At 48.3% G+C, this 71,593-nt stretch overlaps 1 protein-coding gene across 1 annotated transcript; it reads left to right on the top strand.

The window, feature by feature from the left end:
• Positions 1-11,884: 11,884 nt before the first annotated feature.
• On the top strand, positions 11,885-24,536 carry ATOH8 (atonal bHLH transcription factor 8). The gene is made up of 3 exons (XM_088524947.1): positions 11,885-12,241; positions 21,536-21,727; positions 24,157-24,536. Exons 1-3 carry the CDS (start codon positions 11,885-11,887, stop codon positions 24,160-24,162), a joined length of 555 nt encoding a protein of 184 aa, XP_088381073.1. The 3' UTR covers positions 24,163-24,536.
• The last annotated feature ends 47,057 nt before the right edge of the window (positions 24,537-71,593 follow it).

Genomic DNA, 71,593 nt, shown 5'->3' on the forward strand with positions numbered 1-71,593 from the left:
ACGCTGTCTCTTTTCTTGCACTGCTGACCCCAAATAATCACAATGTGACTAATTAACAGAGCTGGTTTGCATCATGATGGAGTATCCGACACGGACTGCAGAGCCTTGGGAATTAGATTTTGATGCTTTTGTGACTCAGAAAAATTATTTCCCAGGCATCATGTGCACAGCACAGCCAAATCTGTGACTTTTCCTCTTTTTCCTCGTCAGTTCTTGGTTCAAGCAGAAAGATGATTTTTAATGCCAAATCATTGTGCTGCTTCCCTCTTTATGTCAGGCCGCAGGCTCACCACATTCTGGACTGGTTGCAACCCATCTGGTTTCACTAATACTTTTAATATAATATTTATAACTAGCTAAGGGCTGATCGTATGACGGGTGTAATCAATAAGTCATATGCCAATTGTGGTTCCTCTATACCTCAAACTATTTTTCTGTATTTTAATGTCCAGAGCCTATCAGGCTATTTGCACGTTTGGTTACTGCTTTGCTGCCTTTGCAGCCCAGTATTAACGAAGATTTTCCTGAGTCTCAGTAACTGTGCAAAGAAAAAATCACTTTGCTTCCACCCAAAAAAAGGAAACAAGATGAAAAAATCAACCAAGAGCTCAGCTTGCCAGATACCACTTGCCACCACCCCGGCTTTGCTGAAGGAATTGGGTTTAGGAAAGTTGTTCAATCTAAACATAACCGTCTTCTCAACAAGTATGGTTTTAGCATTGCCAGAATTGTCACCCAGCTGAAATGAAAACAAGTACGACAGCTTTAGCTCATCCATATCTCTTTGTGTAGCCCATCTTCATATCCAAAAGGGTAGCATGGAGTAAAGACACCTTACATCAATATAGAGGAGAGGAGGTCCCATTGCTTGCAAATACCTCCTCCTTGCCCTTTCTGTCCTGCTACTTTACATGGTTAGGGCAGGTTCAAAGGGAGGAGGAATCTCCTGGCAGATGTTCAGCTATGGAAAGACACATTCTTGGTCAGTCTGGCAAAGCACTTTGTCACATATCTTCAAAAAATTTCGGTTGAGGCATCTTTAAGGAGAAAGACGTATAGCTTAGTTGAATAGAGTGAATATTCATGGTGTAAATCCACTGGAGTTGCACCAGGACATGACTTGGCTCCGTGTGGTTGCAGGGAGACAGGAGAGGAGCAAACTCTCCCTTTCCTTGGGTTCTTATAGCGGGCCACAGACTACATAAGCAGATGATTTTGTGATCCATTCTGGCAGGGGGAAGGATGACTTCAGGTTTGAGCTTCCCACATCACTTCTACCAGCTGCCCCTAGAGACGCAACACGTCCGTGGCCAAGATGATTCCACAACTCAGAGTCAAGCGGCACTGCTTTCTTGTACCCTCTAGCAGGAGTACGAATGAGAGGGTCCCTTCGTGACCCCATCACGTGGGAATTCAGCAGCAAAACAGACGCTGTGCAGCAGCCCAAGGAGGACAGACTGAACATCTCAGTTTTATGCCTGGGCTTTCAGGAGTGACAACCACTACCTTGTGAGTCAGCTTATTCTAAACTGCTCTATGCTTAAGGGATTAACAAGCTCTTCACTGCTTGGATCACTTCACAGTGGGAAGATCCAAAATCAACTAATGGAAAAAAGGATAATTCCTCCTCTGGAGGGAGCAAGATTGTTTGTGGAACCAAACGATCAAACAACGATTCCAAGTGCTGCAATTTTTCTGTTTATGTTAGCACCAGGTACACGGGCCACATACCCAAACTCAGTGGGGCACCGGTGTGGACAATGCAGGCTCACAGTGTTATCTCATGTCTGGGACCTCGTGCCTATGCTCCAGCCTAGCTCTGTGGGACAGTGAGTGTTCAAGCATAGAGGCAGGGAGAAGTGACAGGAGCAAGAAGCAGCCTTTCTCTCAGACACAAACTGCAGGCATAGTGTCCGTGGGGAGTACACACTATTTGAAGCGATGCTAAGTCCTGACATGCCCCCACGCTGTTCCTCCTGAACAGTCACAAACAGCTCATCCATTTCCATCAGCAAACAGGGCCATACAAAAACTCTTTTCCCATTGGCCCAGCACAGCCTCATGCTTTGCACGAACACCTCTCTCCATGGAGCAGGATACTCTAGAATTCATCCAATACCAACCTCGCCAAACTCATTTTTGTATTTGGCCACCCCACACAGAGTCTGGCAGTGAAGAGGATGAAGTGACTGAGTATCAACACCAGCACCAGCAGATGAATAGTGCTTGTGACGACAAAACAGCAAGACAACTTGTGGAGATCTCCACCATCAAGTGTGAGAGTCACTCAGTCTGCCTTCTTCCCGTTTAGCACATATATTGGTACTTTGCAGATTTTGCAGTAGACCTAGGGCCTTGCCTGCTTGAGGCATCCTGATCTGTGATCTATCTGAGATGCATGATATGCAAGGGGCAGGACACCAAAATGCAATGCTCCATTGGGAGTGAGCTCTCTTGGCAGCACCCGGCATTGAAAGGAGAAACGCTCAGCAGACCAGGGAGAAGTCAGCTATGTGTCTCAGAAAGGTTGTCACCCGAGGCAGCATGGGGAATTTGTTCTCCATGCACCTGAGGCAGCATGGGGAATTTGTTCTCCATCCACGTAGCTGGGCATGTGGAGCCCACATTTTAGGAAGGAAGACTGCTCAAAGAATCAGAAGTTCCAACAGCTTGTACCAAAGGCAGTCACATGTTTAATAAGTGCATATTATTTCAACTCTGAGAAGTTACAGGACCTTATCAGAAAATACTATTAGAGGTTTCATACAACCCTGCTTTCATTTTGTCTCTGTCATGGAGGCAGCTGAGCTCTGTGACAGATGTGAGTCAAACCTGTCTACCCAGGACCCTACTAAGGGTTTCCAATGTTCACACAGAGCTTAGCACTTCAAAACAACATTCTTCAGGCTCTTCTCCATCCGGAAGAGTGAATGGGCTACAGCTGGTCTGAAAATGGAGCTTTTTCTTCTCTCACAAAAATTCTAACTTTTGTTAGAAAAAAATCAGCCCCAGTTAAACTTTCTGCTTTTAGCTGCAAAGCTTCAGTAAACATTTGAAATTTCATGCTGAAAACAGACACTTCTCATGAAAAAAATGTTTAATCCACAATGGCATTTTCTGTCAAAAAAACATTCAAGAGGTAAACAGTTTTGAACAGTCCTGAAAATGCTCTTGCCTAGCCAATTCAGTGAATATCAACTATTTTAAATAGCTTTTGGAATTCTCTCATCTAGACCTTTAAAAAGAGAAATCTTTGCCTCCTTCTTCCCAGGTAAGCTCAGCAACAGATCCTCATAATGGCTCCATGGCTTTCCTTGCATCCCATTTCCAAGTCGATTTTGACCAGGTTTAATAGCTTCACAGATCAGTACTTGCATGTATAAAAAGTGAATGAGTCTCTCAGGAATTTGCCTCGGGCTCTGAGTGTCATTAGACGCAACTGGTAGCACGAAAATGGTTGCAAGTTAGGGTGAAGACTAAAAGCAAAGGACCTCAAGTTCTAATCCTACTGTGCATCAGGTATAGCTCTGCTAAAGGAGTGGAAAGTGCAAGAGTGAAAATGTTCACATGAAAACGAGACCCAGGTCAATATAGCACATTTCAATAGGCCTTTCAGTGAAGCTAAGGTTTGCTTTTTAATCGTCTCAGCCCAGTATCACTATGAGAAACATTATCAGCTCTTTCTGTTGTGTTATTATTCCATTTATTTTTCAGCAGTGCAATTTCCTGCCTGCTCTTTGAACAGCTATCAAAGGACTAGGCACTAGATCATGGCAGGCATTCTTCTGGTGGTGACATCTGCTAAACTAGTCAGTCTGTTCCTACACAGCCCACTCAATGCATCCTAAAATATTTTATAAGCCGCCAGTGGAAGGAAGAGAGAATGGTAATGTGGGTTCCTGACCTTTATTACAGCCACCTTGATGTTGTAAGGGAATCACACTCAAGCGGCCAGATTTTCTGGGTCCCTTCAGGTTAGTGTTTCTGTGTTACCTCCAAACCTAATAAATGTCACTTAATGCCAACTGGCACTTCATATCCTTCACTGTTTATCATCCAAGAGCACTGCCAAATCAGCATATGAGACTCAATCCAAAAGCATCTAAAATGCAATGGAAAGATGGCTTAGGAGCATGCCTAAAAGTGCAAAATTTTATTCATAAACATGTCTTCTACAGCCTCGGTGGAAGATGACCCCCTTTGAACAACAAGTACTTAAACAGCAATGAACAGTTTCTAAGAAAACATATGGACTCCTAGGAAAAGCCTGCTTTAATCACATTTAGAGAAGCTAAGAAATATCATTAATAAGATAATTACCCAAAGGCTTACATATTAGCATCATTACTAATTTTGCTTTGGGCAACGTCACTGTTGCTATTAATATCAATATGTTCCACAAATATAGTCAAGTGCAGCTAAGGACTGTTCACAGCTAATTCTCATGTTATTCATAGGACCTTCAGTTTGTGTCCCCATCTCTCCTCTGCACTCTGGCTATATTCCAAAATGTTTTCCACACCAGTGCTGACTTCTGCCCGAGTTTCCAGCCCTGAGATCAATCAGAAATGTGCCCAGGTACCTGAGGATTTTCTTCTAGGTTTGGTTGCTGGTTTGCCCCAGCATTCAAGGAGCCCTCATTCCTCTCTACTCCTCACCATCCTTGGTCATGGTGGTATCTTCTGAGTCTTCTCCCTGCTATGCTTGAGGCACTGGTTCCTGATCTCCATCTGCCAGACGTCATTCCCATTCTATCTCCCCCTTGTCCTGGATCCTATCCTATGTATTGATTACTCTTCCTGATCTTCAACCTAATCCCAGGCTAAGCTTTGATTTTCTTCTTGGAACAGTTCCTAGCTGCATTCTGGGCAAATTTCACTTATCTGGACCAGTGCATTCCCCAAATTCCCAGCACTGGAATGCACTGACCACTGTTGTCCTCATCAGCTTTTTTGGAGTCCTGCTTCACCCTGACCACCTAGCTGAGAATTTTTAACCATCAATCAATAATACTGCTCAGCAGACATATCTTTTAACTAGGGGACTGATGTTTTATTAACCACCAGATCTCAGCCACGTCCTGCACTGGATAGCTGTGAAAAATCACACATTTTTGGCTCCTGCAGATTGTTACATGCAAGTATTTTCCCTGTGTTGATAAGGATTTTCTAACTAGCAAGTCTGGTCATCATTTCTCCCAGAATCACAGTGAGCTGAGCAGAATTAATGAGGCTGCCAGCCCAGCTAGTTAGCAAAATGAGGAGGGTGCTTAATCTAACAGCCAAGACTATTGAGCCACAGCACAGAAAAACATGACTGCATGTATAATTATAATTAAAACTAAGTGTCATTTTTTACCTATAAGGCAATTGCCTCAGCAAAACATGGATCCAGGTGGCTAAATACTCTTCACCTCCCCAACAAAGAATAATAATAATTAAAAAAAAAAGAAAAAAATAGGCGTGTTTGTATTACCTATTCGAAATCATCCCTACTTCAAGCTATTTCCAAACCATGCAGGGGCATCATCTGAGAGGACACACTTGGCCCAGATTACAACCGTACCATGGAGCACAAATTCATTTAACAGTATAGACCCAAAGATGCAGCCCAGAGGATGGTCCTGGTTATGGCCATTTCTCTTCTCTCCTAAGCAAAGGTTAGGCCTGGGGGAAGAAAGGCCTGGGGGCTGCAATAACACAGTCCTGCTACAACTGTCTTCACCAGAGTGATGGAAAGAATTCAAGCAACAATAACAAAACAACCCAACTGTCAACCAGCTGAGAAGGCAACACTTCTACACCAGGCAAGGGAAAAAGTGCCAAATCATAGACACGGCCACTGAAAATCAGCTTTGTGGCACTCTCCCCATAGCACCCAAATGGATAGATGTGTTTGGTTCTCAGCACAGAACAGATAACATGCAAGACGGGATATTCAAACCCAAACTCTAACCCTAAGGCAGTATAATATTTGACAGCAAATTAAGATCTCTTGGCCAGAGGCCAACTCACCAGCAGCCCTGGTCTTTCTAGAGATGCTTTGAAGTCTCAGATGCTGTGTATTGGCCCATCACTGATTTCTTTTTCCCTATTGCTTTTTGCTGCACTGCCAACTGGGAGCCAGTTGCGTATAGAAGTCAGAAGTTCACAGACCAAATTGTCAGAAAGTTGATAATGTCCACAGAGCATTCATTTATGTGGTGTGAAATATGTTAGGAAGCCAAGGTGGAAAAATTATATTGCAGAAATGGCTTGAATTAGTACAAGTAATAATCTTGGCAGTGGTCATATTTTATATCAGATTAAAACTAGGAAGACATTTACTAGCTAGTATTGAATCAAGTCATACAGTAGACTGACATAGATGTTACCAGCCACATCTTTTATTGATAGTGTTAAATAATGGAGCTTTTCCTCTGTCTATAGGATGCTGTTGAGCAGTGACACAAACCTGAAGGATCATACTGAAAAAAAGTTAAAAGAAAAATTAAGAGTTAAGTCATTTCAGGACCAACATAGTCTATGTCTAAACATTAATAGACACCATCTCTCTCCAAAAAAGAAAGGACCCCTAAACATCTGTAAATGCTAAGCCACTATTAGATTAGTTAGACTATTAAAAGTAAAATATGGGAATTATGTTAAAAAATGGAATATAGAAAAAAAATCCATACATTCAGATAAGCCAATGTCAGAAATTAAAACAAAACCTATCACAAAATATTCAAACAGCAACTTCCTAAACCTCTAAAAGCTAATAATAAAAACTGCTCCAAACACATCCAAAGCAAGTGATTTGCCAGAGAGCTAGCAGACTAATAGATGATCAATACATGATAGATGAGCTCTCAAGAAACATTATCTCATGATAGCAAAGGCAAACAAACACTTAGGGTAGCTTCCACACTGCAGCCTTTCCTTACTGGAAGCACGTCTGAAGTGATATCTGAAATTGAAGTGCCAGTAGAAGGGATTTTCAAACAAACTGATAAAGTGAGTAAGACAGATCTCCTAGACCAGGTGGTATTCACCCAAGAATCCTATGGAAATCCAAAGAGGAGACTGCTGAATGGTTAACTACGATGCAGAACCAATGTGCTGCTTAAATCAGCCTATATCAAAAAATAAAAGGAGCAATGTGATGAAAAAAAAAGTGAAATAGCAATTTCCAGGGATGTCTCACTGAAGAAATACAGGCAAGAATGATCCTGTGTAAGAGAAACTGAAAAAAATATGAAAATGAATAGTAGATATATTGGGGCACAAGGCATAATTGGGAATATTGGCAATATTGCATCTACAGATGGATGTCATGTCTCACAAATGAAGTTTTTTGAGAGTGTCACTGAGTTTTTGGGAGGGTTATCTGGATAGTAGAGTCTACTGGGATTTCCTCTTTTGGCTGAACATCTGTTTAAAGCTAGGAAACCAAATAATGATCAGGTTTCATGGGGAACGGAGACAACCTTCAGGAATGGATGAGGTTTTATGCTGCTAGGATCTCTGCTGCTCAACACAAATATTTAATCTAGAAAAAGCAAAAAATTTGAAAATTAAGGTGACAATTTTTTCTGACAATACTAAACCATCCAAAATATTCAAAAGTAAAGCTGTTAGCAAAGAACTTCAGAAGGCTCTTAAAATGCTAACTGACAGTGCAATAAAATAGAAGATGAAATTCAGTATCAAGAAATGCAAAGTAATACAAGTAATGAGAAATAAAAATCTTAAGGATGCATGCAGAGTAATGAGCTCGGAATGAGCTATTACTGTGGTGAAAAAAAAAGATCTTGGAGTTACTAGATGGCTTTCTAACAATGAGAACTTAGTGCTCTACAGGGATCAAAACGGCAAAGAGAAAATTATAAACTAGTAAAAAGAGAATTCAGAACAAATTTAAAAGTTTCAAGCATGGCTCCTGTGCAGCCACCTCGAATAGGAAAGAACGGAACTAAAAAAAAAAAAAGGGTACGGGGAAAGGCCACAAGGATGACCACAGATAGGGAACAGCTTCCAGAAAAGAAATAGGCTAAAACCCTACAGTATGGGAAAAAAAATAGATGGAGGGGTCTGACAGGGACCTGTGAAATCATGAGCTGCCAGGAGTAGATGAGTAGGAAATAAGTATGTTTCTCAGAAACCACATTGACTTCAGGAGCTCCCGGCACTGTTGACTACCAGAAGCTGGGGGGAGGCACCCAAGGAAGGACCATTCTGCACTTGACCTGTTCCTTACAGTTGTTTTGAGTTTCTTATGCTCTTCCTACTCTATGGCTCGACAGCTGGTATAGAACAGTCATGAACGGGTGCAAAGATAAGGACACACAGTTCAGAGATGCAGTTTCTCATTGACTATCTGCTTCCCATGGTTTTCTAACCCAGCTCATTGAAAAATCATAACATCCCTCGATCAATCCTTCTTTTCCTTCCTCCATTTTCTTACCAGTGATGTGACCTCCATGCCTTTCTTCTCCTTCTCCATGGGGCACCTAAATCCCCTTGTGGCCTTCCATTAGCTGCTTCTCAGATTAAGTTCTATCCATCCATTCATCCATCCACGGAAGGATAAATTCCGGGAATGCTAACAACGCTAGGAAGAGGTGTGATTTTTATCCTTTATTTAATGAAAAATGAACTTTTAACATTTTGCTTTTCCTAACTGAAGGTTTGTTAACAGCAGAAAATAGCTGAAAATAATAACCTTTAGCAGCCGATAGGAACTCCATGAAGCTAAGCCTCTCTGGGAAACCACAAAGAGGATTGACAAGCTAAACACTAAATGGCTCAGGTACAAGGAGGTAGAGTTGAAGAGACCCACCACTGTGGGTCTCACTGACACTCTAGGGAACAGGAACAATCATGAGGAGTTGGGTTAGGGCAAGGAAGTACCCTAGTTCTGCTACTGGCAAGGACCCACGGACCCATCCAGCATGTCCACGGACCCATCCAGCCTATCCCCAGAGGAAGCACTGTGTTAACTCAGGACCAATGTTTCCCTCCTGCCAAGGCACAACGGAAGACGTGTCTCCACTAACCTACCAGGAGGCCTAGCCATGCAATAGTAATTTGCAATGCAACCCAGGTGCATGAAGGCCAAGGACAACTCTTCCATTGACTTCACCAGCATAGATATGCCACGCTGCGCTGCAGGTGTGTGAGGTGTTGATTGCCTTGGGAAGGCTCTGAAGAAACCAAAGGTACTTTTCACTAAAGGTTTTCAGAAGTTTTTAAAGGTCTTGGAATCCCAAGGTAGAGAATACAGGATAAATTTCATTTGAGGAGTAGAGAGCAGAGGAGACCAAAGCCCAGGAAAGAAGGATAAAATGCCATCATTTAGTCTAAGGGAATAAAATCAAGCTGCAGGCTGCCATAAGTACTTTTTCCTCTGAGCACATACTGACTGCATCAGGTAAAAAACAAGCATTTAAAAAGAAATGCAATGGTAAATCAGTGACAGACAGGACTCCAGTGTACATTGGGTGTGAATAATTCTCATTTGTTACCTCATTTCACGATCCATTCTCGGTTTCATGTTAACCAAGAGGACAATCCTATAAACCTGCCCAAGCACATTTGCCAAGGCTCCAAACAGCTCTAAAAAAAACCCCACTGACGAGAGACCACCAACTTTACGATTTCTTGCAACTCCCCCTGTACATTTTATGGGTATATAGCAATGCTACAGGGCTTTCCTAACGCTTTAGAAACTTCTCTTCATTAATAGTAGATGTGTGTTTCATCCGACTTCACTTCTCTCTTCTCTCCCGCCCATACTCTCAAACTGCTCATTTTTGAAATGCATTTTTTTTCACAGAACTATAAAAAATAGTGGATTTTTCTCCCTTTTTTTTTCAGATTGCGGACTGGACAAACTCAGCCTGCCAAGGCTTTTTTTCTTTTTTCTTTTTTTTTCTATTGCTTAAACACTCATAATAAAAGAATGTGCCCCTGACGGAATTTACATTGCAAAAATAGAGAAGAAAAGTTCTCCCATTCTCATTTATTGTCTCTTATACACTTAAATACACATACTGAAATCTTATAACCTTCAGGAAAGAAGGCCGTTCAAGTGCTGTCAAACTGTTAATGACAATGTCATGCACATGGCACATAATTAAAAGTTAAAGAATGAAAGATTTAGGGGGCATCTTGATCTCAGCTTTGCATTGACATACACAGAGTGCCAATTCCCATCAGACTTCTTTTTTTTTTTTTTTTTTGCTCTTAAATGGCCTTTTAAAATAATTCCTCTTGCCTAAGGAGGATATTGCAAAATGTACACAAGGACACATGTTTCTTTTAACAAGTGCAGATCTCTTGTTTTCCCTGGAACTTGGACGAACAAAGTTGTCACCAGCCAAATCACCTCTCATAAATGTTCAGGATACTTTCTTGCAAAAACTACTCCACCAGCAAGCAGTAACTCAGTCCTTTTGGGGGAGTCACTTGCCACCAGCCTGCAGCAGCACCTTGCCTGCCCTGGGAGCAGGGGACAGTCCTTTCACCCAAGCTAAAGAGCACCAAGAGATCTTGCCACTGTCTTTAAAAAGCAACTTGCAACTAAAGAAGTTGGCAGGGAAAAAAAAATCTGGTGGTTCAAATCTGTCTCCCATTAGCTTAGTTTTGAGCAAGCAGATTGGCCGCAGGCGGGGACACCCTGGGCAGCGCCACGCTGGGGCCAGGGCCACCATGGCCCTGCTCAGCAGCCACCGCCACCGTGCAGGGTGATGGAGCCCCGGGTCCGGCCGCATCGCTCTCTCGAGAGACCGCTAACCACAGGGACACCAAAACAAGAGAAGGGGCAGCTCTGACATGGTGCTGTGCCGGGGAACGCTTGGGTTTAGCGTTCCCCTTGCAAGCCCTCTCCAGAGCAGCTACCACGGGAGGAGCAGCGCCTCGAAGGTGCACGCGGCTTAGGGGCAAGACACGAGAAATAAGTGATGACCAAGTGACCTAACTGACTTGAAAGAAGAGGCCAGCTATGTAGATATGAAAACATCTTTCTGCAGGGCTGCAGGTTCTCCTGTGCTAGGGCTGGACCCCTGTGTTGGAGGGGCGAGTAGAGGATAGTTTAGGGGTTTTGGGTGCAGAACGCAGCTGGAAGCGCTTACCCACCCGGCCAGGCTTCCTGGCTCTCCCTGTGGAAACCAAGACACCCTTTGCTGCAGGGTAGCACGCTGGAGCCCATCACAAGTCAATAGCAGAGCAGCAGCCAAGAAGACATGAGGTTTGGGAGAACTGCAAAGGGAAAAGTACTGATGGGAGGGGTATCTGGGATATCTGCGGGGTGTTGGAGCTTCCCTGGCTATCCCTGCTCCCTGTCCCTCTGGGGTGCACACACTTCTCAGGGGGTATTTAGGAAGCCCCCCCCCCGCCACGAGGGAAATCAGTGGCAGCGGCATAGCAGCCAGCGGATTGGGGTAGAAACCAGGGGAAACCAGGAATTTCCCAGGAGGAGTGGGGGGCGATGGCGATGGGAGAAAACTGCGCACCCTCGGGTCGCTGCGAGGCTCCGGGAGGGAGGGGGGCAAGATTTCTCCTCCCTCGCTTGGAAGAGCGAGATTAAAGAAGAAAGTGGGAGTGGGGTGGGAGGGAAGGGAAGGGGGGGGATGAACAAAGGAGATTGGCAGCACAGCTGTTTTGGGAAAAAAAAAAAAAAAAAAAAAAGCCAGCCTTCCTGTTTCTTTAAAGCCGCTCATCGGCGCGCCGGGCCGGCTGCCGGCGCTGGGAGGCAGCGCGCACGGACGGGCGGACAGACAGACAGGCAGACAGGCAGACAGAGCGACGTGCGGGGCTGCGCGGAGCGCACGCAGATGGGCGGCGGCGGGCGCTGCCCCGGCGCGGCGGGACGGCGGCGGGGCCCGCGCTGAGCGCTGCGCGCCATGCGGAGCCCCGCGCTGGCCGCGGGCGAGCCCTGGCCGCGCGTGTGCGCCGCCGAGCTGGGCGCCGTGCGGCGGCTGCGGCGCAAGGGTCGCGCCTGCAAAACTTTCCGCGTGCAGCTCAAGGTGCTCCGCGAGCCGCCGCCGCCGCCGCCGCCGGCCGCCTGGGAGGCGCGCGGAGCCGCCGCGGGGCCGGGCCCCGGCGCCCGCCCGTCGCCCGCCGCCTCGCCGCGCCCGCCCGCCGCCGCCGCGCCGCCCGAGGGGAAGGCGCTGCAGCAGACGCGGCGGCTCCTCGCCAACGCCCGCGAGCGGAGCCGCGTGCACACCATCAGCGCCGCCTTCGAGGCGCTGCGCAAGCAGGTACCGAGCCCCTGCCCGCGGCACCGGGCACCGCCACCCGCCGGGGCTCCCGCCGGGGCGCCGCGCTCGGGCACCCGGGACCCTCCCCGGGCCGCCCGCGCCGCGGACCCGGCACCGGTTCCCCCCCCACCCACCCACGGGCTGCCCGCGCTGCGGCTCCCCCTCTGCCGTGGGGCGTCGGGGAGCACCGGGCATGAGCGGAGGGGACTCGGCTCCAAGCGCCTGCGAGTGACATCCCGGGTGCTGCGCGACCGCAGTGATAAATAAATAGCAGCCTGTCGTGTGCTTGCGGTTCGGGAAGTTTGGGACCTTCTCTCCCTCCTCGGGGGAAAGGTCCAGCTGGTGACAGCCCCGGGGGGAACCTGCAAGCAGAGCCGGTTGGTTGCAATGCTGTCGGGGCGCTGGGAGATGGGGCTGTGGCTCACTCAGGTGGACGGTTGTGCAGGGCTCTTTGGGATCCTCAGCCACATGTGACATGTCCCATGGGGCCCATATCTGCCAGGGGAAGTGAAGTTGTGGTCTCTGCCTGGTTAGTTGTCCCTGCTTTTCCCTGCGGTGTGTGCTTCAAGTGTGCATGCGACCGGGTTTGCTTGTTAAGGGGTGCTGAAAATCACTGTGGTCTTCTGGGGAGTGGAGCGTCCACATGCACACAGGGAAACCGCTCAGCGAGGTGGCGTTTAGGACAAAATCCCTCCATCCTGCTCACCAGGCTGGAACCCAGCCTCATGATTTCCCCATCCCCCAAATCGGAGCTCTGAGCCCTTTAGTGGGAAGGAGAACATCCCCAGGGCGCAGGGAGCGTGAGCTGCACCGAGCATCCCCTCTGCCCCAATGCATGTGGCCGTAGCGGCCCCGTTCCCCGTGGAGCAGCGTCGCTACCACCGAAACCGCAAGGGGAAGTAGCGCTGATTCCCCAAATCCCTGGCAGTCTCACCGGAGGCTGAGCCTCGAGCGCAAGTCAGGGGAGCAGCAAATTAAAGCCGTGCGCTTTGGGGAAACGGGCAACTCTTGAAAAGCCTCAGGCTCCTGGCCTTGGCCCTGGTTCCATAAATCATGTCAGCCCTGCACTCCGCTGGGGAGCAAGTTGCTGCCCGCGCTTCCCAGGAGAGCTGGTCTCCAGAGCGAGCACTCGCTCTGCGGGGAGGAAGGGTTTGTCCTCCGGGAGCTTGGAGGTTTGCCGTGAGGTTTTCCTAGCAATTTGCTGAGGGGTGGGCTGGCGGGGCGGGCCGGCATTGGATGACATTTGGATTCATTCCTTGCCGGGCTGCCAGCGGCGTGCTTGGGGCCATACGTGACATCAGGTGACAGTCGGCTTCATTGCACACATACGCGCGGCGCTGGCTTGTCACTCAAATCATCCCCACCGGGGCTGGCCGCAGGGTTTCTCGGAGCCTCTGCTCATCCTTGCGGGGACAGCAAGGACACAGTGGCATCGGGGCCAGGGAAGTGACTTATTTCCGGGGACAAGTGCTGCGGGGAGAGCCCTTGACACCATATAGGAAGGTGCACACAGGAGGTGATCCCCGTGCCGGGACAGCAGCGCGCAGAGCTCGCTTCGCTCCCCATCTCCTCCAGCCCTCCTTGTCATCGCTCATGTGGCTCTTCAGCAGCTGGGCGTCTTTTCCAGAGCCCTGGAGCCGATACGGGCCCACGGGCGGCCGAGCCGGTGACACTACGGAGCGTCGCCCTCGTGCGCACTCGGCTCCGCGCTCCTGCTTTGGCGGAGCAGACGGGAGCCCCCGCGGGACGCTGGGCCCGGTGCGGCGCCCACCCAGCGCGGGGCAGCCCCCGCGCAGCAGCTGCGCACATCTGGCGCGCACGTTGCGCGCAGGCTGGCTCGCCAGATGGCAGGAAGGCTTGTTCTGAGGCTGGGCGGAGGGGAGAGCCCGCTGCAGCCGTTTCGCACCAGGGAAGGGTTCCTCCTGCTGTGCCGCGGGGCGCTCAGCTGTCCCCAGCTTGCTGCCAAGGACAGGGCTGCTCCGAGGCGGGACCACGATGCGCTTCTCCCTCCATCTCCCTCCATCTCCCTCCATCTCCCTCCATCTCCCTCCATCTCCCTCCATCTCCCTCCATCTCCCTCCATCTCTCCCATCTGCATCTCCTTGCCACCTTCCACGTTCAGTTGTGACCGATGCAGCCGTGGGAATGAAGGGCTGACGCTGCCCGCGCAATCACAGGATGGTCCAAGATATGGCAAGCATGATCTCCAGCTGCTCGGTCCGGGGAGGTTTTTCTCCCCTGAGTATCATTTGCCAAAGTGAACCTGCCCATGAACAAGAGGCTTGAGGCCAGCAGGACAGCTCCACATGGAGTGTGTTCCCTGCTGGAAAGCTGGAAAACACTCTGAGACACTGGAAGTCTTTTTACTATTTTTTTTTCTCTCTGCTGCTTCCTCCCCCAGATATTGAGTGTCCGGGCTAGTCAGTAACTCCTACTTTGAGGGTCCCTCCTGGTGTTGTCCCTCAGATGGGCAGCCTTCTGCTGCCCTTGGCCGTTCTTGGGTGCCAAAGGAGGAGTTAGATGGTCTTCTGGGTGTTCCCACACTGTGCTGCTTGCTCCAGGAGCCTCCAGATGTGTGCTCAGGGCCATGAGTGGTTGTCACTTCCATTCCTTTTATTTTTTTGCCATAGTCAGTGAACCTGAACACTTCTGATGTGGACAGTGACGCAGCACCGAGGTCATGGGAACCGAGGTTATCTCTGGCCTCGCTCCGAAATGCCCTTGTGCTGCAGTTGCTGAGCCCATGGCAGCGCAAGCCCAGCTCAGAGAAGACGAGATGGGACAACCACCACCACCACCCACCTCCAGCACCGCTGCTCACCATGCCAGACCTCCCACACCAGCTGCCCAGGGCCCATTTTGCCTGCAGATCCCTATGGGCAGCAAGGGGCTCTTGCACGGACTGGCATGCAGGTCCCGTCCCCGCGAGCAGGGCTCCCGCTGCTGCTCTGCAGCAGGCCTGGAGCAAGCGAGCGTCCCGGGCGAGCGCTGCAGCCGCGCGCTCCGCTGTGCCGACAGGCCCTAAGGTGGCAGCAGACTCTCCCTGGATGTGGGACAGAGGCGAGCGCAGCAGCTCTGCTCCTCGCACATCTGCTTGCTCTCCAGAGCGCTGCTGTCCCGCTCCTGCTCAGCGCCCCGCCGCGCTAGGGTCCCTGCGCCGGCAGCAAGTGTCCCCGCAGACATTTGCTTTCCCTTGAAGGCTGTTGGTGTTCTCCTCCATCTCTTCAGCACCCAGGCACTCTTGCCTCCAGCAGTTCTCTTGCTGCGCTCATGTGGCTTTGGGAGATGCTTTAGGGTTTGCAGGGCTTTCCGGCTGCTGGAGTTGAGTTTTCCCAACTCGCAGCCTTTCGCTTTTAGCTGCTGGCACGCACGTGGCTGCTGTGGCTTGTGGTTAAACCGGTGCAGAAAGGAGCCTGTCGCTGGTGCCGGGCTGGGGGTGAGACACTGGGAAGCCCGACGTGCGCGTGGCCGCAGGAGGAGGCCGCAGTGCTGCGGGTGCCGCGGGTGCTCATTCCTCCATGCCATTTGGGGCAAGCTCGTGGAAGAAGCCAGGCACAAAGTGCAGACAGGATCTGCGGCTTGAGAAGAACCTTGGCCACAAAGTGGTGGAGAGTGAGGGAGGGCTTTTCTAGAGCAGCATCCGTACATCCTCACCCTGCTTGTGCCTTCTTGGCTCCTCTGCAGATTGGACACAATCTGCAGTTTGTGATGTCCCTGTGCTCTTGCTGTGTGCTGGGGACACTGCAACTCTCCCTCCCTCAGAGGTCTTCTCTATCACAGAGGGATTTTCCTCCATCACCCATTCACCAGATCTCCCAGCCCTTCATCCCATCAGGATCCCAGCCAGCAAGGCTCCCTAAGACACATTAAAACCCCACTCCTAGAGAAAAAAAGCCTTCTGTTGTGGTTGCTGTGGGGGACCCTGTGCTTTAGCAGCTGCAGAAGAGGGCAAAACGCTGGCCGTAAGCAAGGCGAGGAGAGGGGAAAGGAAAGAGAGCCCAGACAAAAGGCCAGGAATCCCAAGCACGAGGCCCATGTGTCAGCAGGAGGGCAGTTCGTTTGCTCCCTTTGCTGCTTGCCGCTTGATTTGATCCCCCCATACAAATCCCGCTCCTGTCGGGAGGTATTTGCTCTGCCCGCTGCGGCCACCCCCAGTTAACCTCTGTGTTTTCTTTCGTCTCCTGCTGAAATCAGAGGAAAGGCTCTGGTTTGCTGCAGCGGGCTCCGAGTCCTGCCTCCGCTCCCTGCCTTAATCCACTCTCAAATTACTCTCCGGCTGCTGCCACTGTGGCCAGGTGGTGGGATGGGGAGTGGGACCTCGCTGCCGAGATGCTGGATTTGTGGTCTGGCCTACGGCTCCACTCGTCCATGTCCCCTCCGTGTTCGTGGGTAGATATGTCCCACCGGTCCTGCTCATCGCTGGTAGCACAGGGATGCTCGTCTAGGAGAGCAGAGCTTGTGTTGCAAGGAGAGGGAATCGGAGCTCACGTTGCGTTATGGCTCATCACCAGGACACCGTGTCAAGGGAGGTCCTTGGGATAACAGGGAAGCAGAAAACACTGTAGCATAGATGTTGATATCACCAATGTGGCTCATCCCTATTCCTAGAATTTGGCCTGCATATCTCAAGAGATGAAGGTTACAATTACCCCCAAGAAGGGGTTTCCCAGTGTAGTGCTTGGCTAGCCCCTTCTGGAGCAGACCTGCTGTATCCATGGCCCCGGGCTTTCTCCAGGCCCCTGTGGTGGCCTGGTTGCCCTCCATGCAGTCATCATTTTGCAGGGTGGTTCAGCACAACTGCAGTGAGAGACAAGCTCAGCAGGAGCTCAGCAGTGCCAATGAACCCTGAAGCACCTGGCTTCGTCCCATGGCAGGTTGTTTGGCTGGTGACACCATGTGCCACCTTTCCCCAGGGTCCTGGAAATCCAATGGAGAAATATGTGCTCTGACCCTTCATGGAGTTTGTTCAGCTGTCCATGTCTCCGGCACAGTTAGTGCAGGCACCCATATGTGTGGGTGCATTGGAAGAGCCTGGCAAGACAGTGAAATGGCATTGCAGCCACGCTTGCAGATTTCTCCCTCCTGCAGCTGTACAGGTCATTGTCATCTCTCCTGGGATGCCAGGAGGACTCAGGGAACATAACAGTGAAGAATGACATAGAAATGCCTGGTCATGAGCTGGAGCGTTTGGACACGCAAACGCACTGGTCAACCAGCAGGTCCTCCAAGAAGTCGGTGGAGACCCCTGCTTGTGCGGGTCTGTTTGTATTCACCCCATACCCTGCAGTTGGACAGAGACAAAAAGACCCATTGCAAATCCTTTCCACTCTTGTGAAGGAAGAGATCATGAAAACAAGCAGCAATGTTCTGGGCAAGGTCTTCAGCTTGTCAAATTGTTCGTCTTCCCTCCTCCTCCTCTTCTTCTCAGTAGCTCTGCAGACCCCAGCCCTGGAGGGATAACATGATGGGCACAGGGGCTGAGGAGAGATTCCCTAGGCTCAGGTTTGGAGGGCAAGGAGCACCCAATCTGTCAGCCCAACCTGCTACCTTTCCTAAGGCAGCTGAACCTCCTAGGCTGGAAGCAGGGGTGTAAGTAGTTTATGCTGTGCTGAAAACACAGTGTTGCTCTGCCTTAGAAGTGCCTCATCTTCCCTGGCTTGCTGATGGGTCCCAGTTCTGCCCTGCAGGGTGCTCCGGTAAGTGTGCCAGGAACCTGCCAAGATCAGTCCATGGAATGGTCCTGATTTTCCAGCAGACCCATCAGGGTGAATATATCCTGTACCCTCGATACAGGGTACCATTGTTGGCCCCCTCACCCACCTATTCCCCATCCCACAGTCTTTTCTGTTCTGGGTGAGAATCAACTCCAAAACTCCATCTTTCCTGAAAGAAACGAAGCCTCTGCCTTGTCTTCCCTGAAGAGATGGCCGAACGCCAAATGCTGCTGCGGTGAAGCCCGGCGCAAACTTCCCATGGACTTCAAAGGGAGCATCTTTGCTTTTCTGAGGGCTCTGCTCTGGATTGCGGACGTCAAGGATGGACAGGACCCGTGAGGTCACATCCTGCCCTATCTTCCTGCCAAGGGACAGCTTGGGCGCCGAAATGTGTTTCAAGAGCGCACAATTTGCGTTGCTTCCAGCACTGCCAGCCCGAAGGACGCTGATAAGACCCTTGAGACGTTGCAGAGCACTTCACGGACACGACCAGCAAACATCCTCCAGCCCCGGCGCTGGTGGCCGCACTGAGCTCACAAAGCTGAGCCCGGTGCCAATATCCCTTCCTTTCAGCAGGCAGCTGCATTCCTCTGCACCGGTGTGAAATTTCAGTGGCGGTTCCTTCCTAATTCCTCTTCATGATTGCAAAGAAAGCAAGCAAGACAGCACAGGGGGAGTGCGGCACTGCCCGTTGGCAGAATTCAGGGAGGTCACGTAAGGAAAAGGCTTGGATTGGTGGCGTGCGGTGGCCCTCAGCTCTGTCACCAGACACGATGAGCACAAGAGCGTGGCAGAGGGAAGAGGACCAGGGATGCGATGGATACCCCTTCCCACTGCTTCCTGTATAAAATCAGAAAGGACAAAACCCAAATTTCACCTTCTCCCCCCAGCTGGTGGGGGAAGCTTTGGACGTGGAGCTAAGTGGCTCATTCCTCTCTCCATTTCCCATGTTTAATTCAAAAGGAAACATTAAAATGGCAGGAGCTGAGCCAAGACAGGGAGGGTTCCTCCGAAACGGTTATTTTAACACCGTTTCCATGGTGAAAACTCTTATCTCCCAAAGTCCCCGCACCCATGGCGGTGGCGTCGGAGCCGCACAAGGTGAAACTCGTGGCTGGACTTTGCCATAGCATGTGGGAAATGCGTTGTGTAATCGCAGCCGAGTCAACTGTGTTAGCTCTGCTCTTTCTTGGAACTTGCAGCAAACATGCCCTGCAAAACAGTTCGGGTTTTATTTTTTATTAAAAAAAAAAAAACACAAAAGAAAGAGCAAAACAGATGAGAGGAGAAAATAACAAAAAGACATTTGCCTCTCGTCTTGTAACTGGACAGCGTCTGCAGCATCAATCCCAGGTCTATTTTCCTTCCACTTGATTTAACTTCCTTCTTGCTCTGATTCTGAAATTATTCCCACATTTCAGTGAACCCTTCCACTTTAGTTTCCATCGTGCTTTGGTCTCCCGCTCTGGCGGCCGTTTGATCTGGGCCCTCTGCTCTTCTTGTTACGTCAGGGTCGGAAGCAGCTTTGCTGTTTCTGCTGCCCAGGCTCCGCGTTCAGAACCACTCGCAGCTCGTTGCGTTTAGCGAAGCGGGGGCCAGGTACCGTCACCCTTAGGGACCCAGTCGGCTGCTGCATAAAACCCGCAGAGAAGCAAAGGCAGGGATTTGGAGGCAGCTTTTTGCAGGGCTACAAGGGACGTTTGTGCCAGGCATCTCCAGCCATCCCCAGGTCCTGCTCTGCTTTATCCAGAGTGATGGGGACTGCACTTGGCTTTGCTTATTTTCTGGGCTGCCCCCGTTGCAGAGAGGTTCTGATGGGACGATATGACCCCTTGTAGGGCTGTATAGGACTCCTCGTGCTTCTGCAACACAAGGTGCATGGAAGTGGCCCCATCCCTTTTGCCTTTGAGTTTGCAGCAGGGATGTCTGTTCTGTGCAGAAACCAGCGGAGGTCAAAGTGGTGCCAGTGCTCGGTATTCCCAGCGGACAGATACATTCCCTGCCTCCTCAGGGTGTCCAGAGCAGTTCATGCAGCTTGGCTGGATCCTACAAGCCAAATGGGCAGTCAGTTCCACAGAGGTCCCATAGGGTCAATAGTGTTCTCCATGAACATCAACAAGCTCATGAATAAAGGCGATCCAACTGGTAGATAGTTGGCTTGGATTTTCCTGGGAGCTGTGGCAGAACTCCTCACTAAAGAAACAAGGTGGCTTGGGCCTGAGCATGGAGGAATAATCATTGGGAAGCAGGAAACAGTGAGGAGGAGGTATAAAGCTGATCCTCGCAGCCCCAGAACAGTGGGAAAGGTTTGGAGAAGAACGGTGGGGATGGTCAAAGGTGTCAGGTGGCTTCCTTATAGCAGCCAGCTCAGCTGGTTAGATCTTTTCCTTCTGGAAAAGTGACCAGGAGATGATGAAGGACTTAAAAGATGAGTGGCGCATAGGAGATAAGATCTTTCTCTTAATATAATAACTAGAGGCCCTCAACTGGAGATAGTATGAGCCACATTCAAAACAAGCAAAAGGAATGCGTTATTATATGGAATGGGGAATAAACTTGGGGAACTACTTGCCAAGGGATGTTGCAGGTGCCAGAATTTTACGTGGGTTCATCTTAACTGGGCCAAATTCACAGCTCTAAAGTGTAGAAAACAAAAGCAGGGCTGGAGAAGAGCAGGAAATGTTCACCCCGCGCGAGGTGGCCGCTCGGGGGGTCTGGGGAGGACGGTGAGCGGTACGGGGCCCGCGCCGGTGATTGATGTTGTATGAAAGCTTAGCCGGACGCGCGGACAGGCACATGGCCTGAGCCGCTAGGATGGATTTCAGACAAACGCTCGGCTCCAGTTTCGCGGAGGCAAACGAGTCTTTTGCATTAAATGACCTTTCGCAATTTTGCAAATGAGTGAAGCGGGGGCGGGGATGAGCCTGTTGAGGGCAGAAGGGTTGGTTGCAAAACTGGCCGGGTCCAATTTGGATGCTTCAAACGAAGCGCCGATGTTGCCTCTTACTGGGTCGTGGTCTCAAAACGACCTGACGTGCTACGAGAGGAAGTGTAGACCGGCCGCTTGCGTTTCCTTCGCACGGTTCAAAAGTTCCCTGTTGCACTGGACATCTTCACGGTTAAAGAAATAAGTTGCATAAGGGCATTGCTGCGGCCTGGCTCTGTTCAGAGGTAGCAAAACGGCAGCTTTTGGCTCTGCCCTGCAGCAGCTTCATGGTTTTGCATCTGTGCAAAGCCGTTAGTGGTGGCGTTTGGGCAAAAAGCACCAGATTTGGGCACTTTCCCACTCTCGCTTCCTTCTCCAAGGAGACGCCCCAAAAAGGCTTTAGCCTCTGTGTCCTGCTCCGGCATCCTGAGCCGTGAGCAACCTCTCAGCATCCCATGGAGCCCAGTGGGGAGGCTGCTGCTTCCAAACCTGCCGGCCCCAGATGGCCCTTTAGCAAGCAGCAGGCCTATGTGTGTTAAAAACTGCTATGAAAATACCCGACTTATTTTGTCATGCTTCGAGCAAGGTATTTTGTTTATCTGGCCTAATATTTTTTTTTCTTCTTCTTCTCCTTCTCCCTGTTACCCTTTCTAGGTTCCCTGCTATTCTTATGGTCAAAAGTTGTCCAAACTAGCCATCTTGAGAATAGCCTGTAACTATATCCTTTCCCTGGCCAGACTAGCAGACCTGGATTACAGCGCTGACCACAGTAACATGAGCTTCTCCGAGTGCGTGGAGCAGTGCACTAGGACCTTGCAAGCCGAAGGAAGATCTAAAAAAAGGAAGGTATGTTGTGGCCCCCCTCACCTCCAAATAATGGTAAAAGTTAAAAAAAAAAAAAAAAAGATAAAGGTATATAGAATATATGTATGGAGATATATATATATATGCAAAGGGATTTCCGTGCTTTCTCAACTACTGCAGCTTTCCCAAATCTTTGTTCCTGGTCTTTTTCCCTCTTTTCTGCCTTTCCTTTTTTTTCCCTCCTCCAGCCGCAGGAGGGGGCTTGGCCTGGAGACCCCCATGCACCAGTTCATGCTGCAGTCGGCACGTTTGCTGAGCGGCGTGTGGTTTTAATCAGCTCTCGGAAGCCGCTGAGCAGCTCTTCCAAATTACCAACTTTTTTTGGAGGGGGGGTGCTTTTTGCTTGCCTTTTTTTTCCCTTTTTCTCCTTGAAAGCCCAACTCAAGCCCCAGGCTGTAGCCTTCAAGCACCCTGCATCCTCCACCACCTCCATGCACCGTTGCTCTGGGAGCCTCCCGCACCAAAAAAGTAGCTGATGGAAGTTTATTTTGGCAGCCTGTGGCTCCAGATGCTGCGTTTGCCGGGCTCTGTGCGGCAGCCCAGCCGCCTGACCTGCTCTTAGACAGTTCTTGGGAGTTGCTGTTGCAAAGGGACACCTCATCGGTGGGTTTGCTCCCCCAGCTCCGCTTTGCACCATGGTGCTGAGGCTGAGCAGTATCCAGGTGGAATAGATGTGCTGGGAAGAGGGATGCTCTGCCCTTGGTCCAGCACCATCCCTGGACACTGCAGGGGTGGCCGAGAATGGGGACCCCTGAGGTGCTAGTCCCCCGGTGCGCCCCATCCTGCATCATGACACAGAGAGCAGGAGAGGACCAAAAAAGCTGGGAAAAATACCCCAAACCAAGAAAGCCCCCAAGGAGCAGCTCTGCCGGGGCCGCACACTCCTCGGCGCCGCCGCAGCTGCTGCCGCTCGCAAGGTTCATTATTTCTCTGTTTTTCCCTCTTCACCCCCTCCCATCCTCTTTGGTTTTGATTAGCTGCTCCGCGAGGCAGCGCCGCTGCCGAGTACATGGAAGCTCAAGCCGGAGCCGGGAGAAGGATTTTTTTTATTATTTTTTTTATTTTTTTCTCTCCCCCCCCGCCCCGTCCCCCCGCCTCGCGCTCTTCTGGCAGCCGCAGACTCCAGATGTTCGGAGCGCGAGCTGGGAAGTCCTGCTGGCGCCACTTGGGGCAGAGGGCAGGGGAAAGGCACGCGAGCTGGAACCCAGAGCACTCCGTCACCGCAGGACTTGGCACATTCCCCGGCGCGCTGCTGGCACATTCCCCGGCTCTCTCCTGGCCATCTGTTCCAAAAAAACACTTTCAGAACCTCATCATCACTCAGGATACAACACTGAGCGCAGCTGTTAGGGAGGCAGGAGGGAAAGGGGATAAAAAAAAAAAGAAAGAAACCATGCAAAAGGTCTCTTTGTGAGAGAGGAAGCCGGGTTATGAATAACAGCGTAGCAGTTGGAGTGCAATAAAAGTTAGGGAGTTGCGGGGCTTGTTTTGAATTCCCTGTGTGCGTTTGCAGGGGCAAAGAAATAAGAATATTATATATGTATAAAATATATATATATATATAAAAAATATATATGCACACATATGTGTGTATCATTCCCATATCTGTATAATTCTTTACACGTATGTATGGGTTCCTTGTGAATCAAGCGCTTCAGAAGCACGCACAGAATTCAAAGCAAGCGTCCCCATTGCAGCGGGGGCCCTTAGGGCCACTCGGGGTTGCAAGAGGGGGGTCCCCGCGGTCCCGGCGCCCCTGTTTCCCCCCGCTCCGAGTTAGCTGAGGCGGCTCTTTAAAAATAGCGGCGCTTGGCGGGGCGGGCAGCCAGCCAGTCTGCCGCGCGGCGGGCGGCCGGGCGCCGCCGAGCCGAGCGGAGCCGCCGGCCCGGGGCCCCTCGCGCCGCCGGCACCAGCGCGGCGGCTGCTTGGGGCCGCCCGGCACCGCTCTGAGGCCCGCCGTGATGCTGCTGGTGCTGCGGAGCCCGGGAGGCACCAGGGTGCGGGGTTCAAGATATTACCACGTTCCCAACCTCCCTTTTCCTTCTATTGCAACTCTCCTGTCCCAAGTGCTGGCCACCCTTCAGGGACCGCCACATTTTGGGGAGCGCCAGGTTGCTTTGCACCATTCATAGACCTCGTTTGCCTTGTGTCCTTTGGGGACCTCCAGATTGAGCTGCATCTTTTGGGGACCTCCGGGTTTCTCTGGAGGCTTTGGGGACCTCTAGGTTGCTGTGCACTTTTCAGGGTCCTCCAGGTTGCTCTGCACCCTTTGGGGACCTCCAGGTTACTCTCTTAACCTCTTTAAGCTTCACATTGTGTTGAAAGCCCAAAACCAGGCTCTGTTTCCCCTGCAAGAACCCCGCCATGAGCCATGTGCTCACTGTTCTGACGGTGCCTCCTTCTCTTTCCAGGAGTAATCCCAAGGAAGGGAGGACTCAGAAGCTCTTCCAGCCGGAGTTACATCTAGCCTTGGCAAAAGCTGCATGATCCAGATGAAGACTGCAAGCAGCTCATTTTCTTTTTTCTGCAGTACCCCCTTTTTCGAGATCACGATCGGCCAAGGAACTTTCTTCATCTCTGGGACAGGAAAAAGAAAAAAAAAATGAAAGGACAGAGATGCTTCTTCTTGTTTTTTTTTTTTTTTTTTTTTAAGCCAGCCACCTTTTAGTATGTGCAATTTATTTAGCACTTTTCCCTTTGCTTAACTGGGAAACGTTCCCCTCTCGGCTCATGTGTACAGTACTTTTTGTTGTTGTTGCTGTTGTGCCAAAGATTGGATGGAGCTCCTACACTGTGTCTTATTTTCGCCTTAACGTTACACACCTGTGAGCCAAAGAGAAGTCAGAAATCCCATTCGGATGCCACGGAGCTGGCCAGGGAGTTACCAGGGATCAACAGATCCACATTTCTGAGACCTGCTGTCCGTCCCCTCGCGTGACTCCTGTCCGCAGGTCCCCTCCTGCCACTCTCTGACTGGCCATGGGCACTGGAAGGATCCAGGACACACCAAGTCACACATCAGCGTTCAGGGCATCAGAGGCTTTTCCCTTTCTTTGAGCTATTCCACAGTTCTACCTTTTTCTTTTTTTTTTTTCTTTTTTTCCCTTTTTTCCCTTTTTTTGTTTTCCCTTCTTCCCTGTATTTTCTTTTTCTTCCTTTCCCCCTCAACCTTTTTTTTTTTTTCTTCATTGGTGATTTCCCAGTGCGCTTCCCCTGCGAAACGCATCCACCAGGCAGAAATACTGACATGAAGTGAGAGCCGAAACGGGAGCCGTGATTTATTTTTTTTTTAATGAATGAATAAAATTAAATGAAAGAGAAGTGCCATGCAGACCAATTTAAAAAAAAAAGAAAAAAGATGGGAAGAAAGTTCGGCCTCGGATGCAGTGAAGTGTTTTGGCAGGCGTTTCAGTTTCGCCGAAGCATTTTGTTTTTCATGGTGGGGTTAAAAGCACTTGAAAACCTGTGTAATGCAAAGGCATTTGAATCCTATACTCTACCTTTCACTTCAAATTGAAGTAAAAAAAATCAGAAAAAAAGGAAAAAATGGAGAACTGTTTGCTTGGAGGAAGCAGACGCTGCAGGTCCCACGGCCCATGTTCAAGGCACCTGTGGTGTGCGGGGGGTCAGCGCGCGGGTTGCAGGACAAGGAATAGGGGTTGACAGAGTTGGGAGAGCCAAAAAGGTGGGTTTTAGCAGTCAGATTTGAACTGCACCATGCTTCGAATTTGCAGATGCAAATTTTGCAGGTTGAATTGCTTCAAATTTTGCAGTTTTTTCCATAGTTTTAAGCCATGGCTGCAGTAGGCAAAAGCTGAGCTTACTTCCCAGGGCTGGCAGCAGCAGGAGGATGCCGGCCACGGTAGCCACTGGTGAGGATGCTCAAGGTGTGATTTTGGGGTCCCTGCACAAGTCGGCCCATGTCTTAGGCCCCCTGTTACATTTCTCCCCCCTCCACCCTCTCTGCCAGTCCTTATTAGCAGCCCAATAAAATCCGTTTTTAGATGATGTTTGTATTTCTTTTGTTCAAATGTCACTTTGAATCCTCTCTTCTGCTGTAATATGTATATTTAACAATATACTAAGACCCACTTTTTAACTGTGCAAGAAACTGGAAGATACTCAGACGTTGATGGAAGGATGGATGCACCCATGGGTGCTGAGGGAACTGGCAGGTTCTGCAGAACAGAAGAGGTGCTGGAAGATTAGAAGAAAGGCAATGTCACTCCAGTTTTCCGAAAGGTCAAGAAGGAAGAACCAGGAAACTACAGACCAGCCAGCCTTACCTCCATCCCTGGCAAGGTAATGGAACAGCTCATCCTGGAGGCCATATCTAGGCATGTCAAAGAAAAAGAGGGTGACGAGGAGTAGTCGGCACAGATTCACCAAGGGGAAGTCATGTTTAACTAGCCTGGTAGGCGTGGATGTTGTCTACGTTCAGCAAGGCTTTTGACACTGTCTCCCACAACATCCTCACAGGAAAGCTCAGGAAGTGTGGGTTAGATGAGTGGACAGTGAGGTGGACCATGAACTGGCTGGGTGGCAGAGCTCAGAGAGTCCTGATAAATGGGATCGAGTCTAGTTAGAGGCCTGTGGCCACTGGTGTCCCATAGGGGTCAGTTGTGGGCCCAGTGCTGTTCAACTTGTTCATCAATGACTTGGACGAGTGCACCCTTAGCAAGTTTGCAGATACCAAACTGGGAGAAGTGGCTGATACTCCTGAGGGCTGTGCTGCCATTCAGAGGGACCTAGACAGGATGGAGAGTTGGGCAGAGAGGAACCTCATGAGGTTCAACAAGGACAAGTGCAGGGTCCTGGGGAGGCCAGTACATATTAGGGGTTGACCTCCTGGAAAGCAGCTCCACAGAGAGTGATTGGGGAGTCCTGGTTGACAACAAGTTAACCATGAGTCAGCAATGTGTCCTGGTGGCCAAGAAGGCCAGGCAGTGGCTGCATCAGGAGGAGCGTTGCCAGCAGGTCAAGGGAGGGGATCCTGCCCCTCTGCTCAGCTCTGGTGAGGTCGCACCTGGAGTATTGGGTGCAGTTCTGGGCCTCACAGTACAAGAGGGATGTGGAGCTGCTGGAGAGGGTCCAGCAGAGAGCCACGAAGATGATTGAGGGACTGGAGTATCTGTCTTTTGAGGAAAGACTGAGAGCTGGGCCTATTTAGTCTGGGGAAGAGAAGGCTGAGAGGAGATTTGATCAACATGTTCAAGTACCTGAGGTGTGAATGTAGGGAGGACAGGGCCTCTCCCTGGTGGCTGGTGACAGGACAAGGGGTAATAGGTACAAATTGAAACACAGGAAGTTCCATCTCCATATGAGGAAGAACTTCTTCACTGTGAGAGTGACAGAGCCCTGGAACAGGCTGCCCAGAGAGGCTGTGGAGTCTCCTTCTCTGGAGATCTTCCAAACCCGCCTGGACACCACCCTGTGTCCCGAGCTCTAGGTGACCCTGCTGGAGCAGGAGGGTTGGACTAGATGATCTCTAGAGGTCCCTTCCCACCTGTGTTCTGTGACTCTGTGAAATATCTGCCCAGTTCAATGGTCGTGGCCTGTGCAAGTCCGGTCCCAGCCAAAGATGGCCTCGATTTGCAATGGTTAATAATTATTTAGTAAGGCAAGGACTGCAGGGAGAATTAGCGATATGATGCTGTTGATATTATTTATTTGCCCTTGTTTTATTATTTTTTCCCCTTCTCTCTGAGCTGCAGCTGCTGAGGAGCCAGATAAGCCTGTGCTGCCCTTACGAAAGCACCAAGGTGAACAGCAGCAGTGAACAGCAGCGGTGGCTCTGACTGGGACTCCGGGTCACTAATGCTGCTTGTCCCCCTGTGGCCACTTCAGGAAACATTGACCCTTAGGAGCAGGATTTTGCTTGGGTTCAAAAATCCCAAACTCAGTGCCCTGCAACACTCTTTGCTAGCCACACCCAAGCAAACATGGGCTGAAATATTAAAAAAAAAGAAAGAAAGAAAGAAAGAAAAAAGGAAAAAATAAGAAAAATCATTTTGTTTCCTTTAATGGCACTGGTTTGGTTTGGTTGAGCCCTTTGGTTTAGCAATGCAAGAGGGTGCGAGGTGGTAGGATGGGCAACACCATCATCAACATTGCCCAGAACTCTACAGCCACGCTCGCTACCTGCCATAGTAGCAACAAACCTGCTCCCACAACCAAGAGGTAATTTTTACCAATGTGGAACAAACATGTTAGTTATTCCTCTGACATCCATTTTGGAGCTGAACTTTCCCAGCTGGGCAAGCAGCCCAGGGTCAGCCAAGGTAGGGGACCGACCTTGCCTTGCTCCCTCCCAGTAAACACCAGGGCTTTGGCTCCCCTCCATTTAGGACAATCCTGATGTTGGCATCACTGTGTAAAAGCAAAGCAACTCCCACGCTGCCACCCTCCTGCATGACCACCTCTGACACCTTCACATGGTGGGCTTGAATCACTGCACCCCGCTAGTGTTCATGCACCGCGTGCCAGCACTGCCCGCTATTGCTGATCCAGCGCTCACTGTAGGAGCTCGGCAGCTGAGAAGCACCAGAGGTGAGGTCCAAGTGAAGGGGTCATCTCATGGATGTGACAACGTGGCAGTCCCGCTCCAGCACTTTCCAAGGTCTTCCAGGAGCACCAGCAGTGATCGCAATGCAGGAAAACATCCTTGCAGCTCTCCAGCACTTCTTGCGTGAGGAGCCCCGAGCTCACAGCAAAGACAGGAGCCCTAAAGCAAGACTCAAGCTAGGTTTCACGGCAGCCTAAGTTTTCAAAAGTTGGAAGTCTTTGCACTAAATATCAAAAATATCTTCTAAAGGGTGCAATAATCTGCTCCTTAGAGCCTGGTTCCCCTTTCCCCCTTGGTTTTCTGTTCCTCAAAGGCAGTGCGACTGTGCCAAGATATAGACCTGGGGGCAGCAGGAGGGAACTAGGACATTCTACTCTTCCAATTTTTCACTGAAATGTTCAGCAGGAAAATAGTGTGGCACAGTGAAAGAAACAAGCGTGCTGAGGAAGGAGCCCGCTCCAGAGACGCATCCCTGTGCACAGCTCTCACTTCCCAGCAGATCATCCCCATCCATCAGGGAGGGAAGAAGGGGCTTGGGGAGCAGTGTGTTCAGAGGACCCTCTCTTTTTATGCTAAACTTTGCTTTTCTTTTTTTTTCCCCCAAAACTGGGATATTTTCCACATTTCTGTGTTCTCTTGTCCTCTCCTGCTCATCCCGTGCACAGAAGCACTGTCATGGAGTGCTTCTCCATGACAGAGAAGTGAGCTCATTTCAAGTCCTGTAAAACCATTTGCAGCCCTGAAGCTCTTCCAGCTCCAGTTTGGATCAGGGACAAGCTGCTTCCACCAGGTGCATGGGAAGCCGACCAATGCAACCACGTTTGCATGACACCAAGCCCAGACAAACCTTGCCAGACTCTGCTTTGCACCTCTGTCTGCTTCTCCCCCTTGGGTTGACCTGTCAGTGTTTCCACGGGCAGATAAATTCCTTTTTGGCAGGCTGGAGATGGCCCCCAGGTTTCCAGTTCATTATCCCTGGGTATTTCCATCCGGAAATAGGATGGCGAAGCAGAGACCTCTGCCCAAAAGAAGCTGGCTAAATTCAAGCCAGGTGCTGTCGATAGTTACATTAACATGGACTTGGGCTGGAATTAACATTCCCTGCTTTTCAGCAAGACTTCAAGACAATTTTGCTCCACCACCCAGAGCTGCCTCATAACTGCTCTCTCCTGTGCAAATGCCTTGGAGCAGACTCCAGACCCAAGGTTTTTCTTCTCATCTTGCTACTTTGAGCTGCTCTGGGAAAAAAAATTCCCATTAGTGGAGCTGAGTGTGACTGATCTTAGGCCCCTTGCCATGGAAAAAGGGGATTCGGCTTTGCAAACCTGGGTTAGCTCCCTCAAAGATGTTGATGGCCTGTCAGAGACAGAGCGCAGGGCAGGCTGACCGCCCAGGAAAGGGAGCACCTCGCAGCAGACACAAATGAGAGGCTGTTGAAAGAAAAGTCACTGTGTGAACTTTTAGGAAGGCCAAAATGGAGAAAAGAAGCACCCATTATATCTTGCCTCCACACCATGGGCTGAAGACACCTCTGAGCACCAGTGTCCAGGACCTAAATCAACCCATAAACCCATCTGGAGAAGTCAGGCTTGGCTTTGTCCCCCATCCACGTCACTAGTATGGCTTCACTTCCCTACAAGCCATTTCACACATGCCAGGCATCAGTGGTCACATTTCAGGGAAATTTTAAAACCCTTCTTTAAAGGACCAAAGGCCTTGGAGATGTGTGAGAGCAGCGGAAAGAAGCTGACTCCCTCCGGGTGCTTTCCAGCAGCAGAATGCCTATGTGCAGCCAAGGGAGGACAGGAGGGAATAAGACAGGGCAACTTGGCGTGCTAACCCCATCCAACCTCAAGTGCCTGTGGTGGGATCTCATTGCAACACACAGGCAACGGTGAGAGGCAGGACCTGAGCACTCACCCCACAGGGAATCCCAGCTCCAAATAGGCATCCAGAGGAGTGTCAGTCCCTCAAATTAACGAGGAGACCAGCTAGAGCATGGGGATCCCTACCCAGATGGCTCTCCCAATTAATACACTTGTCATATATACTCACATATGCACGTACACACGCACACGCCTAAAGGAACCATCTCGATTTTTGGCACCAATGTTTTTCAGGCCCCAACGCATCTCACCAGGGGTTTCCTTGCTCCTGGTTCTGCCTTGCGATGTGTCACGGTGGCACCAGTTACGCTGCAGCTGCCATACATGTATTGTAATTATTAGTAATTGTATTCACTTACTCCATATAAAAATATCAGCACGGTTACACGAATGATTTGTGTAATGATATATTTGCTGTTATTAGGACCTAATATGTTATGTCTGTAATTACATACTATGTCCCTTATAATAGGCCTGGAATTGCTGTGTAAATTTTGGATAATTACAGAAAACTATGCTACAAACAGGTCCCCCTAGACCAAGGCAAGTATTCACTACCAGGAAACAGCCATTATTAAGGGGCCTGCAGCAGAAAAAGTGACAGACTGAAAGCCAAAAGCCATCTGATTATACAGCAGTAATGATGGGGAAAAAAAGAAAGTGCATGTGCAAAGCACGCATGCTAAGCACTGCTTGGCATAAGCTCTTTGTAACACAGGTTCACTCGGATTCAGTCGCTCCATGTGATTTAGGAGCCTTGCTCATCATTCAAAGCAAACGTCATAACTCTAAAGCTGGGCTAAAGGGCTGCCAAGAGGTCATTGCAGCTTGATGCAGAGTCAGGCTTTTCTATATCATCTGTGAACACTGGTGTGGACTAAAACTTATGCTCTCCTGCCCAGATGCAAGCAGTTTTCCAGATTTCCACTGGCTTCTTGCAGAACACATCGCTTCCCCTCCGCACCGCAGTACCTGCACATCTTCCACCGCACTCCAACAGCCCCAGCAGCATCCCCGGCCAGAGCGCTGCTCCCGGGGATGGGAACACAGTGGGAAGAAATGAGATCAGCCCTTTGCATGGCTCAGCGAATAGCTACAGGCTTCGGAGGGTTTTCTCATGGCCATGAATCTCAGAGCAACTCCTGATTATTTTAATTTCTCTGCAGGCTTCCAGCTTCATCAGCTCCGCTGCCAACTTCTATTAAGGTTCCATTAAAAGCCAATGAAACACAGGGCTTTTTACAATACCCTTGACAGAACAATTTCCCCTTCTGGATACAGTAAAGTTTTTCAGCCAAAAATACATCTTTTTGATTAAAAGACAAAAGAAGCAAAGATGATTTCAAGCAAATCAAAATATTTCATAAAACATTGTCATGTTATCTCAGACAGAAAAAAAAAACTAAAAAGAGGTAAATATCTAAGCAAAACACTATTTTTCCCTTTCTACCTATCATAATTGCATTTTTTTCCACTTGCTTATTAAAAGTCCAGAAGATATTTTGTTTTGTGTAGTGTTGTTTCATTAGAATCAAAATACTTTTCACAACATTTCATCATTAATAACTGTTTGGTGATTGAATTGCTTGATAATGCACCTTTTCCTCCAAGGATACCAACACCTCTTTGCTTTAAGTGCAACTAAATTTACTGTTAGAGAGAGCCAAACTGTGCCCTCAGACATAATCATATGAATTCAAGAAAATCCTGATTAAAATGATATTTAATAAAGGATAGGGATACAACTTAAACCTTATCCTACACATACGCTGCCCAATACGCTGTTTAAAAGCTTTAACCCTCATACTAATCACTAAAATCTGTGGCCTTTCCCATCAATATTAAAATCTGAAGTCTAATCTGGAACATCCACGAGTGTGTTTAATCTTCCTGAAGTTTATAGGACTTTCTGCAATGCAATCAGCTTGGTGCCCTGGTGAACCAGCATTAGGGACAGGGCATGTGCACTGAAAGATTTTGTCACAAATATTGGCAGACATTAAAATTTTGTCCCCGTCACCAGGAATATCTGGCACACTACACCTAAGGAGATGACTAGGGCTGGCTCCCATCCCATGTATAAGTGCCCATAAAACACAGGCTTAAATATGTGGGTGTTTGCAACAAAATTGTAAGCTCTGACTAGTATATGCTGTTCCATGATGTATATAGTATGATAGTATGATGTATATAGTTCCATGATTATATAGTATAAAACTCATGAATCTCATATAAGCATATATCACTTCTGGGGTTGCTGTAGGGAAGAAAACAAGGGAGGTTTTGGGAAAAAAAAATGCAGCCTGAGAGGGCTGAAAGTGAGCTGGATTGGCAAGGCCTGTGGCTGTGGTTGAGGACCAGGAAAGGACCACAGGGCTAGCAGGAGCCCAGAGCACACACAACTCAACCAAGTCATTTCAACCACGATGCAAAGAGAGCCGTGGTAGACCAAGACCCAGTGGTTGACCGTCTATCTTGTGCCAGTAAATGCTGCTGGAAGAGACAGGAATTCGTCTCACCCAACTAAAATATCCAAAATATAGACATCTTTGTTCAGATCCACCTGTCAAGCTCTCAAGGTAAACCTTCCAGATCTGGCAACTTGGTAGAGTCTGGATGGACCAGCTCCAGGTGGACATCTGGTCTCGGTCAGCTCTGACCTCATTCCCAAGGGACCTCAGATAATACAGTGAGAGAAACCACAGGGAAGGAGAGAACAAGTTTGCTCCTGAGCAGTAAATAGGGTTCAAAGCAACACACTGAACCAGAAGGCTGAAACAAAATATTGAGCTTGTGCACCTTGCAGCAGTGATGCCTCTTCTGTGCGTCAAAAGGAGTGGATCCTGCAAGAAAATACTATACAATCGTCTGTTTAGAGACAGTCACAAGACACAGATATGATAAAACTAAATGAAGATGGCCCATTTAACCCTCATTCTGGAGTCTCCTGGCTTTTCAGCACTTGGCTTTGCAAGCCTGAGGCAGTTTACATATAAACCCTGCCTGCTCTGACCCGAATTTTACAGACTGCACCTTTGCATATAGACTGTTCAAGCCTAATACGTAAGTCTTACATAAAAAGGTAATAACCAACAATCAATAATGCTTTGGGAGAGAAGAGAAAATATTCATTCTTCACAAAAACTGGTGCCAGTTGTCAGGAAATTGAACTTTCTGCAAGCACTAGACACAGGAGCCAAAAACCTTGCTGCTGAATGCTTCTGGGGAGCATATGCTCTATATACTCGAAAAATATTACTCCCATCAAGTCTTTGCAATAGCAGAGACTTGGAAAAAAAGGTAGAAAACATAAAGTTTTCCTTTTCCTTTGGTAGTTAATCACCCCAGGATGTGCTTATGAACAGACAGTGAGCTGTCTTGATCACAGCCTCTCTCTTGTCCCTGGCTTCCCAGGATGCAGTTGTATGCGCAGTTAGCTGATGTTTCCCTGATGAATCAAGCCATTTGCTCCAGAAACACAAGATGCAGGGCCAGTATTTTCAAAAGCTGCCTTTAAACTCTGGCAGCAATTTAGTGTGGTCATGTTTCTGAGTGTGAAGTTCTTCATGTATGAATGCTTGCACTCAGAATTTATATGCTTGGACGGTGCTCACATCCGTGGAGGGAGCGCGACCATGAACCCAAGGTTTTCCACGTAAGATCTACAAGATGGGGAAAAATAGGTCTACGGGATTAGAAACTGGGTAGGGACTCATTTTCAAATGTGGGGTGTTGTTTAAGGCTATGGAGCATGGAGAGAGTTAGAGGAAAGGAAACAGAAAAAAAAATACATTGAGATGCAGCAAAAAGAGTAACTGCTACATTCAGTAAATCCTTTTTTTTTTTTTTTTTTTTTTTTGCACTTCTTAATGGGTATAAAGGGAGACAAGCAGTGCCTACAGCCTTTCTGCATGAGTCTGGGCATGCAGAGTCTGGAGCACAGTGTGGAGAGATGGCACCAGATGGGGAAGTGGCAGAGCCACATTGGCATCCTCCAAGACTAGTTAGTCATTTGGGGGACGTATCAGCTCTGACACTACCGTGTCAACACATTCCAAGACTGCAATCAAGACCCAGATGAGGACTTGTCATTCAGCCTCATGGTCGTTCAGACAACATGGTTGTGCCCTATCTGCACCATATCTGTGCTTTTCAATGATGCCTCAGATGCCCAGGTCGGGGCTGCACCGTTTCGTGCGTCCCATAAGCACAGTCTAGAATGGTGCTCTTTGCCCCAGCTCTGCCCCAGTCTAGAATCATCCTGGCTTTTACCTTTGGCTGCTTTTAAAGAAATGCTGAATTTAATACAGAAACACTCAAGGGTCTTACAGCTCATACAGAGCAGAGTGTACCTGCTCAGGAAGCATGAAATTAAAAGCTTTCAAGCATGCATGTGCCCAGCTCTGCACGGCGTGCACCGCGCCAGGGTGGCGAGTGCGCTAATTCTCCCCGTGGCCTCATCCTGCAAACATGCAAGGCTATAGGGGAGGCTTCCTCGTGGCAATGCTGTCCCAGTAGTGCAGTGTAGTTCCTGTAGTGAGCAGTTGGGATGAAGTTGCTTCCTGAATGGGACAGCCTTGGCGATGTCAGAGCAATCAGCTCAACACCGCTGGCAGCCCTGGAGCAGTGTTCTTGGAAGAAAGTGGCCTTCCTTGTCTCTCAGTGGGCTGTAAAGACATGCCCAGGAGTGTCACCTGGCACCCAAAGGCTGCATTAGTCCCAGGGGCTGCGAGTTCAGATGATCCTCATGGGAAGTGGTAGCCACACGCTGCAACTCGTGACCCTCTCTGTCCATGTGTGTCCACTGCCTTACCTCAGTGAGCACCTCCCCATCCCTGGTCTGGTGATCCAATTGTGGAACCTCCTACTTTGGAAGAGAAGAAAGCTGAAGGATCTGCCCTTCATTCAGAAATGGCAAGGTGGGGGTAGGACTCAGCTGGGTCCAAAAGCAGAGGTTTGTCCCCATCGTGACGAAGGATCAGAAGTTACCTGGGACCTCAGAAATCCTCAGAGCAGCACACTGCTCCACAAAGCCCTGCCCCTTATTTGACTGACGTGTGCTTAGACATCCCCAGGGAAATACTTTGTGAGATGCACATTCAAGGGCTCCTTCACACTGCAACGCTGCGGAAAGCCGTGCAAGCCCTCCGAGACGCCACCTCTGCTGGCAACTCTGCAGGCTGCTCTGATGAAAGCTCCCAACACAGCCTTGAAGATATAGCAGGGAATACAACATTCCCTTAAACAGCAGCCTAGGGGAGGCTATAAACATTTTAACTTATTTATAATTCTCCAGCAACTCAACTTCTGCAGCAGTCTGTTCTGGGCACCAAGGCCAAGCAAAGACACAGCAAGTCTTTAAAATGGCATGGGCTGTTACAGGACTGTTTAGGCAGTGTTTGCGTTCATGTCCTTTCCTGAGTAACGTAGCATAAGGCAGAACATATACGCTGTCACGGGCTGCTTAGACCTTAATTACCTAACCCGAAGGTAACTGGCATATGAAGACAGTGCTGAGGTCAGCAAAGAGGGCCTTGCTCTGCCAAGTCCAAGCTCAAAGAAATGATTGCTTCAAGAACACATGCTGTTGGCTGGAAAAGGTTCTTTTAACACCTTCCTTGTGACATTTTAACTCAGCCAAAGCCAGCTGAAGAGGTCCCTGAATGTCCTGCTCCTCTGGACCTATGCACTCTCTGTCCAGCAGTCCAATGAAATAGTTTGAGCTTAAAGAAGACAATACGTGGGGCGAGGAACATGTGAAATAATCCAGATAAAATCCTATGTGCAGCGTGGCCCACATGCAATTATTTTGGCACAACTAATGGACAGCAGAGCAAGAGCAGGAACACACTCGGTGCAGAGGAACGTCGGGAATCTCTTATCACGGCATTGCTTGCAGAGAAGTGTGGCTGTATCCGGATGACAAGAAAGAGCAGCTTTTGGGCAGTGCTGTGTGGTTTAGGGCTTCTGTCTAGGAGGAACTATTTGGACTAGTTCCCGGTCTCCCACCCTTAGGAAATTTTGAATGAAAACTTCCAATCTCAGAGTTAGTTACAGTCTCTAGCCTACATTTTTAAAAAGGGAGGAAATATTGGGGATAAAAATTTCAAAAGAATCACATTCACCACTGAAAGCTGTTTTTTTTTCTCCAAAAAGTCATTTTGCCACTCTCTAGTATTTTGCTAAAAGCAGAAACGAAGTATTAGGGTATGGCAATGAGTGATTTTTTAACGTCACCCTATTGTGCTCAAATTAAATGTTCTTCCTGTAGGGGATCGCCACCCTCACAGCACTCCCCTTGCTGTGTCCATCTTCCAGAGTGTAACCTCCAGCACAGGGCTGCCTGCTCTCTCCCGACGCTGACCGCACACCCAGCTCAGCGTCAGCACTTTCATCGGGTTGTATTACTGATGGTGACACTGATATAACTTTAGGGCTGCTATTTGGATACAGACAACCCCAGGCATTTCCAAGTGTCCAGGTGCCTTTCTGATGCAGTGGCACCTTCGGGGTTTAAGCTCTCCGCACTGCCCTTCCTTCCTATATTCCCAGGTCCCCAAAATTCCTTAGCCAAATGTTTGCTCCCACAGAAAAAAATGGTGGCCCATCTTGCATCTGTCTAACAACTGGATGGCGTGTCCTTCTCTTGGCTGGGAAGATGTGGCTTCCCTGTGAGCTACTGCCTTGGGAGCAGAGAGTTCTCTGCCTTACAAGGAGAAATTCGGCCCACCAAGTGGCCGAAAGCACCTTTCCTTACCAATATCCAGCTTTTGGGAATGGGTTAATTTTCACTGAGCCAGACCACAGTTAGGATTCCACAAATCCACAACACTGCTAAAAAAAAGAACGCTCCATTTTAACAATACGGAGATACCGCAGCTCTTCTGTTCACTGTGAGCAGCTTTTTGCATCGTGAAGCGGCTCTTTGGTGACTTTTCAGAGAAGGTGCGTGTCATACATGTCACTAGCATATTCCTGCAGGGACTGGGGCACACTGGCCTTGCTGGTGGCCCACTGCCTCTGGGAGAACACACCAGAAGGGTGACCTTCCTATCTTTCATCCATTTTTATCCTCACCTAGATATCTGTAATTTACAGCACCTTTTCAGATATGCTGGAATGTTTTTCTGCCAGTCAGGCCCTCAGTGTCCAGAGCTATAGGAGCTCCTGCCCTCTCCCCTGTCCCACTACTATCCACAAGACAGTTCAGGCTCCTGCCTTCTTTGTCTCCTGCACGAGGAAGGGAATGTCAGAAATGCTGAAATGTGACTGGCCCCAAGGAAACTAAGGAAACAAGGAAAGGAGTCTGCTATTCTAGCTAAGCCTGAAGCAAGGGAGTATTCCTGCTCGAGGCTGGGATAATGTCAAACTCTCACACCAAGTAGTTTGTTTAATTTGTGTATTTTTCTATCACACTACATTCAGACTCGCATCAGCCTGGGTCCAAGCCAAGATGGTTTCAAAAACCCAGTGATGGTAGCCATTAAACTCATGCACAAGCCAAAGCACTGCAGAAACACATGCAATGCATTTGCTGCATATTGGCTTCTCACACAAGGAAGCAGCTCACATCTGGATATGTTCTCCCTGGTCACAGAGTCCCCCGCACATGAGTACAAAAGGTGTCTTTGGGGTTTCCAGAACCACTCACCACTAAATTATGAGTCCATTTGACACAAGATGGGCTGCCTCTCAAACATCCCACTGTTACCCACTAGCTTTCCCGCCCTACTAGCACCCTTGTCCTCAGTCCTTGCAGTGTCTCAACCAGCCTGTTCTTCCTGGGATGCAGAGACACCAAAAGACCCAGGATCAGCGGGAGAGAGAGGAGGAGCAGCACACGGACACTCTGTCACCAGGGCTCTGAGCAAGGCTTCAGGCTGGTACCTGCAGAGGCCCCAGCCACTCGCTCTGCCTTTGGTCGGGGTTCGCCACCAGCAGAAGGAGCAGCCCATGAGCACATCCACCGCTCAGCTGCTGCAGCCTGGCAAGTCGAGTATTCAGCAACCACTAAACTCCCAAACAGACAGCAGGCGCCAGCATCCTCAGCTGGGGCTCCTTGGACAGCACTGGCTTTACGCTGATTTAAGCCAGCTGAGGATCTGTGCCACCAGGCCAAGTCCTGCTGGCCTACCTCAAGCTGCCGGCTAGTTGACGTGACTGATGACTAAGATTTCCATTGAGCCTAACTCAAAGCATGAGCAGTGCCTATGTAGTGCTACCATTGTTGACTCCAGCCTTTTGTCTCCGCCTGTAACCGATAGGCCTAATAACAGAAATCATGCTGCATGCATTCATTCACCCTCTTCGCAACCAGCATGTTATTGAGCTCAGTGGTGAAAAGGCATGCGCAAACACAATGGGGCTGGAATTAAGCCCAGCTGCATTACCAAAGTAAATACTTTTGCTGCTGACAGTTTGTCTGTAGGGATTTGGAGAAAAAGTTTTGTGCATCTACTTAGGCAACATATGGTTTTATTTTCCTTGCTAACAAAAACAGTAGTGGTCAAAAGTCAACACCCTCTGATGGCTTCTCAGCGGCCGATGTGGAAAGGGCTTGGTGGTCTAAGTCCAGTTCCGAACATGTCCACAGAAAAATGACCTGTTTCCTGCATTCCTCTCTCACTTGGCACTGCGGTTAACAGTCTTAACAAGGAAGTCAAGTTGGGTTTGAGGTTAATCTATCTCATCTGTCCTCCTTCATGATTAAAAGCTATCAATGACGTGATTCAGGTTAAGATACCTGGCTGGCTTTTTTCATTCTCTTTATGACAAAAACCCCTCTGCAATGTTTCCTTGAAGCCTAAAGAGAGTCAGAATTAATCTGCATTAGCCAGTGTCCCAGGCATGCCAGCTAGTCAGATTTCTAAAGCAAACAGAGGTCTGATGAGAAAGAGTATCATGCCAAGAACACAAATGGCCTGAATTTAGCCCTTCATCTCCCTGTCAAGCACTTACTGTTCTCTAAAGATCTCTGCAACACTCAACCAGCTGCTGATCACCTTTATGTCTGAAAGGGAGAAGAAAATCTGCAAGGACTTGGCTTTGTATCTGGTAGTGACTTCAGTGGGGTGGTAGAGGACAAAAAGTTGGCTGAACCTCCATGTGTGCTGGTCTCCCATAGCTCCAATGAACTAACTGGCAAATGTAGGCACTTCAGCCCTTCTTGGCTGATCCCCCTAAAGACTGTAAAGCTTTCAAGGTGTAAACAGGGCTTGTCTACACTGATGTAATGAGAGTTACAGAACTAGAGCACAACTGCTAACACTTCACATCTGCAGGGTCAGAGGCAGCTAGAGAGTTGCGGAGAAGTGTTAACTGGGCCCACGACATGAAGTAATTGTTTTTCAGGGAGTATGTCCAAACTGGAACACAGCAATGCAGAACATGCAAATAAAGACAGGTGTAATCCCAGGCATGGTGCGTGGGAAGCAAAGCTGGAAAATTACAACTGAGAAGCCAAGAGGAGCTGCTCAGTCCAGGCTTCCCTGCCTATACTAAGGTAATTTCACTGAGGACTAGATCCTGAATGATGGTCAACTACTCCCACAAAATGTTTAATGTCCTCAAACACTACTGACGTCTCTGGAAGCTGAAAGTCCAAAGCATTTTGCAGCAGATGCTCAAACCTGCCTATGGGGCAGCCAGGGATGCACAAGGAGGAAATGAGCCAAAAAGAGAAAATGCTGCAGCTCAGACTGTCACACCAACAGGTCCCGTAAAAGGCCCAGCACAATCACACGGTCACATGTGCAGCCATCCACAGAGGAAAAGAGCAATGAGACAAATTATTACTGCTCCTATGAAAAAATTATAAGGAAAGCAAAGGCTTATCTTAACATTTTTCTTCAAAAGTTAGGAGGCTTTCACTGAAAAAGCAAAAACTGAAAAATGTTTGGTTCCTGGCAATCAAAAACTGGAAACTTTTGGCCAAAGACCAAAACAGTTTGGAGTTTCTGGTTTTGTTTTGGGTTTTTGCCAAACTTCTTATCCTTCAGCTGCCAAAAAAATGAACATTTTTCAAGCTTTTGCTTTTTCAATGAAAACCTCCAAATTGTTGTTGAAATTGGACATTTCCCGCAGAATTTTTTTGATAAAAAAGTCATTTTCGGCAGAAAGAATGTTTTGAATGAACAATTTAACCCAGCTCCATAAGCAAATCACTTGGAGGGGACTCTTACCCCCTCATTTTTATCTCCTCTCCCCACTCAACATTTCTCACACACAGGATGCCAAGGCTGCAACGATGGTCTGAGTTTGACCATGGTGTGGCCAAGCTTCATAGCCACATGTAGCTGTGCAGTTCCTCTTGGAGACAGATAACACTGATGTGGGAAGGGTTTGAGCTTTTTTGGTGAAATACCAAGTACTTGTGTGGAAGTTAAGAAGCACGGCAAAGGAAAATAAGTGTCTGAGTCTAGATTCAGCAAAACTTGCCTTTGGGTTGGTGGCACCTGGACATGAGGATGTTGGTTCCTGTCTTCCAAAGTGCTCAGCAAGACAGAGATCCATGAGAGCTGCTGGCCCCCAGTCCGTCATCATCTCCTGAGAGCACGGGGTGATACACACTGCAGCTAGTCAGGGTTTGGCATTGGAAATGCAGGCACTAAAATTGGACAAGAAAAATGAAACTTTAGGCACTTCTGACCTAAGCACCAAATGAGCTTGTGACTAAAACAAATATCAAGAATTTTAATTCTTTTTTAGCCCAAGCACTGAAAATGGAAATACAGATGAAGACAGACCCCAGCAAAGACCCATCTCAGAACTGAGAAGATGTTTGCCCCAGGCCCCCAGCAATGGCTTTTATGTGTGCTACCTGACTCATGGATGAAACCAAAGCCCACAGGACTGTGAGGGAAATTTGGACTGCAGTCTATATGCCAGGATTTAGACTGCTCTTTTATGAGGCGGATCCAAACTACCATAACAAATCTCAACTTACTGAAACTCTAGGGCAATGCAAATTTGGACCAGGTTTAGAATTTCACTCTTCCAACCAATCTCACATTAAAATGGCAATTGAGGAGGCTGTTCATTGTCCAGTTAAAACTAAAAGATCTTGGAGTCTTTATGACACAGTAGAGCCATCTTATGGCTGCTTTTTTTCCTGGAAATATCCCCTTTTCTTGCTCTTGGGGTCCTGTCCTGTCTTTATTAGGGACACTGATCTAGGTATTTCAAGTCCCTTCCAGAGCCAAGACTTCTATGTGGAGGACCAGGAGAAGAGAGTTCAATGAGGGAAGGACAACCACATGTCAGCGGTGAGTGGGAGCATGTGCCAGGAGGTAGAGTGGAGCTTCAAATTCAGGCAGAAATAGGGCTGCCAAGCAGCAGAAATGCAGAATTTACAGCCTTGGAGGTAAGGGACTTTGGGCAAGATGTCTGGAAGCATCAGTTGGGAAGAGAACTGGCACTGGGAAGGAATGGATTTGAGGCAAGTTGGAGAAGGGAAGGAATCCAGGATGGGTAGCAAGGAGATGGTGGGTCCGTAGAGACAAGGACTGGCAGCACTGCTGGGAAGCAATTACGTGCAGAGGGTCAAGGACTTCAATGGAGGTGGAGGGATTTTTATTTATTATTTTTATTGCTTTTAGAAAATAATTGCCCTCACATTAAAGTTTATTTAAGCCACTGATTTACAGGATATTCCCATTATGATTCCCCATAAATCAGTGAGCTGCTGCCCATCACCAGCTGAGCCAAGGTGGCAGTGCTGTGCCCTAAGCCCAAGACAAGCAGGAGGAGAAATGCAGCAGTTTAATCCCTGAGCAATCTTTCCTAATCACAACAGGCTGGAAGTGCAGGCACGAAGCAATTACTGCGATTCGGCTCCATGGTTAAGTCATGCAGCTGAGCCCTCCATATCCTGACATTTTGCCCTAAATAGAGGAGTAGCAACAAAATGAAAAAGCGAGGCAGGATGGTTTTACATGAAGAGTTATCCTGGGCCTGCTCACCACAAAAGGTTCACAAATGAGAGAGACCCGTCAGAGACCCAGTGAAAACAGGCCAGAGCCCCAGAATCTCGAGAAGAAAAAGGCTGAACCATGTGAGGGGCTGCAGAAACTATGGAGATTAGGAAACACTTGCATGGATACAATTTGACACTGGAAGTGCAATGCTGCTGTAATAAACCCTGTCCCAAGAGTGGGACTGTTTACAGCTTCCCCAGAAAGTGGGGAACGTGAGAAGGGAAACAGAGGCAGGGCCACGGTTTGGTGTCGAGCTGGCTAAGATCCCTCTGCAGTCTTTTATCAGGACTAGCCGTGCCTCCTGCCCTGTACTCACATAGTTAAGAGGAACTGGGAAGCTGCAATCCCTTTCCTTTCCAAAGCTGTTACTCAGGAAAAGACTAATTAAGTGGCAGTGTTATTGCAGCAGGTCCTCAGGGCTCGGAGCACAGCCATTAGCCTGGGATCAGCTACTGCACGGGATTTCCCACTGCCCAGCTGCGTCCTTAGCAGGGCCACTAAGCCAAAATCCAGCAAACCAGCTGCAGGCTGCTGGTCTGGCGAGATAGCACTTGTCCAGGAGAGAGAGAAACGGCCTCTTTGCCTCTGCAGCTTTCCGAATGGAAGATCAATTAAGGGAAAAGTGAGCCACATGCCTGCAGAGGAGCACGCTGCAATATTGATTACTGGGAAGCAGCAGCAGAAGAGCTGAGGCTGGAGTCTGCCTTACTGCAGCTTCCCTGGGTAGCTGCATATTGGAAGCTCTGGATTATGCTCCGAAGGAGCTCGGAGTTATCCTTCAACCTACATCCCCATTCAGGCACCCATATGCAACACAAGTGACTGAAAAGCTGTGGGTTCACTGGCCACAAGGTGAAGCCTTGGGTCTCCTGTGACTGTGGACGGACTGTGTAGCTCCTTCCTCAGTTTCCCTAAGAGACTCAGGGGAACATCTTGGCCCTTGATGGTCAGAAGGTTTGGGATAAGACAGGAAATCCCCGTTAGCCTTCAGGGATCTGCTCCTTGCTCCTCTGCATGCTGTCAGCCATGGTGGACGATGCTCCAGAGGGAGCAAGGAGCGAGGAAGTGGAGAGATGGAGTGAATTACTGGCATGTGAGGGAGAGTGATTGGATTCATACGGAAGAGCATACGTGGCCCTTCAGCTCCCTCCCATGGGTCAGCACTGCACTTAGTCATGCACAAGGACAAACACAGGACAACCACGAGGTGAGAGACTCCAGAGGGAACATCCCACCCAGGGTCCTTTTGGGATACCCTGGGAGGGCCCTGCCAGCTCCAGCTGACCTGTGCCATTAGGGAACCTCCACCCTGGGCTGTTTCTGGCACACAAGCGTCCCGGAGCGTCCCTGTGCCGTGCAGGCACCGCGTGGCGGAGATCTGGCTGGAGCAGCGCAGGATGGGAGGAGGCTGCATGAGTCACCCAGAGCGCGAGCGCTGCCAGCACTGGGCAAGGATGGACCTAGACAGCCTGCCATGAAGGAGGGCGTGAGCGGCAAGGAAAGAAGGACAAGGAGGAGAGCCAACATTTTTCAGGATGACAGCATCAAGTTATCTTTTTCCGTTTACACGTAGCACTTCCCTACTCAGTTGCAATTTCATATCATCAACCCAACCCATCTTTTCTCTCCCACCTAAATGTATTTGGAGGAATCCTCTCCCTTCCTTTAACCAGCCACACTGAGGACTCTTCAATAAGTCCCCAATGAACAGAGTCTGCCTGGTAGAGCTTGTAAGCAGGAACAGACTTCCCTTAGTGTGCTGCATGGGGAATTCACTGCTTTTCTGGAGCATCTCTAGCTCTATTCCCAGTATTTGTGGAAATATGGCCACCATCAGCAAATGCCTTCTCAGAGAGCTCTTCAACCTGCAAAGCCATTTGTGCTTAAATTGCCCAACATACTGCGGTTGGCCGAGATGAGTAAAAAAGTGTGTGACCTTCCAGCGATCAGGCATTGCTACTATCTCAACTATTTCAGATGTTTAATAACTTAATTTAATGCAGTGAGAATGATCTGATTGAATGCACAATATCTGTAGCAGCTAATTAAACACAGTAGCCCAGAAAGAACTTGGACTTCATACAACCTTTCGATATAATTACAATTTTTTTAACAGCAAAGTGAATTTAAATCCAGCCTGACACAGCAATCCATCTTCATTTACAGATAAAAGGTAGCACCCGCAGAATTAGCATTTAAACGAAAGGCCTGGGCAGTGGAGAGAGACGGGGAGCATCAGCAGATGTGCCGAAGGAATTACAACCAGTGCTGCAGAAGGGGAGGTCTGGGCTGGTGCATTCTCCAGGAGCTTAGCCCAGGACCTGGGAGATGCTCTGTGGCTCTCAGGGACGTGAGGATTTGGGTATGGAGCCTGCAGGATCAAGAAGCATGACCACTCTTACTGCAGCCATGGTGGGATTAAATTGGACTTTGCTCTGGATCGGTCCTCAGCACACAAATTCTCATTAGCTTTGGCCAACATGGCAGACCTAGCAGGAGGTCCCTTCCTTGCAAAGACCTGGCAGTCAGCACTATTGAATCCACATGCTGGAGAACCACAGGACACCTTCCCAAAGAGTTCCTACGTAGTGGTAATGAGAGGTGAAGAAGATACCTGGAGTTCTTTAATTTGCCTTCTGAGCCTTCCAAGCTCAGAATTGCCCCAGGACAAAGCAGATGTCAAGCGGAAGGTGAGATTTCCACGTTTTCATTCAGCTGCTTGCACGAGGCATTTTGAGCCTCTCCAAATCCTTTGCAGATAACTTCAGCTTCCAATTTACACTGGCGTAACAGGAACAGGATTACTTGAACGGTAAAACGGACAAAAAGACAATGAGAACAAAACACAGGCGTCCTATGAGCGCAGCAGTGAACAACATTATCAGGCATTAGTAGCTAAGAATAAGTAGATATGATATGAGAGCTGTTTGTTGTTGTTGTTAAGAACCTTTTCAGATTCTCACTTAGCTTGTATCTGCCAAAGACATTTTTCCACCAAAAAGTGTGTGAAACATTTCTCTAATTCTGTCCCATGTGTTTTAATTGCAGAGTTCAAAACCCCGCTGGCTCTGCCAAATGCGATAGCATCAGCTGGTGGCATCATTTGTCATTGTTACAGACAAATAAACCAGTGAGATAATCAAGGGGGATGAAAAATGAGGTGGTTTCATTTTTCGGAGCTCCAAAGCCCGTTCTCTATGACTTTCTCGTTCCTAGCCTGCACCAAAATGCCAACAGCACCAGCTGGCCAAAAGGCACTCGTTCAAAAATCCTTTGTAGACAACACATCGGCATATTCTCAGCTGATAAAATCAAGGACAAATGGGAAGAGGTAGTAGCAAGTAGACACACAGAGACAACAAAAAGAAACTTCTTTGGGCAGTGCAGCTATAGGAGATAAGCAGATAGGCAATCATTGTTTCTCAGGCAATATTTCAGTCCAAGGCCCCTCCCAGGCCTCCTTATCAAACTGAAATAAACTCTCTCTGGAATGACAGAGCAGTAAAACCTATTGTTTCAAGGGGCCATAAAACTACTGCATAAAATAAGCAGAGATCACTATCATGATTCTGAGTATTTGAGAATTATCCTTGTCAGCTGCATCTTGCCTGGAAGCTCAGATCTGGGCTTCTGCTGATCTTGCCCTCCTCTCAACAGCAAGCTGCTGTTGGCCTCTCTCTCGGAGAGATGGGAAAACTTTGCTTGCTGGTCTTTGCTCCTGATGCTCCAACACTGGCCTTTAGCAGACATAAAGAAGAGAATGTAATGTCTTTTGGCGTCAAGAAGGCATCTTGCTTGACACTTGTTTGTGGGTGAACCTCTCAGTGTGCCCTTTGGAATGGCAAGCACATGAAGCATTAAGCAAGGAGGGAGGGAATGCATGGAGACCTTGCTTCCCATCATGATTTTCCCTTCTCAGCCCACTCCTCTGATCTCAGTTAGCCATACTATCAATCATTATTTTTGGGGGGGATGCACTGAACAAAGACCTAAGAAGCTTCCAGTGTGAGAAGAAGAGAAAAAATAATTCTGCTAGTGCTCAGCTTCACTTTCAATAATTCTTGTTTTGGAATAAAAGGTGGTCCTGATACCTGCCTGCAATGCAGTTTATCTCCTAGTTAGATCTCTTTTGTGGAAAAATAGCAAATATTTACCCCCTGGCAACCTAATGTATTTCATGCCATAACTCAAACTGATAGAGCCAGCTCCCATCAGATGTCTACCCCTAGTATCAGACCAAGTCAAAGAGTTCCCCTCATTTATCTTGCACAGTCCTCAAGCTCCCTGGAGCCTCTGGGCAGAACTCAGGACCACACTAGAAGTCTGTGAAGCTGTACAGGCACTCCCAAATGACCACAGTGATGGATTTAGCATTTGAGTTGATAGTGTACATGCTCTTAGCTAATTACAGCTGTGAAAAAACACCACAAGTTGAAACCTTTGTGACTTGCAACTGTCAACACATGCCCCATGGCTGACCCCTGAGCAGAGCCCAAGTCTACCAAGACGCTGGTTCCACATGAACAGAAACATCTCATTCTAAATCTTTTAAGAGTGACCACTTTCTTTTTGCACTTTGTTCATCACTAGGAAGTCTGCATTAGCTCTCCTAGTAAACTTTTCTATGAATCTAACCGCCGTAGTTCTGATCTTACATGTTTTTGTAGAGGAGTGGATGGCTAGGACCAAAACAGGATCTCCTGCACAACCCTACCTCATTCTCCACCCAGCTCCCTTTACTCCAGCTACAGAAGTCCCAAAAACTCACACTCATAATAACTCTTTCTAAGATTGCCTTCCTCTCATTTTTCATTTTTCCTCTCTTTAACAAAACAAAGAAAAATCACACTTACTTCTATCTTCCCTTGACCTGAAGCTTGTCCATGAAGGATCAGAACAGGAGAAGGGGTGAGGACCAGATGCTCCTCCAAGTCCAGCTGTGGCTCCTTCACATTTGGTCTTTGCTGTATCCTCACATTCAAAGATGAGCAAGTCTGGCAGCAACCCAGCTGGTGCTTTTCTGGTCAGTGAGGTCAGATGGGACATGGTGAACTAGCGAGCTTTGTGTTTCAAGGTGTTGGAAGAAGAAGTTGTTCTCAGCTTCTGGATGACTCTCATCCTTCTCTCAAATATAAGCTGATGACAATATCAGTAATTGGCAGAGGAGGCTGAAAAGGAAGGCCTGAGGGGCCTTCAATAGAGTAATAGGTGTAGAAGAGGAGGAAAAAACAGAGCGATGTTCCTTGCACTCACAGCTCCCATAGTTTTTAAGTCTTTCAGATGTTCCTAAAAATACAACCATGAAATAAAGAGGTGATCACTGAAAGCAAAGCAAAACAGTAGAGCAGCTTGGATCTGCAGGAGCAAGCAACAGAAGTATCACCTTCCCCAGTTATGTTTTCCTCTCATTGCTCTTGCAACTACTTAGTTCAATGGTGGAGGTCAGGAGAGAGGCACCCCGCTCAATTCCCATGTCAACTAGCTTTGAGGATCCAGCTGCCTTTCACTGTGCCAGCCAACAAGTGCATGACTTGCCCAAGAACCCCCCAAGAATCTATGAAAAAAGTAAAGCAGTAATTTAAAGAAAAACAAAGTTGGCTCTCCTGGGGCTTGATCTTATGTTCTCTGAATTTGACCTTCTGTCCACTAATGCCTATGCAAAACCCCTTGACAATGAAATGTTTCTTCATAGGTAATTATTTAACTTTTATTACACAGGAATTCCTTTTCCTGTCAGATGGGGCTCGAGTGAGCTGAGCACAGCTCATGGCATCTCTAATGCCTTCCAACAGATAATCTCACAGAATGTGCATTTTCCCTTGACACAAGTTTCAAAACACAGCCAGAACTACCTCTCTAAAGATTTCCTATAGCCGATAGAGAGGTTGCAACTCCTCCAACAGGAGGAGTGGACAGAAATGCTACACATTTTTATGAAGTAGAGGATGAGATGAAAGAGAGAAAAGTTACTCTAAAAAACAAGGGGAAAGTAAGTGTGTGCTAGAAAGAAAGGAAAAAAAAAAAGAAAAAAAAAGCAGCAACACAAAACAAATATGCAATAAGTTAGTTCATTAGCAGATTTCTGAGAATAGGACACACGACAGGGATTTCTTCTGCTTGCATAAAAGCAGCAATCAGCACCCTGGCTTGGCCCATACAGTAGACAACCTCCTTAGCAGTTGGGCCCAGAGATCAAATCATCCTACAAATCTCAAGATCATCTTCTTCACCACAGCTGAGAGATCCTGATTCTGAATCTCTTGACCTCACATCTGCTGAGGATAGGCTTTATACCCCTGTGGCAGCACTGCGGCACACTGGTCATGGTCTCAGGTCCTGGTGCCCTGTGCCAATGGCTCACTGCATCAGCATGTTTCCATTCCAAAAGCAGAAACCAATGCAAAAACATGTGTCATGTTGCCAAAACTCACAGTTCAACCCCAAATCTCATGATCTGTTGAGCTTCAGATCCTCAAGTCAAGTCTTGTAGCTCCACCTGGAAAGAAATCCTTGTCCAAGAGCATCTCTTGCCGCACACCCATAGAAAGAGAAAAACAGTGCGTGTTTTCATTCAGCCCTACCAGAGAGCTCTCAGCCCTGCTGGTGAGAGCCATTGTGGAATGACTGCATTATAAAAGATGTTAAGACCTCTTCCAGACCATAAAATATGCAACAAAACAGAGTGCCAAATACCAGTCCTTTCCATGGCCTAAGACAAAGAGCCGCCCTGCAAAGCATTAATCCCTGCAGCTGCCTTGAACTATTCATGTCTCTCCGCTTTACGTAAGGAGTCATTCCATTCTGGCTACCGCTGACCCCGAAACAGAGATTTGCAAAGTCTTTAAAACAATTAAAGGTCATTCTGTGAACAGAGAATCCAAAGATTTGAATGGGAGACTGTGACTTCTTCATAGAGAAGGCCAAACTATTTATTTTCAGTGGAGAGTAAATTTACTGAAAAATGCAGTTATGAGTATTTCTCCCTCACACACATCAACACTCCTTTCTTTTATCTAATAGCTTTGTGGTTAGTACACTCGCTTAGACTATGAGAGACTCTGGTTCAATTTCCTTCTCTGCCCCGAGCGATGTGAATTCATGTCTCCCATCTTCCTGCCCCAAACCACCAGGCTACAAGATGTAGCTATACACTTACCAGTGCCCAGCAGCTTGGTCTGTTGAGGCCGCCTCTGCAGGAGCAGCATGGTATTCCTCACCTCCATGGATAAAGTTGCATGAAGGCGACCTGCAGGAAGCACAAAAGCAGAAATGTGGGAAACGTGTTGGGCAACCCGCTGAGCTCTGGGCAAAATTTACTCACTGTAAATAAGTGATTTTCTCTGACAGGTGACTTTCTTTTTCACTGACTTACTGAGGCTATTCTACTTTATATACATACATAAACACAAATAAGGGAAAAGCCAAGCACCTCATTTCCTTACCTACAGGCTACATGGTCTCTCCTTTGACCCCATGGAGTTTTAGGGTATTTCAGCATGAAAAGTTCTAGGAAGTAGATTAGAAGATCATCTGTTGAATATCTTATAGCTTTGAGGACAGGCTGATAGCCATAGAGGTGAGTTTTTGAAGCTAGACCTCAACCAGTGGAGGAGAAAATTGAATCTTAGTTGCTTTCACCATGGACAAATGCCCAAAGAGATGGGCCTTTAGATATAAGGCAAGTACCGCTTTTATGCTTTTTGTACAAAGGCCTGAAAATGAAATGTTTTGCTCTAAACCAAAAGAACATGTGGCTCGACCCAAGAATGCTTTTTAATTTGATGGGTTATTGAAAGAAAGCTAAAAGTTTTAAGCTTGGCTGGAGCAGAACCTAAATTTTTTACAAATGTTTGGTTCGGTAACTAAGGCACACAAACAAACAAACAAAGATCTGCTTCTCACAGCTCAACTTCTCCTCCCAGTACAGGGTCTCTCTCCAAACCACGAGCTTTCAGTGGTTACAAGATGCCACCTTTGGTGGTTTGCTCATTTGGCGTCTAAGAGATCTCTGCATAAAACCAACTGTAACGAATCCTCCCAGGTGACCAAAAGCCCATATTTCTGGTACTAAGAGCAATTCTGGTGGCACCTGATGACCAGGTATGCAAGAGCAAGACCTACTGCACCAGCAGCCGGTCCTCCAGCTCATTTATTATAACTCGGAGCTCTCTCCTCTCTTCTGTGCCACCACACACAACACAGGGCCAAGCAACTAGGCCCGTGCTTGATGGGTACAAGGTGAAACGAAGGGCTGTGATGTTGCACTTCAGTTAGGATTGGGCACTTAAAGAGCTGGACACCCCACAGTGTCCAGCTGGTACCTTTTAATGACCACTGAGCCTACTGCAAACAAAACCCCCCACTAAGAACTGGCAAGATTTAACTAATTCACCCTTCCTGTGAATTGCACCACATGTATAAACGAAGCCAATTTTGCAACACTCGGTATTTACGCATGGAGGCTCTGTGGCTCAGAAATGCTTGCGGCTTGCTTTCCGAAAATGCCAAACATCTGCCATTTCACCAAAGCCAGGACGAGTTGGGAGCTTCAGCCATCTCCTGGTCAACTGAAAAGCAGATCACCAGTGACCTCTGCAGAGTCCTACAGCATGTCATTAGTGCGGGTAGAAACAGGACGCACAGCTCCTGGCTGCCAGAAAATCACCCAAATCCAGAAAGGTCTTTCAGGCGTCAGAGGATTTTAAAATGAACCTTGAATAACAAAGCCTTCCACGCTTGTATTGTCCATGCTGTAGATGAGAACTTCTGGGCCAGGACTATGTCTTCTGGGAAATTATTCTTAAGAGGAAACAAAAATAAAGTTGCCTAATCAGTGGAGAGACTGATTTTCCTCCAACCACTCCAGCTCTCCTGAAGCCTGGCTGGAAATGGAGCTGTAAGAGCTCTGGTACCTTTACTTGCAAGTGTTCTGATGAGGTGCTACCAAATCCTGGCTCCCCACCACATCCCCCACCTGCTTTGCATGACAGCAAACCATCAGCTCACAGGATCCGAGAAGTTTAATGCACAGTGACTGAAATAACCTGCCTGTTTGACCCCAGATGCCTTGGACAATTAAGTATGTACTGGGACTGTTAGAGCTGCTGGATGCATGCAAACCAGTCTATATCGACCTGTCAGCTGTGAAAGCGTTTTCATTCCTAAATATGTGAATGAACTGGAAAAAAAGAATCATATCAGTGCTTTTTCAGTGATTACAATCCCTGGGACCTAAATTCTTGGGCTCCTGACAGCAAACTGAACACACTGGGAGAAATTCAGGTCTGTTGGTGAGAGCTCCTGCCTCCTATGGACCAGCTCCAATGTTCCACTGGATTAGAGAAGACATTGCACCAAACCACCCAAGATAGGAGCTATTAAAACCAGGCAGCTTCATGTGTAATTTCACTCAGCTGCAGCAGTCTATTAATAACATCCTACAAGGTAGTCTGGTCTTAGAAGGGGAGTCACATCACAGCACTATATGTCTATATATGTCTATATATGACATATACTATATGTCAGCAATCTGAAAAAGAACACCTTTTGGAGTCTTTTCCCAGCACTTTCCAAGGGTCATCAAAACAGGACTTTAAAAAGCAAAACAATGGATAAATTTTAAGGTGCACTAAAATAATAGAGTGGCAGATGCAGTGAAGTCTGTTTTCCTAAAGATTTGTGCAGTTTTCCCCTATGACCTCCCCTCTTCTCTGTAAGTTCCCAGTCCCATGCTGGAAAATACATCGTGCATGTTGAAAGGCAGAGAGGCAGAACAGAGGAGGAGGAGAAGAAGAAGGAGGAAATGGAGAGGAAGAAGGAGAGGAAGAAAGACCAAAGGTGGTACAAAACTGATCCAGGATACTCGGAAAGATCCCTGGGCTTTGACCTGGCTAGGGACTGAAAACCATGGGCACTGTGAGCTGGGACTGACTAGCACAAGCCTCCCGCAGAGCCTACTTGGGAGTGTGCACAATAGCATTACTGAAATCCCATGTCAGGGCACTGACCTGATGTCATTAATATCTCAGTGACTCGCACAACACCTCTGGTCCACTTGAATTTACAGGGACTTAGGCTTGAGCAGCGCTCAGCTACAACTCCAAACTCAAACAGTTAGGAAAGGCATTGGACCTAGGAAGTTCGAAATTGTGGATACCATCCTTTTCCTTACGTGAGCCCAAGAAAAGTGCAAATCTCCCATGCAAGGTGGAGGTGCTGCTTTCTATGTCTCAGTCTAAATCATTAGACAATTTTAAGACTAGAAGTTCACCCTTCCAACCATGGTAAAAGGGATAAAAGGGATGCTATGTGACAGCACTGAAAAGCTAGTGAGCTGTATACTCATTGAGAAGAAGCTTTGGTAAAGGCTCCCGATGGATGAGCTACATGATACATCTGCTTGAGGTGAAGGTTGATGGATGATTGACTGCCGGCTATGGGAAGGCAGGAAAAGAGTGGGGATGGTGCCCAGTGATGGAAGAGGAGCAGTGCAATATCCTGCTGTGAGCAGAAGGAGGCCCCAGAACAGGGAACGCCATCAGAGGAGTGAGGAGGAGTGGGATGAGGATGAAGGAAGTAAGGAACTGAAGACAACTAGCATCAAGCAAACAAGGAGGAAAGAACAAAAGTGTTAACTGAAAGGACCAGAGAGGGGAGAAAGAACAGCCCTTCCTCCTGTCATACACAGAATTACAGCTCCTTCCCACACATTTGTGGTTGGTACTGGAGGCACTGGGGAGAGGACCAGTTCTAAATGAGCAACAGGCTGGGGCCCTGAGGGAGCACAGGGCTGGCACAAGCCCAGCTGCAGAGCAGCCTTCTGCTTTGGCATTACAGGGGTGCTCCGCGGTTGCCCAGAGGCAGGATGCAGAGGGGCACGGGGTTTTCATGGGTTGTTTCTTTATGGGCTTCCAGTAGGCTTCTGTTTGCTGGAGAAAACTCAATGCCAGGAACATGCCCATTCATTTCCTGAGGCCCAATCTCCCAGCCTCAGAGGCACACCTTGGAGAAGGCTCCATGCTGCAGCCCAGGGACTGTCCTCTGCATGGGGACAGCATTGCTCTCCCCAGAGGAACATTTTACCCTCCACAACAGGAGCAATGTTGGCCTTTCTGCCACAGCCTCCTCCAAGGTCTTGAGCTGGGCAGGAGATCACAGTGGCCATTGCTCCATCTCCCAAGAGGAGGAAACCTCCTGCTTGCTGCCAGCTTTTCACGGTCTCACCGTAGGACTGGACTGATGGGATCATGATGGGGCATCAGTGAAACACAGGCCTGGGGACCTCTACGCCTCCCTCCTCAGGCAATTAACTGCTCTGATTACTCACTAATAATGAGCTGATGGTTGCAAACCCAACTGCATCACACGCTGAACAGTACCAGGAGCCCCAAGCACAGCGAAACCCGAGATCGCTCCCAAACACGGAGGGCTCCAAGCCCCGAGGAGCCCTGCTCAGCTTTTTTATCTTGTGCCGCAACATTTCGGCATTATTTTAAAAGTGTAATTGAATTTCAGTGCTCCGTGTGCGTGTGTGTGAAGAAAGGAAACGCTTCTCCCGAGATTTACGGCACGTCTGTTACTGTGTGGGCTGTTTTGACTCTGCGGCACGGCGGAGCCCATGCAAACCGCGCGCGCTTGGAACCCGTTCAAACTTTTACAGTCCTTCAAATTGGAGCTGGAGCCGGAGAGGAAATACTAAAATCCTGTATATACAACTTCTGTCTGTGAGGGGGAGAGAAATTCCATGAAAATTAAGAACTCAATGATGTATAAATTTATATTCTGTTTAAAGGGTGGGTTGGGTTTTTTTCTTCTTCTTTTCTTTTGGGGACTTTTTTCCCTTTTTTTTTTTTTAAAGAAACAATTGGGCTCTTATATAAGGAAACCTTGGATCTTTAAGTAATTTGGGATGTTGCGAACTGGTAAGGGAAGAGGGTTCAGCCATCCCATCAGCACAGGAGCCGCGTTTCATGAAGGTGATCCCGCTTCAATGTATGTCTCCTGAGGACACCCAGCCAAGCCTTTTTTAAGGGCATCTGCTGTGAGCAATTAAAGCCCATCTGCAATGAGCAACCTCCATGAATTGTCCTTCCTAAGCAGTCTTGGGGATGCTGTGGTCAACACAACCAGCACAGGCCCTGCCTGGCAGGCAAGGCCAGGCCTCAGAGACCCGCGGTTTTGCTCTGGGTGTAGAGGGAGGAAGGAGAGGATTAAAGATGCTTTTAGCACCCTCTGATGGCTGCACAGCCTTGCCCCAAAGAAGATTTCTGTAAGGAAAAATCTCCATCAACCTCCTCTCCAGTTTCCTGTTCTGTGGCACTGCCTGGCTGCAAAACCCAACCAGCATCTCACTGCTGCTGCTGAAACCTTCCCTATAAAACAGTGCAGCAAAACCTGCCTGGGGGCAGCAGGAGAGCCCAGCTGGCTTTTCGGAAAGGCGGGTGCTGCATCCCAACCCATGGGACTTCCCAAAAGGCCCTTGCTGGCTCCCGTGCACAGCTCTCATCCAGCAGGAAGCTGCCTGAACACGGACTATTCCCATCTTGTTTCCATTATATTTTTATGACTATCATGTGGACAGGAGGAAAAAGAAAAAAGGGGGAGGCAGGGTGGGGGGAAAACAAACAAGAGGAAAAGAGAAGCAGAACATCAAGTTCTGCCTTTGAGGAGGCAGCGGACAGAAATGCGCTGGTCAACTCCCTTGCACACACACTCAAAATCAGAGTGTGCAAAGACAGCCCCGAAAGAGACCCAGTGCTTCCCTCAAATGGAAGTGTAGGGGAGCCTTGACAGCCCTTCTTGCTGCAAGACCCCAGCCTCCCTCTCTGTCCCGGGGTTATTTGCTCTCTGTCTCACGTGTCAGGAGAAGGCCAGCCCTGGCGCCGGGCCGTGCCGGCTCTGCGAGGCCCAGCCGCTGGAGCAGGAGCCCCGGCATGGCCAGGGCACCGCTGCGGTGCTCACGGCTTTCCGCTACCTACCCAGCACGTCGTGGGTCATAGCGAAAGGCAGGGAACCCTTAGATGCTCACTTCAGAGCAGGATATTTTGGAGGTAAGAACACTGGAAATTGCCTTATATATGCATGCATGTGTATATATAAACTGAAAATTACACATTCTTGTATTCACGGGTAGAAAATTCCAGCTAAAAATGTAAAGGTCAGAGCAAGCCCACACCTTCCTCAAAGTCTAGGCAAGCAGATCCACACCAGCAGTGGTGCTAATGGCAAGAAGGAAGGTGAAGCTGAGGAATGCAGGAGATGGGGGACACATCAGCACAGACTTAGACCAGTTTAAAGGGCTGTAGATCGACCGTCTTCAGGCTCATCACGCTGGAGCAGCAGAGCTCCACATGAGTGTCCAAGCCACGCAGGTTTGGCCCCTCTGTGCTGAAGTCTCCATCTGTCTCTGCCCTCTCTCGTCTTGCTGAACGATGTCTGGAGCTTGTAGCAATGTGCACAGCTTGTGCCTGTGAAGAACAAGGCCGAGGGCTGGGTGGGCAGGTCCCGGGAACAGAGAGGGATAGGAAGGGCAAAATAGGGCTGCCACTTTCATGTGTAACATTTCAGTGCTGCTTTGATAGACATGAAAGTCTTCTGTCTTCACCAGAAGTTTCTGCAAAAGAAAAATCACTTTCAGGCAAGGACTCATTTTTTCCCTTCTTTCCACTGAGCGATGACAGATCTCGCTAAAGCCATGAGCATAGGTAGAGTAGGAGAACCACATAAATATAAGCTAAAATGCGCTATACTTCCCTCCCATGGAATACTGTCAGCCCTCATAAATCCTGCACTGTTAGCAGCTGGATCAGGGACGCACGGGGAACAATAAACAACGCGGGAAGCGATTACCAGTGCTGCCGGAGAAGCTCCTGGAATTCCCAAGAGCCGGATTCCCCACGGCACTGCGAGCCACGTGCAGGAGCAGCCCAGACCCCAGAGGGATTCAGGCTCAGTAAATGATGATGAGCAAGTAGAGAGGTGGAAGAGCTGAGACAGGGTCACGTAACACGTCAGGGGCAAAGGCTACATCTACATTCCTTGACACCCAGTCTGTAGACCTGGGTGCAGGCCAGAAAAAGGCAGTGATGGCCAGAAACTTCTCACTCCTGCACTTAGTGCTTCCTTTCACATCCACATGCTCCAGAAAGAGGACAAGACTGTGCATCTTTCTAAAAACTTGCAAGATACAGAGTGTACCATCTCTTCAGCTGAGTGACTGCTGCTGTAAGAAAAGACATCTCCAAAGAGACATCTCACAATCTGAGCTCCTGCAGACCATTCTTGTATCACCTCTAATTTCTTAGAGCAAAAGTCAAAGGATTGACTTTGGAGCCTCTCATCAGAGGGGTGTATATGACTCCTGAGCAATCAGCACATCTCTTCCCTGAATGGTTTGCAATTCTTTGGCATCTTTTTGGAAGCTGCTCAACAGCAGTGTGACTTAGATGTCACTCAGATGGTCTTTGACCAGATCTCTTGTGTCATCATGCTCCCGCATTGCCACCAAGGATGTTCCCATGGGGACTTCAGCTGTGTAAGTTTCCCAGTGGCTCCTCACTGCAACCATAGAGCCCGTCCTGTCACAAACACACTGGGAACGTACGGGTGCCAATCGCTGCTGTAAAACCAGCTGAAATGTGTTTAAGCATCTCTGCTTCCACAGTAGCAGTCCTCTAAGAAAGCTCATTTAGTCCATAGAATGAAAGCTGAGAGGGGACACGGGTGCTGCCTATAAATAAATCAGGGGCAAGCACCAGGGAGGCAGTGAAGCTATTGAAGCTAAAAGACAATGTTGGCACGAGAACAAGTGGGTATGGAAAGGCCAGGAATAAATTTAGGGTAGAAATTAAAAGAGAAGACAACCCTCTGAGAAGCTCTTTCCTGGAATAGCTTTCCAGTAAGGGCAACAGGAAACAAAATGCCTTGCAGAGGGATTTGGCTAAGCTAGCAAGGATGTGGGGTGGCTATACGACATTGCTGGGGTATGTCCATATGCCCCATGCCAGTGTATTGGACATATGCCCATATGCCAGCGGTTTGGACACCTATGCAAATACAGAGATTAGATTTGGCCTAAACTGTGTGACTACCTATCAGACTTGCCATGTTTGGTAAAGTAGCTAAGAGAACACATTATAAGTGTGTTTCTTTTTTTTCAGGAATTTAGCCATTTTTGTTACCTGTTTTGTGCTTGTGCCCACCAGGACTCTGTTAGGAGACACATTGACACTAACAGCATGTGGCCAGAGCTGGATTCACCACTGGCGTGTCCCAGACTAAGACGGAAGGGCAGTCATCTCGCTATCCCATTCTGCTCCCCATGGAGCTGACTCTTCTCTGGCACTTTGCTCTTTCCCCCTGCACTAGGCCTTGTTCTCCTTTCCTTGCAGAGCCTGCTGGAAAGAGAGAAGACAAGTAGAAACATTGAAATAAAGTGAGATGACACTTTCGCAATAGCATCTGTGCGAGAGTCTTGAAGAGTCTTTCCATGAAAAATCTCTGCACCTTTTGGCAATACCCTAGCATGGAGCAAAAAGAGAGCTTCTTCCCTTTGGAGTCAACTGAAAGGAAAGCCATAGCACAGTTCACAGCACTATATCATTTTTTTTTAATCCTCTTCATGCTATATAGAAGCTCTGGCTTAGCAGATGGAGATTTGCTGAACACCAGCCCCCACTAGAAGATGACACTTCTCAAAAAATTTTGGAAGTAGATTTACTGTTAGATATATGTGATATATATGGCACCATATACAGGTTCCCTGACATCACTGAGATAACCTAGATACACGTTAAATTACACAGATCACTAACTCAGATTCATTCTGAATATACTTCTAGGCTACATTATCCTTCACTTTTATTTTACTCAAGATGTATCACCCCAGTCATTCCAAACGAGGGCCAATAAAATCTTCCTGGCACAGCCTGTATCATATGTTCCCCGTATACTACATATTTAACAGAGAAAGTTCACCAGGGGTGTTCTAATTTGATTATATATATTTAAAAAAAAAGAAGAAAAAGAAGAAGAAATAAAGAAAGGAAAAGAAACCCACCTATAAAGCTAATTCAGGGCAGATGAGTAGGTGAGAGGCGTAATTGCTAAATGTATAATTCTTATTCCGCTATCAATCCTTCTGTACACTTAGGTTGAGTCATAAGGACGATTACCAAGAGTAGCACCTTATGTAAATCCCACATGCTCCCCTTCTGGCCCACTGTCTTCAAGTGCTTTTAGAATCTTTCTGGCTATCAGAAACTCTGAAAATATGAGCACTTATAGGAGATTTAGGAGGTCCTGGATAGGCAAGTGTCAGGGGAGGAGCCATTTCATGGAACCTTCTTGGTGCCTAAACAATCGTGAAAGGCTCCACCACAAACAGAGGGGCATTTAGGAGGGAAAAAATGAATTGAAGTCAGTTTAACCATGGAGAGACAAGCCTTCTTGCAGTTGTGTAATAAGCAACCATGCAACAGCCTGTGTATTACAAACCTAATATCTCCTCCAGGAACACATTCACCTCAGATGCACTTGGCTTGCAGACTTCAGGAACAGGTTCCCACTCACCCCAAGGGAGGTGAAGGCAGGGGACAATTGAGAGTCCTCCCTGCTCTGGGTGGCTCAGAGAAACCTTCCCACTCACTCCATGCCCTGAGTAAGACCAGCACAAACTCAGGAGCTAACCCCACAGTTGTGAATTGGGACCAGCTTCCCATTCCAGCACACAGCACTCTTACATTTTTGTTTCAGAATGGAACGGTGTTAAGGAGGGCTTTGGGAAGTGGAACAAGAAATGACGTTTTCTTTCTCTCTCTCTCTCTTTTTTTTTTTTTCCTTTTCTATCCATCACTTTTCCTCAAGACCCTGATTCTCAGGACATCCAGCCTGACAAAACACATCTGGCCCATTCAGGCTCAAAATGAAGTGACATCTTCAGGGTTTTCAGGCAGAAATTCACTGGAAGGGCAAGGGAAGGGGTTTTGTCCCCCAAGATGAGAAGTTGTGAGGGAAACCTGGGTGCTGGGTGCAAAGGTAAGAACAAAATTTTGGCTTCTCAACTCTTTTGAGGAGTAGGACAAGCCCAAGACAAATTTTCCTTCTTATGTCTCATATCATTTGTAGAAGTTAACAGTAGTGTCAAGAACAAATGAGCCAAGAAACCTTACAGCAAGGGCAAAAGACAGGGAAGATAGAGAAGCAGCATTTCTGAAACTTATGAATTCCCTGCAAGCCTTTGCTCTCTCCATATTCATCTAAAACACCTATTTTTTCAGCTCCTTGTTACAATACAAAAAGAGAACAGCCTCCCTTTGCTCACAAGGGAACCACAAGAACATGAGATGCTTAAATATTCTGGCACTGGAGCATCTCCTAAGTGCCTTAGCAAAAACTCTCCCTCCATATCCTCCCACAGAGGATGATGAACTCCAGCTCTGTCTGCCTAACTGCCTCAGAGGTGATGCCTCCAGGTCTCCCTACACCTGTAAGCAAAGGTGCGTGGGAGGAATACAACTACAGGTCAACAGACCTCTATTCCCAAAGACATTTCTCTATGATCACCTCACTGCCACTGTGTAGCTCCTCTGCAGGGACCTCGGTAGATGGTTTTTGCCACATCTTTAAGCATTCATCTTGGGAGCTATTTGAAGACTTGCAAGTCTCTAAATTTCAATCTCTATTTCCTTGCTTATCTTTCACATCCAGGGAAAGAAGCATTCCACCCAGAGACCTAATAACAGTGACCAATAACTGTAACTTTTGCCATTTCACCCCTATTCGAAACATGCAACCAGGCAGTTATGATTGCCTTGTAAGAGTGACCCTGATAGGTTACAGATTGCTTCACATATGAGGCATATGTGCATATGGCTTGGCATAGCTTTCCTCCCAGCCTTCATGAAGGAAATTTTATGCTTCATACTTTTTTTCCCCACCAAAAATTTGTTTTTGAACATCCAAATTCTCACTAGTAAAATTTGTCTGATGTTGGGATATGAAAATCACAGATGTTGGCTAAAAAGTGGTCACAGAGACTGGAAAGTTTCTATAGACCTTGTAAAACTTCATAGACTCCAATGATTGGCGCTATGACCATATAAGTTTCTTTTGGGGTAGCCTTCGACTGAACCAGGAATTTGGTTGACTGTTGCTCAAAGGATTCAGTTCACAGTGAAGACCGTTGCCTTGGAAAATACTTCACCACTTGAGATTAATTTCAAGAAGGTGGCTCTGATGGAAGTATTTGTTGTGCGCACAGACTGTAGAAACAGCGGGTGTTGCAGCAACAGCGTTGTCACAGCAATGCATGTCCCAATGCGGCGCGACGAGGGCTCCTCCATCAGCCTTGGTCTCTGATCCCTCAGCACTGGAGGATAGAGGCTTCATGTTGGTCCCTTGCAGAGCATTGTCAGCTTGTTTTAGTACTTAAAAACTCGCCACCGTTTTCCTCAAAAAAGGAGGTTCCTTCTCTTCCCTTTTGAGACCAAGAGAGGAACCCACCCTAGAGCAGCCACCTGAGAGCCTGCAGCAACGGAAGACGTCATCACAGCTACAGTTTCCAGCACAACAAAAATAACATCAAGACTATCAGCCTATTTCAGGACCATTCTCTCATGCGGTGCTACCCAGCCAAACTATTCTGGGCTGTTACTGTACTTGCTGATAGACACTGTATGCGTGTGCCCAACATACTGTACATTCCCTTGTAAGGGATTGCCCCATTCCCTGCTCTGCTCAGAGTTTTCATCTGGCTCTTTGCCTCACACCTGCTAACTGGAAGTCTTGAAAACCTGCTCCAGAGGCTCCCCTGGGAGCTCCCTGGTGGCCTAGGAGGGCTTCAAATCGAATGGGATGTTCCCAAGGCAGAGGCAAGTTCATACATCACCACGTGTGAGCTCTCCAGCTCAAGGCCTGAGCTCTTGCCTTGTATAGCATCATGTAAGCCAGGCGTGTGCTTCTTGTTAGGAGGCCTCCTGAAACATATGCCTGCATTTAATAGATCTTCTGCCATCAACTATGGCCTGGGACCAAGATGCAGGAGGAGGAGGGAGATGGACATGATTGCTGGGACTGAGGTGGGGTTCACCCCTCGGGTCTACGTCAGAACACCTGGAGCTGGAGCTTCGCTCAGGATTTATCGTCGCTGAGCTCAGCAGGTCGTAATGGCCAACTCAACTTTTATGAGGTTCCTAGGCGCCCTCGGATCATCAACAGGCTGTGCTTGTGTAACACCTTCTGCAGTGGGATTCTGGGCCGCACCAAGGGCTGCAGGAATGAGTAATGCGAATGAGACAACCTTGGAACAGAAAGATAGAGAAACCCATGAACCCAGCAGTTTCTAAGTTAAAGGGAAAAGTTTTAAATCTTGACACAGAGCACTACAGGCCTGAATTCATCCCGTCCAGCTGTAGGCATTTTAACAGGATGCCTAGACAGAGCCTCGCTGCTCTAGGGTTTCTTTACAGTCTGTGGAGACAGGCAGGCTCTTCCAGAAGACAGTTCAAATCCTAGGTCTAGCACAGCTTTTCCCTCTTTCCATTGACCCTCCTCCATTTTCCAGAGGGGAAATTAGGCCAGCTGCACTTTCAAATTAGGCACCTGGGTTAACAAGGTGAACCTAGGCCAAAACCTTTGTGGTGTATCACCAAAGCAAGCCGAGCAGGACGTGCTCCTGCACACCCCATGCCCGTAACACGTTCATTCCAATGTTCGCCAGTACAGGCCTACAAGAAACCCCTCCAGATCAGACATGAGCACGGGGTCTTCACAGCCAACTGACTGTGGGATCTCTCTGCCGACATTTGCAGCGATAACTGAAAATTGCTGCCATGGAAGGGGCAAATCCTTCATTTTGAGAGCTCTGCCCCAGCAGCTTGACTGAGAACACCTAGAGACAAGTAAACTGTGGATAGATGTTGGCTTGCAAACCAACAAGCTGGCTCTGAACTTTCTTTGGGGAATGGAGCAGCCCCTTCCAAGTAAGTTCAAAACAATATGCCTGGTAACACAAAACTGGATATTTATTTCCCTACCTGTCTTTTGCCCCAGTGAGGGCACAGGATAGTATTTCAGCTATCCTCATCCTCACCATGGTCCCTTTAAAATCTGCCCAAATACAGGGCTACTCTCACTCCTTCAGCCTTTTTGATGCTTTTCTTTACAAGAAAATGTTTAAATAACAGATCTAAAAATAAGCACAGTTCTTACTGTGAAATAAGTTAAAGAACAGCACAAGCAGCGGGAGAGGCACCCTAAAAACATCACTACCCACAACCACTCTCCTCACAAAAATTTCCAAGCCTGTTTTGGTCGCAGGCACTTTTCACACTGCACACAAACGGACACGGCGTTATTAAACCCTTGGGTTTGGTTTGGAAATCTATCCCTCATTAGCACCGAGCATGGAGGTCTCGACAACTCGTGTCATGGAAGACGCCGACCACCTGTCGAGCGGCTGCAGCTTGTGGCAGCGACTGATGGGGCCGTGCACAGAGGCGACCTTGTGGCAAAAAACGCTTCTCACTGCTCTATCGACCCGCAGCCACCTCGCGCTCGCCTCACACGAGCATCCTGTGTGACTAACAGAGGTGCGAGCGGGACATTTTATGCCCAAGAGCCTCTCACTTGCTGCAGAACCTCCTTCGCACTTGCTCGTCAGGGTACGGCACTCAGGACAGCTAGCTTGCAAAGCCACCTGCACTGACACTTTTTGGCAGCGGCACGTCTCTCCCATGTCCACGATACCACTTCCCCACGTGCACAACCTCCAGCACCATCAGGTGCTTGCAGAGTATCAGCCAGGCAGCTGCTGCCTCCCCAGCACACACTCCGGCGCGCTGCTCTGCAGAATCTGGCAGCGCGGCCCTTGAGCCATCAGATAAGCCTGCTGCGGGAGCCAACTCCTCAGCAACGCTCCTGGCCTGCAGCTGAGGCAGTTCCTGCAGTAGCCCAGCCTGATAAAACTGCTGCTAGATTCCTCCCTTTTTGGCTGAGGATTTAATTTGAGATCTCTTATCCCACTGTGAACTGCCCCAGCCTTCCAACATGTTCTTCTCTGAGCAGCCTTCCCGTCTTGCACTGCCAGTCTTCGCACATCTGGAGTCCAGACCTCACTGTCGCTGACCCAGGGCTCACCATAGCTCTTCTCCAGCTCAAAATTAAACACATGTAGTTGATCTGATTGCAGCATAACCCCTCTGCCAGGTGTTGTCAGCATCCCCCAAAGCTGAGTCCAACAGCTCACACTTTCTTTTAAAACAACTACAAAAAAAAAAAAAAAAGCCCAAGGTCCCCATATGGGATTTCTAGGACCCCAAAAAACTCCACCAAGCATCCTCAGGAATCAATGCTGCCTCTTTCTCCTACTCCGGGGTAAAACAATGGAAAACCTATCATCCTGTTCCTTGTTTCTCCCTAAGGTGGGAAAAGCAAGAAACAACAAAAATAGAGTTCAGAAATGAAGCGTAACGATGCCCCTGGAGAATCACTAGCAGTCACTGGTTAACTCCCCGCTGATGGGAAGCCTCCATAGGCTAACACGTCTCTTCAGGCAATTTCTCTTCCCAGGTATGTGAGCCCGTGCAGCACCTGCAGTCACTGAGCAATGAAGACCAGGACACACATCCCAGCTGCCTCTCGTCCTGTAAGTGCATCCCCCTCTTCTGCTTTATTCAGCAACTGGGAAAGAGGAGCTTCAGGAAGCTCTGCTCTTGGCTTATATGGGTTCTCTCCTGTCCATATGACACTCTGCCCAGAGCCATCACGGGGGCCTCTTGTACCCATAGACCCTTAGGATTGCAGAGGACCCACCAAAAATGACAAGGATCCATGTTGCCCAGGCTCTTCAATACAGAAGCTTTCTCCTGCACAACCAGCCTGGAATTTATCTGTAGCTTCTGGTGATCTATCAGGTATTACTGGGGAAAATAAGAAATCAAGTGAAATTCTGTCAAACAAAGTGCCTTCTGTTGCCTGATGGAGCCCGTTCCCATCCACACCTATAGCTCATTCAAATGAAGAAGCCTGCCAGTTGCAGATGGAGACTCCTCCATCTTCTACTCTGAATCATCAGGACATAGACTAGCAAGAGCATGGCCCACAAGGAGAGGTCTGGAGGAAACAAGGACTAGGCAGATATTTCCCTTTCGGAAGGCAGCCAGTGATAAGTAAAAGCAACTGGTACTTTATGGAAATTCGGGCTGCCATCTAGCAACTCTTGCAACAGCTGGTGAGGGCCAGCTGCTGTCAGCTTGGTGCTACCAAGGAAGGAACAGGCTCAGAGAGCTCTGAACTCCTCCTTCTAAATAGCTTGCTTCCCTCTAGCATTCCCTAACCTGACCATTGCTACATTAAAAAAGTGAATAATATATATATTTTTTTTCTCTAAGCTCAAATACAAGGGTCACATCAGTCCCCCTGGGCACTGTCGCAAGCATCAGGACCGTGCCCTGTCTGTATGCTGCTCCCTCTCAGCGGGCTCACAGCATGTTTCACATGTCGACAAGATGGGCTTCAAGTTTTTGGAGTTTCTGGGTGCCAGAATGACAGCGCGAAAGAATGACATCTTCTGTTGCTGGAATGGGCATTTGTTCAACACTGACTCAGGAGAGGAAAATGCCACTTAACCTCCAATACTCATTTCCCAACAACGCAGAGAGCTTGGAGGTCTCCCATCTAAATGCTAAACAGGCCTGTTCTTGTGAGGTCTCCAACACTACCAGCAATAGTCTCCATATAAGAAGGACGCCACAATGTTCAGGGCACATGGGGAGACGGTCAATTCATAGAGAGGTCCTCCTGGATTTTTAATGGGCTAATACTGAATGTTTTATATGAGCCCCCCTGCTTTGAATTTCACAGAGCAGTGGGTCTCTTTCCTTTTGAGTACAAACAGGTTTTGGTTAAATGCCTTCATTTTTGGGTGTGAAACTTTGAGGGATGGAGTCTATGACCAGCACAGAAATGAGAGGGGGAAAAGGGTGTCTAGTAAAAAGAAAAAAGAAATTACTACCTTTGTGCACAGTTTAGGGCAGAGGTTTTCTGCTGGCATCACCTCCTGAGGTCTCTGTCTGCAAGCAGATCTCGGTGTACTTGTGCATGTAAAAACCTATGGTCAGAAAAAGCCTTTGGGATTTCATATAGGGCTTTTTTTTTTTTTTCTGGCCTCCACAGAAACATTCACTCAAAATAAACTATGTCAAAGACAAATGCTCCCTGACTAAGAATTGTGCAAGAATTAGCATCCTGCAGGGACTCCTTTAACCCACCCCCATCCTCCTAAAGACCCACACGGAGCTCGGATTTTATGGGCCGTGCTGCAGGCAGTCTGCTCATCAGCTGGGGAAAGGAGAAACCTTGGTCCTGCCAGCTTCTGAGCAGCCCGGCCAGACCCGGCCAAGCATTTAAGAACGCAGCTCATGCTGCAGCTTAACCGGCTCGGAGCGAAGCAGCGCGGGGAGCCACGCGCCGTGTCCCTGTGTGTCACTGCCCTCTGCCGGGCACGGCGACCTCGCCGGGATGCCGCGCGGGTCCAGCGTGTCCCATCGCCACCCGGTTTGGGCTGGAGATGGCTGTGGAGCACGGAAGGGAGCAAACGAGGCGCTGCGCGCATGGAAGCTTTCCTACGGGAGCTTTAGACCCCATGTGGAAACGGCAAAATGCAAAGACAAGCAGGAGAGCGGGATGCACGATGCCAGCACATCCGTGCGCACATAAAGACATAGCCAATGTGGAGGCCTGTGACACCTACCAAAGAAAAATGTACAGCTTAGGCTAAATAATATTAACTTGCTTAGAAGCGCAGTTTACCCATACTAAATTATAGCAATTAGTGGCAGCATTCAAGTGCTTGCAACGCTGCGATGGTGCAGCCCGACACTGTTAGGGATGGGAGCAGCGGGATCCCCAGGAAGGCAAATGAAGACAATGTAGCTGCTCTGCAGAGGCATCCAGCTAGCCAAAGTTACTACTCAGAAGCCGAGAAAAACACAAGGGGCTGCAAGCAGGCAGGATGTCCTCCAGAATCCACGTGCAGGACAACCGGCAAGATGAAAGCAAACAAGGTAAGCAGTACCCGGAGCACAGGAGGACCATTCTCCTTTGGAGAGGGAGGTAGAGCAACAGCATAAAAACAGCAGGCATAAATGAAGAAAACCAGGGAAGGAAGAGCATGAGCCCACTTTGGTTCCAAATTCTCTCCTCAAGATTTCCAGCCCCATCACCTTGACCTTGGAGGAGCCACCAAGGCCAACAGCAATCAGTGCTAACTATGCAGCATCAGCTGATACCACATCCTCAGCACTAATTTCAAAAGTGATTGCTAAAGCCTAAGAGCCTTGTGTGTGCAGCAATGATGATTAACATCGTGTAAGAATTGCCCATTAGGAAGAATTGTGCTGCTAATTAATTAATTTAGTAAAGCTTAGTTTTACTCCCATCACAGCAATCCCCAATTCTGTGATGGAGGGATCGAGGGAGGGATGGATTCACATGCAACCCAGTGCTCTGCTGCTTGAGAACTAGTGTGTCTGGGGCATTTCACCACATGCCAGCTGGGTGTTTAGGTAACCAAAGCCTCTCCCCAGGGCAAGGTGACCACCACAGGACTCCCTCAGAGGATGGCGGCTGTGGGTTTTACTCCTCACGTTGTTCACCTGTGTTGTCTGCATGGCTCTGCCCCCTTCCATGGTTTTATTTGTACCAGGGAGCGCCGCTGTTGTTATAGGGACAATTTCCTCTGTGGAAATTGGTCGGGAGGGTCTACGCGCGCCAGAACCGAAGCCGTGTTCTCCAGTGACATTCCCAGAGCCAGGATGGTTTATCCTTTGCCTTCCAGAGGCCAGGTTCTTTTGCAGCATACAGCAATAGAAATAAGAAAATGAGGAGACAGATACAGGGGAATTACCTCCCATGAGAGTCTCCTCCTAATCTCTAAGCATTAGGGAAACATTTAAAAGGCCTGGAAGCAGGAGGTTTCAGATCCATTCCCAAACCTGTTAGCATAATCCCTTACAGGTCGGGACTAGTATTATCATGGATAAAAACCTCTGACCTCCTTTTGAATTTGCTCAAGTGCCTGGCTTCAGCTATATCCTGCAGCAACAAGTTCCAAGGAACAACTGCACTTTTCCGTGAGGAAACTGTGTTCAGATGCCCACAGAATGAGGTATGTAACATAAAGAACATATAATACAATCACATAGAACTGTGGAAGATCCTTACTTTGGATAGTGCTAGATCATCTTGGAAAGAAAAGCCTTGATAGTGAGGCCCGGTCTTGTTTTTTTTTTCCTGATTTCTGTAGTTCTCTAAACAGAAAGTCTGGGAAACACTTCCACTGACAGAGAAACCAACAGCTTTGCAGCTTTTCGTCCTTCTTCTTTTCCTATGGACGGCAGCTCTTTCAGCATTAAGATCCAGGATCTAAAGGTCACGAAGTTGGGTGGCAAGCAATGGAAAGCCTATCGGAGGGTGTGAAGGAAAAGAAACACATTCACACAAGCAAATCTGGCATCAGCAGAAGCAGTAAATGAGACAGAAGAAAAAAAAAAGAAAGGTTTCCTAGGTTTCCTCTCACTCAGGGGGAAAGAAAAGCACCAGAGCTATCCCAACAACTTTTATGGGACACAGTCTCTCAGCCAAACTTAGAATCTCCTGGCTCCTAGTAACGACTTTATGAGGTTCTCCCCAACACGCTCTCTAAAATAGCCTGCTTCAAACACTTCCCTTGTCACTTTTGATTTATACCCTTACGCTTTGTCTGCTGGAAGAAAAATGGAGCCAACTGCAAGCGAGGCACTTCAAGGAGAGCGCGGCTGCGAGCAGGGCTGCCTTCCTCGTGCTCTTTCCAAAGCGCTTGGAAAGGCCAGCAGCACCCGCTACGTAATCACAGCAGCAGGAGCCCGGACCAGAAACCAATGGCTTCTGCCATGGAGCAAAAGCAGCAGGAGAGACAGCAGAAGGAGAGCAGGCTCCTTCCATGCACTTCCAGCCCAAAGTACCGGGAATGTATCAGGGAATGCAAATCAGGCCAATTTACATTCCCTGATGCCAGCACAAGGCTGCTTGCTAGAAAGGAAGCCATAAACTCCCCCAGTCTCTCTGACCCGCAAAGATCCCCTATAGCAATTTCAAGCATAATCTCTTCAAGCAAAATAAAGAATGCCATGAATCATTCTCCGCATCCTTTAAGTGAAGCTCTTCCAAAAGCAGTAGCTCACGTGGCCCTTTAAACTCAAGGCATAAGACACACTGAACTAACTTAGCAGCAAAGACTCGGAAATTTTAAACAGCTTAAGGCCAAAAAGGATATTAAACTATTATGCCTGGCATTCAGTATTTCACAGGCTGTTAAGCTTCCCCTGGGTATTCCACTGAGGCTTCATCATTCAACACATTTAGAAGGTACCAAAAGACACCTGTCTCCAAGGCTTAGTCAGTGCTGAAACAGCTCCAGTAGCTTAAAAGCTCCCTTCAGCTCTGCCAGATGTTGCAGTCCCCGCACGGACCCAGCAGGCAGACGGCACACGTGCTCCTCGCCCTTCCCTCCGCCCGGCCCGGCGGCCGACGTTGCGCTCGAGCAGATGAGGAGCGACCGTGCGACGCCTCCCCCGAGGTCTGCGGCGGAAGCCACCGCCTCGGGCGGCAAACAGCTGCGGGACACGGGCTCTCCAGGACACCACAGCTGCTCCAGCAGCAAACACCCAGCATTGCCAGAGGTCACCAGTGACGTCTGCACTGGCAGCTTAAAAGGCCATTTTTCTCTCTACTTCATGTGCTCCCTATAGTGGTCGCTATATGAAATGGTTCAGTGGCCTCCATCCACAGAGATGTTTCCATGTTACAAAACTGAGGATTAACTGCCAATTAATGGCAGGTTCAGCAAAGGTAACAGGCGAAATATCCCATATCTTTGAAAGATGCCCAGTGCTGGGACCTAAGATCCAATTTGGGGGAGTTTGACCGGGAATCACTACTGCTATACTACTTGTTCTGTGTGCAGCATATCTCACCGAGCAGAACAAGACAGAACCCATTTCTTTAACAAAAAAAGTCACTCCTAAAATCTATACCTGGAGAAAATAAATAAAGTTAGATCCATGAGCAGCAAGATTGTTCCCAAACCCTATCTCAGCCAGAGATAGCTGGCCGAAAGTGGGGAGAAATGACTGAGGCCTCCCGACCTTTTTTCCTCCCTTGCTCAAGCCTGTATTTTCACTATGTTTATGGACTTGAAATACCTTTAACAACTCTCCCCATTTGCAAAGCATATTTGAGACCAGCCAGGACATTCAGGAGCTATGTGGGGGAATCAATGGGCAGTGGTCACACTGCATGAACTTTGTTCCTTCAAGAAAAATACTGAAAAAGAGAAGGATTGTGGTAGGGGGGATGCATGACCAATAAGTTCAGCTATTGAAAATAGCAATCACCTGTAAAGAACAAACTGAAAGCTAGATGCGGGCTGGGCAACTAAGGCAACATCCTGAAAAGGTAGAGCATTGCCTCTTGACTGCTCACCATGGGTATGCCTGCTTGAAGCTAAATCAGGAAAATGCAAACTGCTTTCATACAAAAGTCAGGTCACCACCTAACAGGAGGTCATGCAAAAGCAAAAGTCTACCTGCTTATTTATCTGTCAAGATAAATTTTCCCCACGTGTCCTTCAGAGGCTTTCAGAGCTCACCAGTCCCCCTGCCCTCCAGGCTGCCTACAGTTGCAGTCACCTGCCAGCCCTTGCAGGGTGACATCCTTGGGGATGAGGGACATGGACACCCAGCTGCCTCCCTCCTTCCCTGTTTCCATGCAATACCTGAACGGCCTCTCTCTCTCCTTCTAGAAGAGCCAGTCATAGAAGGGATGATTTAAGAAACGTTGTGTTCTTGGCTTCATGGCAGTGTTATGCTGGGAAGCATCTTTGTCAGAGGATCGAAAGCTTTACAGGAATGTATTTTATTTGGAGCTCTACATGCTGATGATTGCCAGCAGCTGGGCTGAACATCAGGATCTCTTCATGGGCAGATCAGGAGGTTTCTATATTACCAGGTGTGATTGTTTTATGGCAACTCTATCTTTTGTGCTCAATAAGAGAAATGACAGTAAAATCCTGATCTTGGAAATCCTGATTGGAAGGACAAAGGTGGAAACCCAGACAGCAGAAGTGAACTTTTCATGTGGAGTTAAATACGTGCATTAATCTGGAGACTTGATCCACGTTTGGCCCACAGTGGCTCGGGAATCAATGTGGGGGTTAATAAAGGTGAGACCTCCAAACACCGTCAGTTGGAGCAGTGGCTGGAAAGATACATTCAGCATTGCCACAACCCACCACAACCTCCACCGGCAGCAAGAAAAGCAGTCCAGAAAGGCGAGCAGAGAGAAGCAAGAGATGCAGAGCAGAGATAAGCTGCTAGGGAAAAGCCTTGGTTTACCAATCCAGTGTTTTAGCCAACTGAGTTTTTCCTCTCCTCTCCCCAAAACAAATATGGAAGTAATACAGCAACCAGAAAAGTTGGAGTGAGGGAAAAGCTTGGAAGAGAAAAGCAGATGTACTTCAAACGCAAAAACCATTCCTCAGGGATATCAGATGTGGCAGAAGTAGCTGCAATAGATCGATGGGCGGGTTTACACCCAACCAAAGCTGCTCTCCACTTCGTCTGCGTTGCAGGTTTCACAGTATTAGCTCTTCCAGTTGCCACCACAACCGCAGGTGCAAGGAGCAGCTGAAGCAAAATGCCATCCGAGAGGGCAGCGAGCCACAGAGCAAACCCCTCCCGAGCAGGCTACAGGCAGGATTTGACAGGGAAATGTTTTACAATGTCAGGGTCCCTCAGCTCCAGCTGGCTTCTCCAGGTTTCACACACTACTTTCTCAGGAGAGAGAAAATATAGGGAAGAGCAGAGAGCAGATTTCCATCTGTCTGCAGCATAAATCCCAACCCCAGTTTTAGAGCCTCTCTATTTCTGTTTGCACAGAGCTTGCACCTTTGGAAAACTCCTGTTGTCCCCAGATTTCCTCTCAGGAACTGACAGTCCAACTCCCCACCCAAGAAGAGCTCTGAGCCCTCTTCCAAGCCCTGATCATGAAAGTACATCTCCATATACAGCCTCTACGAGCTAATACACCACTTTTTCCAGGACTGTAAATTTTAGAGCAGTCGCAGAGATGCTCTGATTTTGGCCAGAGTTCAATAAACAGCTCTTGAATAAAGGGCTTACAATTCCCTGCTTCCCCCACAAAATCAAGTATAGCTACAGGGGAGAACCCCTTCCCAGTTTTATGTTTACACTTTGCTTCCTCACAGCATGTTCTACGACTAGAGCTAAAAATGCTTTAGGAGGAACGCTGAGTAACTGCAACCCTAGCATCAGTGTCTAATGTCACATGCTGAGCCAAAAGGGCAGAAAGGGAGGCTGGAAAGAAC

Source organism: Tinamus guttatus, unplaced genomic scaffold, assembly GCF_059628265.1.
Source record: "Tinamus guttatus ecotype Peru unplaced genomic scaffold, ASM5962826v1 Tinamus_guttatus_pri_ptg000218l, whole genome shotgun sequence".
NCBI classification, from domain to species: domain Eukaryota; kingdom Metazoa; phylum Chordata; class Aves; order Tinamiformes; family Tinamidae; genus Tinamus; species Tinamus guttatus.

Coding starts and splice junctions, on each gene's coding strand:
- ATOH8 (XM_088524947.1), top strand. CDS start 11,885: ATGCGGAGCCCCGCGCTGGCCGCGGGCGAGCCCTGGCCGCGCGTGTGC. Junction 12,242..21,535: donor TCGAGGCGCTGCGCAAGCAG/GTACCGAGCCCC, acceptor TACCCTTTCTAG/GTTCCCTGCTATTCTTATGG.